Here is a 56,642-nt window from a genome sequence, read left to right on the forward strand (position 1 = left end):
TGAATACCCAACAGCATAATAATAACATTGAAAAAATAAATTTATCACCTGTTACAAAAACTTTCTCTCTAGGGAGAGGGGGAACTAAGCAATGTTTGTCCCCTCTTCATAAGGTCCTAGTGGCAAACCAGACTTTGGGTTCATCAAAGTTCGCCGTGGGAGACCAATGGATTCAGGAGCTTACAGAGCAGGAGTGAAGGGTTGCTGGCTGGAGTGTGGGTACTCAAAAGCAGCCCCACTGGGAAGTTTTCGCTCAGAATGTGTGAGGGCTTCCCCATAGCTGCATACACGGTCTCCTTCTCCCTTGTCTTTCCCAACCTATAAACCCTAGCTGCCCCATCCCCCCGAGCAAAACCATGAGGCCACATTCAATTAGGGCAGAATTACATACAGCTGAATGGAAGGAAAGGCTGGATATTCAGATGAGGGTCTGATGACACTCTTTAGCTGCTCCTACCAAGAAGTACTTACAATCAACAAGCCCAGCTGTCATGAATATAAGAATCCACAGCTGGTCTTATGAGGATGGTAATTTCTTGCCTTAGAGAATAGTGCCCTGCAGTACCATCCTAGTAAAGAGAGCTAAATCCAAGTTATATACATAAGATAATTAATACGTTAATATTACTTGTGTACACACTGTCAAGCTATGAGGCTCTGTAAGTCCCAGATAAATTTTATAAAAAACACAAGACAATCTTTATATATATTCTCCCCATTGCTGCTGTTCCTTTAGAGAACCGTGACTAATACACCATCCTGGCCACCCCAACTAGCACCCCGGCAGCTGGGATAATGTGGACTTTTCCTTTGCTTAATTATTTGGTTTTGATTTTACGTTAACATTTTGATATTAACATGACATGTATTTGCTGGAAAAATAAGTTGAAAAGAACATGGAAGAATGAAGAACAAAAGCAGGAAGAAAAAAACAAAAACAAAACTGAGCCCTCATGCTACCCATGGGAGCTTTGTGGAGATCCATCAGTTTGACCCAATTCCTTCGTCAGTTTGCCCTTCATTTTGTTTTGTTTTGGTTTGGTTTTTTCATGGTTCAGATGGTTCACGGACATGTTATGTGCTAGCTTTAGATTGCAAGCCCCCTGGCCTCCCAGCTGCTGCTCATCCTCCTGGGGACTTGGCAGACTCATGTTTAGTCCAAGAAACAAAGCAGCTTGAAACACAGCAGCCGGGCCACGACTGGGGCTCAGCTGGTAGAGTGCTTGTATAACATATGCGAAGCCCTGGTTCTACCCCCAGCACTCCACAAACTGGGCACGCTAGAGTACCCCATTAGTCCCAGAGGGATCAGAAGTTCAAGGTCATCCTCTGTCTTTTGCTAAAAGAAACCCCACTGGAAACAACAACAAACAAACCCCATGAGAGCAGAGATTGGGGTAAAATTCCCAGGCTCCACGCAGGAGTTGAGCAGAGTTTCAGAAGCAATGAGGGGCACTGACACTTTTCTAAGACTTGCGAGCTATGTTTTCTGGGTATTTTTGTTCTGTGCTCCTTTGTAGCATCTAAAGTGGTACTTGGACCACATCTCCCCTGGGCTGTTACAAACGGGTTTCTTCGTATTGGTGTTGTTTCTTCCCAGTGTTAGGCTAGAGTCCCAGGGCGGATGAAAAGTCATCTGACTGCACATTGACACACACAGCTCCTAACTTACTTCTTTCCTTTGTGTGCGCACGTGTGCCTGTGCGGTGTGATGTCGTTTGTGCCGTGCTATGCTGTTTTGTGTGGATGCAGGTACTCATGTGGCTCAGGCTGACCTCAGACTTACTGCATGGCCTAGGATGACTTTGAACCAATGTTGCTTTTGTCTCTCTGGTGTTGGGATTACTGGCACGTGCGTGTATTTCTGTGCTGGGAAGAAAAATATTTTTCTCTCGTCTTTATTCCCTGAGCAATACTTATGAACTGATTCTCTGAGCAGCTTGTCAACAACAACAACAACAAAAATAAAAACTTACTCCAGTAGGCACCGGATAATACTGAAAATCATTGGTTGCCCCCACTTTGCCCAAATGTTTGTTGTTTTAGGTTTTTGTCTTGTGATCCTTGCCACACAAAACACTACACTAAAATTTCAGGTTTCATTTTTTAACACATTTGTCGTATATTAACCGTAACAAATAGCCCCCAGGCCTCAGCATAACTGACTCCATGATGGAACTACCATTCAGGTTATGAAACACAACACATAGGCCAGCTAAAACTAAAATAGAGGCCTGATCCACCAAAGCCCACAGTTCTGGGAAGGTCTCTAAATGAACTAACTTTGATTTTTAGCTTCTGTGGTTTCACTTCTGGCTAACTGCTCTTGTTCACTGAAGAATGTCAACCCAGAACACGGTTTTTGTGCTTAAAAGCTCATCCTGAGAAAGGCTCGGTACTATGCTAGAATTCTAGACACACACTGTAGTCTCTGGCCAGTTAATGAAGACTTTCTGTCGGCTTAAACCCATAGCCGAGCAGTCTTCTCTGGTGACGACCCCACAACATTGACAAATTTCTCTAAGAGAACACAGAAAGATGCAGAACACTAACAAAATGTATGATGCTTGCTTCTTTTCAGAGAAATGTCAGGAAAAGAAATGTAATTTTAGGCTTGCCACATCTTGAGTGAAATCACACAGTTCATAACTTTTGTCCCCCTTTTGTCAGAAGAGTGGGTTGTAAATGCTGACTGATTCTCAAGAAAATCATTCGATTCCAGAGTGTTTTCAAACTTCTGTCGGCTTCATCTCAAGTTGCTTGCTGCTTGATGATCACTGCAGAAGAAATAGGTCCTTTATTACCTGTTGTGGTCATACACATCGCCATCGCTGGCTCAAACATGCTCAAGACAACTAGCTTCGAGACTACTGATGCTTTCCCAGGCTATTCGCTGTGCAAATTCTCCAAACTGTGGATGATGTTTGCTCAGATACATCCAGCATGAAAGACACTATTGTGTATCCGCAGGCCAGACTTTCCTATTGATATTTAGTCTTATCACTAAATGCTGAGTTCTCTGTAAGGCTAGAAACTGGTCCATTTTAAACTTTCCTTCATGCTGGGTAGAACAAACAGGCGGTTTGCAGTAGGTCTAGTATCATGTGCTCATTGTAACAAAGTCTGAAGCTTTATCTAGCAGCCAGTTCATCTGATCAGTGTCCTGGGGGGCCTTAGAAACTTCTGGAGCTTGTCAATAGGAAAGAAAGGAGGAAACAAACCTCCAGCCACACAGTCAACTATATCTTTAAACAAGCTTCTAAGTGAGTTTGTTTCCTTTCCTGAGTTGGCATCTGTTTTCTTTGGACCACTGCTCTTGGAAATATTGACTAGAAATAGAAAGCTACTTTAACAGCAAGGTTGGGCCTGGTGTTACTGGTACAATGCCAGCAATAGAGAGACTGAGGCAGGAGGATGACTGAGAGTTCAAGGCCAGCCTCCACTGCACGTGAGAACCTGGCTAAGACATAGAAGAGCAGGTGCTGTTTATCTATGGCCTGAAGGATTTCAAAGTCATGGCTTGTACCCATTTGTTGGTGGCTGGGTTGCCGCTCTGTGGTACAGTGCTACCCTAGGATACTCAAGCGCTGGGTTGGAGTTTTAAGAATGGTGAGCGGTAACCAATTCCTGTGCTTATCTTTCCTCCTGGGAGCCTGGCTGCCAGCCTTCCACTTTGCTAGCTGCCTTCAGTAGCAGCCTTCCTTTCCACAGACTCCAAATCCCTCCTTGCCCTCCCTCCCTGGTACCTTCTCCACAGTCCTACAAGAACAGTCATCAGCATTTGATAGGAAGGGGCAAAGGACTTCCCAGTTTTGAAGGGACAGTGACAGTTAAGATTGTCATTACATACAGAATGCAAGTTTTTTGTTAGACTTGAGGATCTAGTTTCCAGCCCTGGCCTGGAGCAGGTTTGAGAGGTGCTCCGGGCAGCACCACGGTCAGCGCCCGCCAACTCAGCCGGCAGTTGTCCCGGCTTAGAAAGCTTTGAAGCAGGAAGAAGCCTCACACAGCCTCCGCCAGACGCCAGGCAAGCCTCTTCAGCCCCTTGGGGGAGGGGGGAGTGGCTATGGTCCAGAAGGGTGAGAAGATAACTTCCTAACTTTGTTTCCTAAGGAACGCACCCCGTTGGAGTTCTGTGAAAAGTGACAGGCGGTGGGTGGGTCTTTCTCCTGCCCATCCCCTTACCCCCGGTAAATAAAGACAACACAGGCTTTATTGCAGCAAAACAGAATGGCTGGCTTTAATGCTTCAAGTTTTCCATTTCCGTTCACAGGGTTTTGTTTGAAAAATAACAAAACGAGGTAAAACGAGTCAATCTATGTACAGGTCAAAAACAGGTGCTGGCCGCAGTGGCGGCGACGGAGCCCCAGCGGAGGATGGGGCCGCCCTGCAACCGCAGCACGACTGTCGTCCTGAGGAGAGAGAGTGTACACAGATGAGGGGGCACCTAGAAGCATTTGCGGTGCACAATGGATGGGCCGGCCTCGTCGTACTCCTGCTTGGTGATCCACATCTGCTGGAAGGTGGACAGCGAGGCCAGGATGGAGCCGCCGATCCACACTGAGTACTTACGCTCAGGGGGGGCGATGATCTGTAAGACAAGAGAATCAGCTGACTGCGTGTTCCCACCGCCCCCGGGTCTCCGCCCACACCAGCCACGTCACCCACCTTGATCTTCATGGTGCTGGGAGCCAGAGCTGTGATTTCCTTCTGCATGCGGTCAGCGATACCAGGGTACATGGTGGTGCCCCCAGACATGACGTTGTTGGCGTACAGGTCCTTCCTGATGTCAATGTCGCACTTCATAATGCTGTTGTAGGTGGTCTCATGGATCCCCGCGGATTCCATGCCTGGTGCCCGGGAAGAGGCAGTGTGAGCAACCACAGAGTCAGGGGACTAAGGGCACCGGGTCGAGACCCAGTACGCTGAGCTGTTGGGGAAGGGAGACAGATCCCCGGTACGCCAGTCTAACGGGTGGGCGGCTCACCGATGAAGGAGGGCTGGAAAAGCGTCTCCGGGCAACGGAAACGCTCATTGCCAATGGTGATGACCTGCCCATCGGGCAACTCGTAGCTCTTCTCCAGGGAGGAGGAGGAGGCAGCGGTGGCCATCTCATTCTCGAAGTCCAGGGCCACATAGCAGAGCTTCTCTTTGATGTCGCGCACGATCTCACGCTCAGCTGTAGGGGCAGAAGCAATAGGAAGGTCTCAGGGCAAGGCCTGGGGCGCATGCTCGCCCTCAGCGGCCCGCCCTCCGCGGGAACTGAAAGCACGCACCTGTGGTCACGAAGGAATAGCCACGCTCGGTGAGAATCTTCATCAGGTAGTCAGTAAGGTCACGCCCGGCCAGATCCAGACGCATGATGGCGTGTGGCAGGGCATAGCCCTCATAGATGGGCACATTGTGGGTGACACCGTCCCCAGAATCCAACACAATGCCTGCAGGGGAGGGGCAGTGCATGAGCGGAAGGGACCGCAGGAAGAGTAGGAACCTAACAGCTCTGGGAGAGGGCAGGGAACATCAGGGATTGGATGGGAACGGTGCAAGGCACAGAACTAAGAAGGTGGGCTGGGATGTTGGAACACTATTCAGAGTGGGTCATATATGGGCACTTACCGGTGGTACGGCCAGAGGCATAGAGGGACAGCACCGCCTGGATGGCCACATACATGGCAGGCACGTTGAAGGTCTCAAACATGATTTGGGTCATCTTCTCGCGGTTAGCTTTGGGATTCAAGGGGGCCTCGGTGAGCAGGGTCGGGTGCTCCTCGGGGGCCACGCGAAGCTCATTGTAGAAGGTGTGGTGCCAGATCTTCTCCATGTCGTCCCAGTTGGTGATGATGCCATGTTCGATGGGGTACTTCAGGGTCAGGATACCTCGCTTGCTCTGGGCCTCATCGCCCACGTAGGAGTCCTTCTGACCCATACCCACCATGACACCCTGTAGGTGGAGACATCAGACACTTGTTACTACAGACGGGCGGGGAAGCATGGGCTGTACTTGGTGAACCTACCTTTCCCTGGCAGCAGACTGACCTGGTGTCGGGGGCGGCCCACAATGGATGGGAACACAGCCCTGGGGGCGTCATCCCCGGCAAAGCCAGCTTTCACCAGGCCAGAGCCGTTGTCACACACGAGGGCGGTGGTCTCGTCTTCGTCGCACATGGTGTCTAGTTTCTGCAAGGACAAGGCCATAGCGGCGTTGAGCATTAGTGTGTGGCATGGCTTAGGGTGAAGCTCCCACCCAACCCACCTTCCCTCTGGAGATCCAGAGACTCCTTTCTTCCAGCCCCTTGCTGAAGGCCAGAGGATGCTATCCCAGCTCAAGGCTATGCTTTTGCTAAGGAAGGCAGTCTGTGGACCACACTAAATCCTCCAACTAGGTATGCAGCGGACATCCTCTGGGACCCAAGAATCCTAGCTTTACCCCACCACTGGCACTAATGCTATCCTCTCTACTTCCCAATGTCATCCGTGAAGGAGGCATTAAGTTCCGCTGCCCACCTGCCTGTCCTGTGAGAGGGTGGAGGATGCTGCCCAGGGAAGGGTAATACTGTCCTAACTAAGGAGAAGTTGCTGGTTTGAACACCCACAGCATCCCAAACTCAGAAAGGACACTTCCATCTGTCTCCTACCCCAGAGACTGGCTTGGCCTTGCTGTCTTTAGAAAAGCCTTGGGATAGCCCGGCAGTGGTGGCACTAGTACTCGGGAGGCAGACCTGGTCTACAGGAGCTAATTCCAGGACAGGCTCTAAAACTACCGCAAAACCCTGTCTCGAGGGAGGGGAAAAAAAAAAGAAAAGAAAAGAAAAGAAAAGAAAAGAAAAGAAAAGGAAAGAAAAGAAAAGAAAAGAAAAGAAAAAGGCTTGAGCTGAGGAAGTTGCCTCATGGCTAAGACAACGCTGAATCTTCAAACACATCTTCAAATCAGTCAACCAGGACCAGTAGTTCTATGGGAGAGGGCTCAGATTTGGTCCCAGCATAGAAAGGGAGAAAAGGAATGAGAGGATGAAAAGGGGGACAAAAGGGTTGGAGTGAAGGCTCAGAGGTAAAAGAGCACTGGCTGTTCTTCCAGAGGTCCTGAGTTCAATTCCCAGCAACCACATGGTGGCTCACAACCATCTGTAAAAGATCTGGTGTCCTCTTCTGTACTGCAGGATACATGCAAGAGGAACCCTGTATACATATTAAAAAATAAAAATATTTTAAAAAAAAAAGAAAGAAAAGGGGGACAAAAGATATTTCAACCAGCCAGGCAACGGTGGCGCATGCCTTTAATCTCAGCACTTGGGAGCAGAGGCAGGTGGATCTCTGTGAGTTTGAGGTCAGCCTGGTCTACAGAGCTAGTTCCAGGACAGGTTTCAAAGATACAAAGAAACCCTGTCTCATAAAAAATAAAAATAAAATTTAAAAAAAAAAAGAAATTTCAACCAGCCAGGGGCTGGTGTGGCTCAGGAGAGCACTGGCTTGCTCATTTGCAGGAGGATCTGGATTTAGTCCTCAGTGAGGGGGAGCAGAGAATATGTGGGGGAGGGGGTGGGTGGCTCTCAGAGCTCAGGCATATCCTAAATGCCGAGTCAACAGCTCAAATGGCCTGCAGATGGGTTTGGAGAAATTTGCAGAGCAAATTTCCAAATTTCCTCTTTAAACTGCCTGCCTCTAGGGCAGAGTGCAGCGCTAGCTACAGGCCCAAGGCTAATGAGCTTGCTCTGCTAGGTCCTCCGGGTGGCCCTCCCCACCTCCACCCTACCTGCTGCTCTGACTCTGGCCCTGGGTGCCGAGGGTGGGATGTGAGGTCTCACGTCCGTGTGACCGTCTGTTCCTTAGCTCAGGTTTTATATAGTCCTCGGAGCTCTCATCACACCGCCCCGAAGGAATGTTGCTGCCCTTCCCAAGCCATATTTGGGTGTCGGGCACTAGAGCCCTTCCTTCGGCTGGTTCTCAGCCTAGGTCCCCGCCCGGGTCTTCTGCACTGACCAAAGAAGGAGAGGACTGGCCCTGGCCCAGGTAGCTAGGACCTGACCGGGCCATATATGGAGAGTATCCCCAGCTGTCCACCCCTCCCAACTGCCTCCAATGCTCACTATAGACACGGGCTGGGCCAAAGGTCACTGTTTTTGCAGATGACTGGTCTTCACTTCCTAAACTCGACCTGTTTCAAAGGTCTCCCCAGCTCTGTCCACCCTGGGCACACGAGCCGCTGAGAAGGTACCGGATTCCTGACCTGACATGTTACACCCTATGTATGGGTTAACTCAGGCTACCAAGCCCTGATGCTTAAGCCCAAGGGAGGGAGCCCTGTGGCCAGGTGAGCTGGGAGGGGTCACAGACCTTAGGTAAGGATGGAAAATGAGCCCCACATTTGAATTTCATTCACTTCTCAATTCAAAGCCCCCCAAATCAGAGGTCTGATCCACATCCTCCTCCCCAGCCTCCCCCGTCCCCACAGATTGTCAGTCAGTTTAGGACATGCAGCTGTCACAGGGCAGACAACTGTTGGAGAGGGGGAGGTGGCAGCGAGAGAAGGCATGGGGGTTATGTGGCCCTGGCACAAGGCATGTGAGACCAGGGCACTAGAGCTGTCCCCTACATTCCGCAGTGTTCTCTTGAAAGGAATAGAGGGGTCAGAGTGTGTGTGTGTGTGGGGGGGGTCCCTAACTCCAGAACTCTCATTTAGTTGACTGGGTTGAGGAGATGATACCCCTTTGGTGGCACTGTGTCCCTCCCCTGGGTCTGAAAGAAGGGAGAGAGGTGGTGACGGATGTCCTAAGGGGCACCAAGACCTTACACGGGAGCCCAGGAGTGGCTTCTCCCAGGCAGACTCATCTTTATATTTAGAGGATGATGCCTGTCAACCCGGCTGCTTCCCATCCACCTTGGAGCCACCACCTGCCAGGCCTGTGTGGGTTCTATTTATACCGCTGATAGATGAGGATTTGCCTTAGGGTTTCTAGGAGCTACTTATGGAAGGTGGGGTGGGGGTGAGTAGAGGTTGTTCGTCTCTTGGCGCCTGTCTCAATTTGGGCAGGGAGGAACAGAAAGCCCAAGAAAGTGTTATGTGGCCAACCACATATTTCGGGGGTGCGTCGGAGCCAAGCCACCATGGAGCCACTCACTTTTCTGATGGCTTGAGCATTCCCAAAATAGCTGTTCACATTTGGAGTGGAGACCAGCTCAGCAGCTGGGACAGGTGCAGATGCTCTGAGGACAGAGGCCCCCACAGCTCTTCCTAAACTGTGGACTGCACAGCCTACAGAGCCACCATTAGCTCTGTGGCTTTGTCTTTACCCCACGCTGGGGCAACAGAACTACTGGAAAGAAACACGCAGCAAAGGCACAGTATCTCCAGCTTTGGGGAGTTATTTGGGCTACGAGCATTGGGAGAAATGTGCTGATACCCTTTCTGGACATCAGAGGGGCTAGGCTGTAAGTACTGCCCCAGATTCCAGCAAGTCTGCTCACTGTGACTCTTGCTTATTCCACTACAAAGTTTTCTCTGCTCAGCATGACATCAGCACATCCAAAGTCGACCTTGACCAATTGTCTGCAAACCCAGGAAACCCATTGCACCACACCTGGCACAGTAGTAAGCAGGTGCGTGGGGCAGATGCACTCTGACCTCAGCAGTACCGCCTCTTCCTTGCCTCACAAGGGCTCTCTCTGAAATCCTGGCTAGACTCAAACTCACCATCTTCCTGCCGGCCTCCCAGATGCTTGTGGGCAGGGCTGTACATTCATGCTTTTCTCTACTTTGCCCCTTCATGTCTCCCACCACCCAGAGGCAAAGGGAGCAGAGAGCAGGAAGCACTGCAATGGCAGCAGCCAGGGCAGCTCTACCTTTCTACCCTTGCAGCTCTGAAACCAGAGCCCTACGGAGGTGTACACGAGAGGTCAGAGGACAGTTCTGAGGAGTTGGTTCTCTCCTTCCACCTTCATGTAGATCCTGGGGGCTGAACTCAGGCTGCCAGGTTTGCCGTGCTTGCCCGCTGAACCGTATGCTGGCCCCAGAAACTGTCTCCTATGGAGTAAAACACCCCTTGTTTTTATTAAGGTCACAGTTCATCAAAATGCGGATCTGTACAAGGGACCTAGATCTAGCAGGTGAGGAAAAACTTTTGGCAAGGCTTTGCTGAGAACAGAGTCACGGTGTGCAAAGCACCCACCACACCTCGTAAGAAACAAAAGGTGGTTCGGCACACCAGGCCCATCGAAACAGGAACCCAAGGCTTTCTGGTTAGTTACTTGTATTTTCTTCACATGAAGAAAAAGGGACATGCCTTTAAAAAAATGTTCTGGCCAGGGCTAATGGTGCACACTTGTAGTTCCAGCACTTGGGAGGCCGCGGTACGAGAGAGCCAGAGCTGCATACCGAGATCTTATCTTAGAAGAAGCTTGTTACTCAGTCATAAGTGGCTTTTAGACATAAAGCAAAGAAAACCAGACTACAGTTTATAATCCTAGAGAACCTAGACAACAAAGAGGACCCTAAGAGAGACATACATGAAAAATAGAAAAAGATTAAGATCTCCTGAGTAAACTGGGAGCGTGGAGATCATGGGAGAGGGCAGAAGGGGAGAGGAAAGGAGGGGAGTGGAGAAAAATATATAGCTCAATAAAAACAATTTTAAAATGTTTTATATGTATATATTGTATAATACACATATATGTAGAAATTGTATAATATATGTATATCTGAAAAATACAGATAACACATATCCATATTGTATGGCATATACACATATAATGTAAACATACATACAATATATACATGATATATATGTACACAATATATACTTTTTAGTACATATGGTGTTTAATATGTAGGTTCTTGTCATCTTGAGACAGAATCTCACTATATAGCAGTGGCTGGCTGGCTTAGAGCTCTCTATGTACACTAGGCTGGTCTCAAATTCAGATTCACCTAGCTCTGCCTCCCAAGAACTAGGATTAAAGGCATGTGCCACTAGGTCATAAGTGGACTTTTTATATATGAATATATAGTCATTCTGAGGACAGAATGGGAGTGGGTAGAGGAGGCCGTAGTTAGCCTGGAAACACTCAAGAATATGGGACCACGACAGTCTAAGATGTCATGAATCTATCGGAGATTTCTGGCCTTTCCCACAGTAGCCAGTCAAGAGAATGAAACATTGAGAATCTGCCTCTAGGCCCCATACAGGCCACCAGGGCTTCTTACTGGGGTTTATAGAACAACATCTATGGGTAAACTGGCCTCGGCACACAGAGTTTGTAAAAGGATCGACCAGGGGGAGACTGGAAACATGAAACTGACGACTCAGGCTCACGGAGTCAATACTGAGATTCCAGCCAACGCGTCTGGCAGCAGTGACAATTTCCTGATGGTGCAGAAAGCCACACACATCTTCCTGAGAATAGTGCATGAAGACTCATCCACTGTTGATGGGTGTGGTGTCCTCTAATCCCAGGATTTAGGAGGCAGATGGATCTGAGTCTGAGCCTGGTTTACTAGAGTGGATTCTAGATCATCCAGAGTTATAAGACCCTATCGTAATGTTTTTGTTTGTTTTAATCAATGTAAAAAGCATTCCCAATGAGTGACCACCTATCAACTCTCATGAGTTAAGACCCACTGTTTTGTTTCTCAGACACATAGTAAGTCAGTAAAATCTTATATCCACTTTGCTAAGCTTGGCTCTGGCTCTAACCTAAAAAGATATCAACCATCCCAGAGAGACTCCTCAGTGCACCATACCCAGAGTCACAGTGACTCCAGAGACTGATTAGGGCAATCTTTAAAAAAATTACTTTCCTTAATTTTTTTAAATCAAAATATAATTAAATTATTTCTCCCTTCCCATGCCCCTCTAATACCTCACATTACTCCCTGTCCCCTGCTCTCAAATTCATCATCTCTCTTAACTGTTAACCTAAATATATAAGCACAACATGCTCCATCCATATAATATTACTTCTATGTGTATGATTTAAGGACTGTTATTAGATAACCAATTAGGGGCAGGGGAGGCAATCTGTTTTGTTTCTTAAGACAAGATCTTGCTTTGTTGGCCAGCTGGCTTTGAACTCAGTATCTTCTGTCTCAGGCTCTGGTGTTGGAATTACAGGTGCATGTCACCAAACGTGACTTAATCTTACAATCCTGGAACAGGAGAGCAGGCCTGAGCCAGCAGGCCTGGAATAGCTGAACAACAGGAGCAAGACTGAGCCAGTGACCTGGGCTGGAGCAGGCCTGAGGCAGCAAACTCCACAGAGCAAGACTGAGTCAGAGACCTAGGTCAGAGTGGGCCTGAGACGGCAAGCTCCACAGGAGTGGAGTGGATCCAGACCAGAGACATTTGCGGAGGTAGGACTGAGCCAGCAACCTAGGCTGGAGCAAACCTGAGAACACAAACTCCACAGGAGCAGGTACAGGGGAGCAACTGTTGAGCGAGTGAGTCAGAGTCAGAGACCACTGTGGGTCCAGGCATGAATCTGGGACCTTTGAGGGAGTAGACCTGAGCCAGGACCCCTGAGGGTCTAGGCATGAGTCTGGGACCTCTGAGGGAGTAGTCAGCCTAAGCCAGGTCCTCTACGGGTCTGGGCGTACTCGAGTCTGGGACCTCTGAGAAAAAACCAGGTCCAGGCCTGAGGTCTGGGATCTCTGCAGGAGTAGGCCTGAGTCAGGTCCTCTGTGGGTCTGGACGCACCCAAGTCTGGGACCTCTGAGGAAAAAGACCTTTGCAGGAACAACCCCAAGCCAGGGACTTCCACACGAACAGATCCAGACCAAGGACATTTACAGAAACAGGTCTGAGCTGCCAACTTAGACCAGAGCAGGCCTGAGAAACCAAAATCCAGACCCAGAAAGGCCATTATCACATGTACTCACTCATAAATGGTTTTAAAACATAAAACCAAGAAAACCAGCCTACAAATCACAATCCCAGACAACCTGGACAACAATGAGGACCCTAAGAGAGACATACATGGATCTAATCTACATGGAAGGAGAAAAAGATAAGATCTCCTGAGTAAATTGGGAGCATGGGGACCTTGGGAGAGGGTTGAAGGGGAGGGGAAAGGCAGGGAGAGGAGCAGAGAAAAATGTAGAGTTCAATAAAAATCAATTTAAAAAAAAAAAGGAGAAAAGAAAAAACAATCCTCAGAACAGGTATAAAGTGCACAAGGAGTCAGTGCCAGAGAGAAACTGCCTGCCTCCTTGGACCAAGGAAGGCTGGAGAAAGGGCAGCCACACAGATACAAGGGCGACTTCAAGTGGAAAATGAGAGGAAGATACCTTACAACTAAAAGAAAATTAGGGTTATGCCCCAATTTTATATTACAGCTCCCACATAAAGCATGAAAAAAGCTTGCTTCCACAAATGAAACTATATACACTTCAAGTTGATTAAAACCTCGTTTTTTAAGACTCAAATTTTTATAAGCAAACATTTATACAAATTTTAGAAACAACTATTTTTACAAATGTTACATCTGTCCCTGGACATAATATTCATAATTTGCTTTTAGAACAAACTCAAAGTAAGGGTTGGACTTCAGGCTTCCCAGCTGCTCAGCTTGAAGCAGGTCCTTCACCTCTGGCAAGTACTCGCTGAGCTGGATGCCTGCAAACAGAGGACACAGTCACTGCCCAGGGAATGAGAGGCTGGAGGTGCCCACTGAGCTAAGGTGCCCCACACGGGAGCCTCCTCCCAGTCGCACTGCCCTCTGTCCGACAACGGCCTCTTCAGAGCCACCTGCAGGCTTTCACTGGGAAAAGCAGCGACTCCAGGTGAGGTCTGTAGTAGAGTCTGCAATTTTCATTTTCTACAGTTTAAGACACCTTTAATCCCAGCACTCGAAGACAGACGCAGGCGGATCTGAGTTTGAGGCCATCCTGGTAACTGAGTTAGTTCTAGTTCCAGGACAGTCAGAGCTACACAGAGAAGCCCTGTCTCAAAAAACCACAAGACATTCCTTCAATACGGAAGTTTTCAACTAGCAGTCATTTCTGTGCTGCCCTATTTGGGGAAGAAGGTAACAGAAACACTGTCAGGAGCTAGCCACAATACTGAAAAGGTGTCATAGTTTAACCTGGGTGCCTGCCCTTCCAGCACACAGGAGGCTGAGGGAGGAGGATCCCTTGAACCCGAAAGTTCAAGCACAAGGCATAAAACATTCTCTTATTTTTATTTCTTAATTGAATTTTAGTTTTAATGTCTAAGATGGATGTGTATATCTATCTTGCAATTTCACTTTTAAAAAGATTTTATGTTTTAGAGAATGGCATGTGAGCATTTTGCTTGCAAGTCTGTGTGTGCACGTGTGCCCTGTGTCCTCAGAGGTCAGGTGTTCTATTCCCTAGAAATGGAATTACAGATGGTTGTGAGCCGCCATGTGGGTGCTGGGAATCAAACTCAGCTCCTCTGGAAGAACAGCAAGTGCTCTTAACTGTTTAGCCATCTCTCCAGCACCAATTTTTAATTTTTAAATTAATTTTCTTTAAAAAATTATTTATTGAGGCATTTGTTTTATGTGTATGAGTGTTTTGCTTGCAAGTATGAATGTTCGCCACATAAGTGCCTGGTGCCTGCAAAGGGGAGGACTTCAGATTCCCCGGGACGGGAGTTACAAACAGCTGTGAGTCACCATGTGGATGCTGGAATTGAACAAACGTTCTTAACTGAAGAACCACCTCTCTAGTGTGTGTGCGTGTGAAGGTCAGATGACAGTTTTTGGGAGTTGGTTGTCTCCTTCACCATATGGGTCACGGTGACTGAATTCGGGACCTCAGGTGTGGTTAAAGTGTCTTTACCTGCTAGGCGTGCTCAGCAGCCCTTGTTCTTATTTCATGTGTATGTTTGTGCCATGTGTGCGCGGGTGATTATGGAGGCCAGAAGAGGGTTCTGTTTACTAAGGAACTGGAGTTACAGGCAGTTGTGAGCTGCCTGCCATGCGACTTTTCCTGTTAGAACCAGAGTCTGTGTCATCGGGTGGAGAACTGCACCTTAATCCTGGTCCCCAGTGCAGAGAGCAGAAAAGCAGCTCCACTGAGAAGCAGCTTCATCCCGTGGTGATCTTGTTTCATCTGACCCTCTGTGCCATGTCAATGTTGGCAACACCCAATTCCCATGGTATCCAAAACCAACAAACAACGGTCCTTCCTTCCTTCTTTTGTGCCTTTTGGAAACAAGGTTTCTCTGTCTAAGTCTTAGAATTCCCTTTTTAGACCAGGCTGGCTTCAGACTCACAGAGATCCTCTGCCTCCTGAGTGTTGAATTAAAGACATGCTCCAGCACTCCTGGCTGCGACATTTAATTTCTAACAGTTAATAAACCACTTACCATCTTTTATAAGTTTCTGCAAAATCTTCACAAACACACTGTCTTTAGAGACTTCAATTGGATCATCTTTGCCGTCTGAACTAGACCAGCTGGAAGAGAAAATCATGAGGAAAGCTGAATCAACCTGGCAGCTGAGACAAAGGGTTTTGTTTGCTGCTGTGGTTTTCTCTTGATGGCCGTGGGATGGAGTGTCAAGTTCTGTGATCCTGCTTCAAGTTACCAAATAATGGGCTTTAAATATGGGGCCCATCTAACTCTGTTTTGACCTAAGCTACACTGGCAGCAGACGCCATGCCATCGCTACCAACACACAGTTTTAAAAAGACTTTCCCGACTCCCCCCCCCCCCCCCTGGCCCCCGGCCCCGGGGTTGGAGTGGGGGTGCACAGCATTTCGCTATGCAGTGCAGTATATAGTGCAGGCTGGCCCTGAGCTCCTGACCCTCATGTCTCAGCCTCTCAAGAGCTAGAATTACAGGTGTGTATTATGATACCTGGTGTGAGGTGTCTTTCTGAAGAAAACGCTCCAAGTAACAAACCCAGTCAGTATCATGAAATGCTGCCTGTTTTAGCACAGTAGTAGAAACAATTTTCAGCAAATTCCCTTTCCTGAACATGAGTGCACAGCAACAAAGTGAAGAAGAGTGGACCCGAACACACAGCACTGCCTCCTGGTGCTAAAGGTACAGGCATAGGCAGCCTAAAACTCAAACTAGAAGCTAGGACAAGAGCTAGCAAGATGGCTCAGTGGGTAAACACACTTGCCATGCAAGTCTGATGACCCACGCTTGATACCTGGTAAAGGTATGTGGAAGGAGAAAACTGATTCTAGAACACTGCTCTCTGACCTCTACATGTGCTATAGCCTGCCTGTGCGTGTGCATAAGTGCAAACAGACAGACACACACAGACACACAGACACAGACACAGACACAGACACACACACACACACACACACACACACACACACACACACAGAACTTAAAAAAGATTTTAAACCAGGACAAGTTCTCATGAAAATCACACCCATATGGCGGCTCCCAATGATCTGTGACTCTAATTCGGGGGTAACACCTGCTGACCTCTGTGGGCACCAGGCACACATGTGTTGCACAGACATACACTCAGAAAAACATTTAAAGACATAAACTAAATCTTAAAAATAAAATAAAAGCCAGGTGGTGGTGGCGCACACCTTTAATGCCAGCACACAGGAGACAGAGGAAGGCAGATCTCTGTGAGTTCAAGGCCAGCCTGGTCTACAGAATGAGTCCCAGGACATCCAAGACTACACAAAGAAACCCTGTCTCAAAAATCCCAGAAGAGCTAGGTGGTGGCACACGCCTTTAATCCAAGCACTCAGGAGCCAGAGGCTGTTGGATCTCTGTGAGTTTGAGGACAGTCTGGTCTACAGAGCGAGTTCCAGGAAAGTCAGGACAGACAAGGCTATACAGAGAAACCCCATTTTAAAGGACAAAACAAAACAGCAAGATTACCAATGAAACTACTACTACGTTCAAAGCATGCTGAAATACCCAGAAGCAGGTAAGCTCGACTGAGCACCAAGTTACAGGTCTGATGGGAGCAGGTCCTGCCTGTGGACCTGGTGCCCCAGCAAGGTCTTACTCATCTCTCTGCAGTGCTCTGCACAGGATCTCCAGCTTCAGCTCATCGATGCTCACATCTTCCTCCTTCACAGCAAAGCACAAAACACAACAACCCCTAATTAACACTGTTGTTCTGCATTAATTCATGACCACCACCGCCATCTATAGAATTTATTTTTTATGTTTATGAATATTTTGCTTGTATATGTGTAAGTGCACTGCAAGTGTGCAGGATGCACAAGGAGGCTAGAAAAAGGGCACAGGATCTTCTGGAACTGGAGTTACAGATAGTTGTAAGCTGCCATGTGGGTGCTAGGCACACACCTGGGTTCTCTGCAAAAGGAGCAAGAGTTCTTAACTTCTGATACACTTCTCCCAGTCCCCTGTCCCCTCTTTCTTTAAAGTGTTAGTACTGCTGATATCTGTGCTGACTTCAGATCACTCTGAGTGCATCAGGAACACTAAGAGGTAGAGATTATTAAAGGGGTTATACAGGGGAAATCCTAGTGAGTAAAGTGTTTGCCTTGCAAATGAGAGGATCTGACCCTGGAACGCATGTACAAATGTTGGGTGAGGTGGTGCATACTTGTAATCTCAGCAGTGGGGAGGGAGAGAATGGAGGATCCCTGGGTCTCACTGGCCAGTGTAATCTAATTGGTGAGCTTCAGGGCAACAAACAAACTTGTCCCAGAGGATGTGGATGGTGCTCCTGAGGATGATATTCAAGGTTGTCTGTTGTGGGAACTCCTGTCCTCTGACCTCCACACCCAAGTGCACAGATGTATATATGCATACGTAAACACGAACGCACAGAACAAAAACACTGTGAGCTTAGCAGCTGGGAGACGGGAGGCTGAATTAAGGACCGCTGTCACACCAATATCCAGTCTCAACCCCACCCCCCAGTTCCAAAATGGGCCAAAGGGAAGGCACAGCAATGGACAGCACTTTCTGCTCTTAGAAAACTGGATGTGGTTTCTGGCATCCAGAGGGCAGGTGACAACTGTCTGTAAATTCAGTTTCAGGGAATCTGACACGCTCTTCTGGCCTCTATGGGCATTGCACACGCATGACACACTTAACTGTACACAGGCAAATATTCATATACATAAAAAAATTCCACAACAAAATAAGGTATGGAAAGAGTTAACATTATGACTCTAAGGCCCACTGAACAACGTGTGATCGCACAGCCAGGAAGCAGAAGCACTGATCCTTCTGCACGTGCTCCATGGCCTTTGAAGGCAGAAAGGCGGCTTCCATTAGGTGGCTATAGAAGACCTCAAGACTTTGAAAAGCTCCGTTAAAAAACACTCCAGGGACCAATGCTCAGCAGCTGTGGGCGTTTGCCAGCAAGTCAAATGACCTGAATTTACTCTTCGGAATCTACCTGTTGAGGAGAAAACCAACTCCAGCCAAGCTCCACAGGTAACACATAGATACCCATCCCCAATCCCCCACCCCCACCCCACCCCACCCCCGTGCACAGAAAAGGCCACCTGGAAATGTGAGCGGATTCTCTAGAACTGGTGTTTGCTGTCAGCTCTTTTAACAGTCTGATTGGCTGGCTGTCTTCCAAGAGCCACAGGGAAGTAACCTTAGGCTCTTAACCAAAACTCACAGAGATCCGCCTGCCTCTGCCTGCTGAGTGCTGGGAATAAACGTGTGTGCCACCATACCCAGCTAGACAGAGTGATTTCTTACCTCATCAATATATTCCAGCAAGTCCAAGGCTTTCTTAAAATCATATTCATTGGCTCTCCTGTTTTCCTCACATATGTATAGCTGCAACAAGTTCCAAGATAGAAGATTAACCAGAAAAGTTTATGAAGAAAATAAGTCACGGATTTCTTTGATATTATCTGCACATAGCTTTGTGGCCAAGAACAGTGTCACATTCGGGAGCTATATTCTGGTTAATGTGTCTAACAACATATATTCTAAACCAGGAATTCATTTGTATAACAGGACATACATTCTTTTTAAAATGCCAGAAATTTTAGGTTAAGAATATAGTGTAAACTTTTCAGCAGGCTTCATGTACAATCTCTGACATAAATTCCTGCTCTTGGGCTCAGAGGGCCACTCAGCTCATGGCTTTTGGAATCCTACTCTTTGAAATGGCTTTAAAAACTACAACCTAGCATACAGCTGGGCTTAGTGTGAGTACCTGCCTGGCCTATGAGGCCCCGAGTTCTAATGTTCAACACTGTAAAAGCAAACTAACACTTCCTGAGTGATCCAGTCTCCCTGGTGAATCAGATGCCAGATAACTGTACACGTTCCTCAAAATCCTGCCATCTTCTAATCAATATGAGTTTTTCCTATCTTCCTCTGCTAATAATATATGTAATAGGACATATTTAATTCTTAAAAATTGTATATAATCCTTTAATAATATAAAAATCTTTTACAAATAACCTATCTCATAGTTTTCATGGCCACACAGGCTTAACCCTAACACTTTGCGAATCCCTTTGCCTCCACCTTTGACGCTGGAGAGTAGCATTCAAACGGAAGATGTATCTCAGCGAGACTGGCACCACACTTTCCTTCTCAGCGACATAGGAAAGACTGGTGCTACAGCGGGCATTTTAGCTCTCTCACGGAAGTGCTCTCAGAAGAGGGCACCATTCAGAAGCTCTGTGGCCGACAGTGCCCTACACTCAAGACTCTGGCCTGCTTACTTTCCTTTACGATTAGAGCAGACCCAGGGTGAAATGCCTGAGAGGAGGAGGAGGCCGTGTGCAGACACCAGCTGCCCGTCCCACGCGACCGAGATGCTCTGTCTTGCCTTGGATCATCTGGAAGTCAGGGAAAGGTGAAGGCAGCGCCTGCAGCTTGTGCATCTCAGCTCCTCACACACACCTTTGCTAACAAGAGTCTGCAGAGGGGACTCTGGGGGGCCAATTACCTCACAGCACACACTCCTATTCTGAGAAAGCAACTACCATGATTCCTACTAGTTCCTAGGATGAGCACCTGCACCTGGAGGGCCAGGGGAGCTGCATCCTGCTAAATCTTCCTGCATCTAATGGCTTTTCTAGGGAAAAGGTCTCTGGCAGGTAGGAGGAGGAAGAAGATCCTGTTGGGAGTTCCACAGTATGGTCTAGAAAACCCAGGCCTGTTGAGTATAGAAACACGACAGGGCTGTGACGTACAACACTTACACTGATGAGCTGCGGGGCGGTCAACACAGGCATTGCGCTAAGACTCAGCTGTCTCTCGGTCAGCAGCTGCTCTGGCAGGGTCTCCTGGTGGAGCAGGAAGCGCTCTTGCTCAGCCATTGCTGGTGATCAAGAACAATGATGAGATTTTCACTTCTGCTATCAGTCAAATGCATATAAAAGCCAAAGAGCTCTAAGGCAATTCACTGCTACCCCAGCATCTCCAGATGTGATGTCAGTAACTTTGCTCATTCTCTACTGACAACAGCAGATTTACTGTCTGATCCTGGGTTTATACATGACCACAGCAGCAGAAAAAGGCTGCAGAGAGAGAAAGCTACTCATATACCTCAGGAGGTCTGAGCCCCAGCTACAAGCCCTACTTTAGGGCTCTCAGTTAAACAGCATGGCAGTACCATGCAGAAACCACGATATATCAGAGGAAACACAAACCCTGGGTGTGCGTGCACCTGTATAATAATGGCTGACTCTCCATCAGCTACGGTTCCAGGCTTCTGCATGTGACAGACTCTCTGCCCCATGCACTGGGCTGCTGGGGAGGGGACGGACTGCTGTCTGTTCACCTCAGCCATCACCAGCTGAGGCACCGCATCGCTGCTCATACAGGAGCAGTCTCCCACAAACTGCCAGGGAGCAAGACGAAACCAAAACCACAGCAGTTCCTTTAGCAGGGGGAACTTCCAACCAAACACGACTCTCCTGTCTCCATAATTTAAATTACTCATATAACCAAAATTTACTTATTTAATTTTAAGACCTAGGTCTGCCATCTCCTACCTCTTGAGTCCTAGGATTAAAGGCATACACAATCATATCTAGTTCTTTCCCTTTTTTTGAGACAGGTGTCGCATAGCCCAGGCTGGCCTTCAGTTTACTATGTAGCCAAGACCGTCCTTAAAACTCCAGTTCTGGGGGCTGGAGAGACGGCTCAGAGGTTAAGAGCACTGACTGCCTTTCCAGAGGTCCTGAGTTCAATTCCCAGCAACCACACAGTGGCTCACAACCATCTATAATGAGATCTTCTGCCCTCTTCTGGCCTGCAAGCATAGAGACAGACAGAACACTATATATAGAAGATAAATTAAAACATTAAAAAAAAAAAAACTCCAAGGTGCAGTGATCACAGGTTTATGTCGCCATGCCTGGCTTTCCTCCTCTACCCACTCCACCCCGTTCTATCATAGGGAAGCTGCGGGCATCATGACATTTGAATTCTGAGTATTTCATATCTTCAGTATGTATTTATTCCCAACACTCAGGAGGCAGAGGCAGATGAATCTCTGAGTTCAAGGCCAGCCTGGTCTACAGAGTGAGTTCCTGGACAACCAGGGCTACACAGAGAAACCCCGTCTGAAAAAACAAAAACAAACAACTAGAATAAGGACACCTAATCACAAAGAGCATTATCAGGCCAAGTCACAGCATTCCTACGGCCACGGATGACTACAGGCAGACACAGTGCAACTGACTCCACGCCTTCTCATTCTGCCTCCTACTCACCCTCAATCTTCTCCTGCAGCGTGTCCTCCGAAAGGTCTGACGCTAATGCAGCCAGTTTACTCAAGCCGAGAAGGGTTTTTTTCTTTGCAAAGTAACGGGTTTCCATATTTGCCAAACCAAGCAGTGTCGTATGAGCCTACAATAAACAAAACAAGAAAAAAAACATAAGACGCTCTTGAAGTAGTTCACAAATACCGAACCCAGTTCTTCTCAAAGCGGGCTGGAAGAAGACACTGGTAAGCAGCGTACCTACCTGGGGTCAGTGCAAAGCACTAAGCAACACACATCCAACTCTCAAGCACTGGAAAGGGAGACTTAGAAAATATACACTCCACAACAACTGTGTATTCGCTTAGCATCCTGTCACGAGCACTTTAATTTGCACTGTTTGTACTCATAATCGAGTGTTATGTATGTGTTTCTGTTTTGCACATGCATGTATGTGTATACGCAGGCCCGAGATGCTTGGTGTCTATCAGTTGCTCTCCAGTTTCTTTTATGAGGCGGGATCTCTCACTGAACTTGGAGCTCACAGACGGAAGGCTAGCTGTCCCGTGGACTCCAGGGATCTGCCCATCTCTGCCTTTCCAGTAGGAGATTACATGTGTGCGCTCCAGGTCTGGCTCTTCACAAGGGCTCTCAGGATCCCTACGCAGGTCCTTACATTTGGGTAGCAAGCACTTTACTGAGACATCTTCCTGGATACCATGATTTGAATTTTTATTAGAAATCATTAATAAGAAATGACTTTTATATAAAATTACTACTAAAATGTTTGTAATTTTCAAAATTGTAACAGACTAAGAACAGAGACCGACAAATGAGTATCAGAAGTAAGACAACACCATTTCAATGATATGAGAGATTAAGAGGAATGAATGCTGGTGAGATTATGCCCACCCCCCTCGAGACAGGGTTTCTCTGGAGCTTTGGAGCCCATCCTGCAATGTGCTCTGTAGACCAGGCAGGCCTCTAACTCACAGAGATCCGCCTGCCTCTGTCTCCCGGGTGCTGGGATTAAGTCGTGTGCCACCACTGCCTGGCAGCTGGTGAGATTTCTGTCAACTTGAGATAAACCTACACATATCTGGAAAGGAATCTTAACTGAGTGACCGCCTCTTCCAGACTGGCCTGTGGGCATGTCTGCTGGGATATTTTCTCTACTGCTAATTAATGTAGGAGGATCCACTGTGGGCAGTACTATCTTGGGCAGATGGGCTTAGGCTATATAAAAAGGTAGCTGAATGGGAACCTGAAGAAAAGCTAGTAAACAACTTTTCTCTACAGTTCCTATCTCTGCTTCTGTCCCGACTTCCTTCAATGTGACTGTGACTGGGAAGTGTAAGCCAAATAAACCCTTCCTTCCCTACGGTGTTCTTGGTCACAGTGCTTACCACTACACCAGAAAGTAAGTTTGGACAGGAAGTGTATGTGTTAACAAACCCTTAATAGAGCTGGGTGGTGGTGGCGCATGTCATTAATCCCAGCACTCAGGAGCAGAGGCAGGCGGATCTCTGGGAGTTCGAGGACAGCCTGGTCTACAAGAGCTAGTTCCAAGACAAGCTACAAAACTAAAGAGAAATCCTGTCTCAAAAAACAAAACAAAACAAAACAAATAACCAAAAAAAAACCCCCCAAAACCAAACAAAACAAACCATTAATAGCGTGTTTTAAATAGGAAAAAATTATATGTTGACACATCTTAACTAAATATATTCATAGAATATAAGATGAAGTTTAAACATATAGACACAATAGGAAAGGTTAAACAGGGCCAACAGCATATCTATACTGTAAGAACTTATATTTGAGAGTCCATGAGATGGCTCCTCAGATGAACGAACTTGGCACCAAGCCACCTGAGTTTGAGTCCTAGAATCTATGGTGGAAAGAACTAACCTTCCGACCTCACCCCACCCCCACCCAGTGCTCATGCATATGAACACACACACATACACACACACACACACACACACACACACACACACAGAGACCACACAGACATACCTTAATGCAACGAATTTAAGTCAGGTGTGGTATATCTTTTAATCCCAGCACTCAGAAGGTAGAAACAACTAGATTTCTGTGAGCTGAGGCCAGCCTGGTCTACATAGCGAGCCCCAGGGGGTCAGTTAGAGCTACACAGTGAGACTCTGTCTCCTGTGAGAAAAAGTCCAGGCTGCATGGCTATAAAGAACACTTTAATTACTAAGACTCAGATTAATTAAAAACACTTAAACTGCATAACCAGCTGCTTCTAACCAAACCATCTTACCTTTTCTAGTTCTTGACTATTAATTTCATGTAACCAGCTGAGATGCTCATGGGCTTGCAGGAAATTTGCCAACTGTCCATGCTGAGAAATGGGCTGAGATAATAACTTGCCCCGCTTTCCTTTTTCCAGGTACCAACGAAAGAGAAAGTCTGAAAAATTCTACAGAGAATAGAGTAGAATATCTCAACAGTCAGTAAAGCAGCTTTAAAAACAAAACACTAAGTCCCTTTCAAAGACTTCCAGACATCTTCAAATTTTTATTTTACATTTGTTTATCTGTGTATGTGTGAGTGCGCTTGTGCGTACACATGGATGTGCCATGGCGCACACGTGGAGGTCAGAGGACAACCTGAGGAGCTTGTTCTATCAGTAGTTTCTAGGGATCTAACTCAGGCCATCAGACTTGTAGAATCTTTTAGCAAGTGCTTCCTATATTCTAAGAATATCTGTGTTGGGGCTGAGGAGATGGTTCAGCATTTAAATCACTGGCTGCTCTTACAGAGGAATCAAGTCCAATTTCTAGCACCCACGCGGTGGCTCACAACTGTCTTAATTCCTGGTGACCCAACACATTCTTCTGGCATCCTCTAGCACCAGGCATGCATGTGGTATAGAGACGTAGATGTAGGCAAAACATCCATATACATTTGATTAAAAGGCAAAACAAAACAAAGTATGTGTTCCATACAGTTAGTGTCTGATACACATGGGACAATGCATTCCTATTCCTGAACTCAACCATCTCTCTTGACAACCGTCGGGCCAGCTCAGCAGGGATCCTGTTAGGAAGTACTGATGTGAGGCCTGGAGAGCTGACTCAGCAATGAAGAGCACTTATTGCTCTTGCAGAGGACCTGGATGTGGTTCTCAGAACCACATGATGGCTCACAACCACTAATAACTACAGTTTCAGGGATCTGATGACCTCTTCTGACCTCCTCGGGCACCAGGCATGCATATGTTGCACATATATACACGTACACGCAAAACACTCAAACAGAAAAGAAAATTATTTTCTTTTAATTAAATAACAGAAAGAGAGAGAGAGAGAGAGAGAGAGAGAGAGAGAGAGAGAGAGAGAGAGAAAGAGAGAAGGAAAAAACCCACTGGCATCAGCAGTAATAAAGGGAGACTGGCACCCACTGGCCCTCATGGGAGCAGACTGCCAAATGTCACTATTGGAACTTAGTTACATTAAAACCTGTTTTCAGCTGGGCATAGTGGTTTTACTCCCAGAACTTCAGAGGGAAGGGCAGGTGGATCTCTGTGAGTTCAAAGTTTAATCTACAAAAGTAGTTCTGGGTCAATCAGGAGAGAGTCGATCTTGGAAAACAAAGCAAACCTGTTTTCCTCAGGCACACTGGGCACACCTAAGTCACCGACAGCCACTTATAGCCATGGTTCCCTTCTGGGACAACACAAATATCTCAGTCGTCACATGGCGTTCTATCAACAGCACCAAGAGGCGATATCCTAGAATGCCACCTTAAGATGGAGTTCTATACAGATAACCACATGAGCTAGTGTGCCCAAGTGCAGTCCAGATAAGCCCAAATGTCATCTGCTATGGTCATCCTCATAAGGCACGCACTGAGTGCTGGGAGAATCACTGGGAAGCAGCACTAAACAGTCCCAACTTAGGAACTCTACAGTATGGAGGAGACTTGGTCTCCCAGCTTAGGAACTCTACAGTATGGAGGAGACTTGGTCTCCCAGCTTAGGAACTCTACAGTATGGAGGAGACTTGGTCTCCCAGTTTAGGAACTCTACAGTATGGAGGAGACTTGGTCTCCCAGCTTAGGAACTCGACAGTATGGAGGAAACTTGGTCTCCTAGCTTAGGAACTCTACAGTATGGAGGAGACTTGGTCTCCCAGCTTAGGAACTCTACAGTATGGAGGAGACTTGGTCTCCCAGCTTAGGAACTCTACAGTATGGAGGAGACTTGGTCTCCCAGTTTAGGAACTCTACAGTATGGAGGAGACTTGGTCTCCCAGCTTAGGAACTCGACAGTATGGAGGAAACTTGGTCTCCTAGCTTAGGAACTCTACAGTATGGAGGAGACTTGGTCTCCCAGCTTAGGAACTCTACAGTATGGAGGAGACTTGGTCTCCCAGCTTAGGAACTCGACAGTATGGAGGAGACTTGGTCTCCTAGCTTAGGAACTCGACAGGATTGAGGAGACTTGCCCAAGACAAAAAGCGCATCTCTTTCTAGTCTCATATTTTCAAGCATCTAAAATTCAAGTACAATATTACATGTAATAAGCAGAAAAGCCTCATTCACAATATAAAAAGCAGGCAGCTGAAGCCAATCGGAGAATGAGCAAACTGTGATATCTTAACAGGACTGAGAGCACAACAGGACTCCAAAGTAATTAGTAAGCACATTAAAGAAAAAGGAAAAAAGTCAGGTTGTAATGGCACATGCCTTTAATCCCACACTTTGGAGACAAAAGCAGGCAGATCTCTATGAGTCTGAAGCCAGCCTGGTCCACAAAGTGAGTTCCAGGACAGCTGAGGCTATACAGAGAAACCCTGTCTCAAAAGAAAAAAAAAAATCAAAAAAAAAAAAAGGTGTGAAACTAGAAGAGAAAAAAAGAGAAAACAAAAAAAGAAAAAAGAAAACGAAAAAAAGAAAGAAAAGTGCAAAACTATAGAAAACGTCAACAGACAAGAATCCATAATAATAATTTTTTAAAGTCATGCCAATCAAAAGCACCAGGCACTACTATACAACACATATTGCACCATCTAACACACAGGCCCTGTCACACAGACTCTGTAATGACATCAGCACAAACACAGCTGCAGACTCTTCAGCAACACAGTGTGCTTGAGAGCATGCGCTCAGACAGGTTCCCTCTGGGAGCTGCAGCTGCACTGTGAGGGATCTGGAGCAGTGTCTGAATTTTATATAAAACTCCTTCGCTAGTAGACGGACAAGGCTTTTACAAGGTTAACTCATGGGATAAACTTGCTACATAAGGAACAATCTAAGTCACGCTGACAGCAGGGAAACAGGTATCTGTCTACAACAGCAGGAAGCTGCATGAGCGCTCTACAGGCGTTCTCTCTTGCTGTGAGCACGAGTTCAAGGGTCAAGCACTCATGTCCCTGCTCCTGTGAGGTCTTACACTTTAAGGAGAGAATAGAATTTAAAGTTAGCCAGGCCTGGTAGCTGGTGCCTGTAACTTTAGCACTTGCGAGGCTATGCTAGACTTGAGTTCCACACCAGACTGGTCCCCAGACTGAGAGTATATCTTAAAAACAAAACAAAGCCCCCAAGTGAAAATTTATAGTTCTCAAAGGCCAGGAAACCTCTCAGTGTCTATGTGGTAGTCTGAATGGAATTGCCCCCTCCAGTTTTGGGCATTTGGACAGGTGGTCTCCCATCAGTGCAGTTTGGGTAGGTCTAGGAGGTATGGCCTTGCTGAAGGAAATATGCCACTGGGGTGGGCTTTGAGAATTTAAAGACACACACGTTTCTATTCTCTCGGCTTGTGGGTCCAGATGTGAGCCCTCCGCTTTCCATGGCCATGCATTTGTTCTAGCATCACAGACTAGAACCTCTAGAACCTGAGACGCAGACAAGCTCTTCTCTAAGCTGCCTTGGTAACGGTGTTTTATCACAGAGATAGAAAACTGATGAATTTACATGAGGAAGTGTGTGCTCAAACACCATGTAACAAGCCGACCTGCCATTTTCCCGTCTGAATCATTCTTCACCTCAGAGCCACAGCGGCATGCTGCAGAGGGAAAGCCTTAGACGGTGTGATAGGCTACAACCCCAACACACACCAGTGTGGTTACCTGGTCAGCGAACTGGGTCATGTAGCGCTGGAGTCGGGCCTGGTTGTCCGTCTGTTCACACATCTGTACCAGGATATCAAAGTCACAGTACTTCTCTGCCAGGGAAGCTGCCCATGGGTACTGGCCTAGTGTGACTTCAGGAGGAAGAACAAGTGGTACAGCAGAAATGTCCGTCACTGATCCACCCAAACTCTCCACCGCTGCCTCCCAGGTGAGCCCTCCGTTACCCACTAGAACAAAGCTTCCTGAATTTGGCTAGGAAAGAAAATTGCTTTCTGCCCAACAGCCACACTGTGCCACCTGTGCCCTCACCAGCTACGACCAGGCTCTGTTCTTTAATAATAAAGCCAGTTATTCAGGTGAAGGTCCGAGGGGCTGAGTTTGTTTTTTTTGACTCAGAAAATGCCACCAAGCCCAGCATGCTGAACTCAATGACTAAGGGCATCACCACAGCTTAATTTACTGGTTTTTTTCCCAATCAATTGAGCCTCCTATGATATCTGTACCAGAATCAGTAATTTTAAAAAGCTAGATGACGTGAATACAGTCCAAGTGTGCCTGTCTTATTCCTCAGGTAGATTAACTCTGCACGAACTGAATTGTGCACGCTCTCCAACCTCCACCTGTCTTGCAGCCCACACATTTCTAACTGCAGACACTCACGGAGGGGAGAGAGCAGCTCCGATCTTCTCTGCAGATATTCCACTTCCAGACTGCTGTATCTTTCCTGGTCCGTGGATTTCTCTAGCGACTTCAGCTGGGAAACGTAACTGTCCAGGAAGCAGTCAATCAGTGCCACCAGCTGCTCCATTACAACGCTGCGGAGGCTGCTATCAGCTTGAGGGTACACCATCTGCAGGATGATCCCATGCTGGCGCATGATGACTGTACGGATGCCGGACGGACCGCTCGTAGCTGTAAAGTGCGCAAAGTAACTTCCTAAGAAAGGGTCCATGACAGTAGGGGAGAAGACCAACTACCTAAAATTAGGCTACCTCAGTACTCTAGGAAGACACAGCAGTGTTCAGGTGATAACTGCTCGTGCCCTGGTTGAACCCCATCTTTCTTCTCAGTGGAGATTTCCGTTAACACAGGTCCACGGGATCCTTCTGCCTCCTCAATTCCTTTAATGCTAGTCCACTTACTCCATGACTTGAACATAAAATGGAGCCTATTCCTCCAAAGCCAGCACCTGTTTCTATGAAGGACTTGGTACTAAAACCTAACAGATGCATCATAAACCCCACTGATGAAGAAATAACAGGTGGGATCAATAAATACACCAAAGGGACCCAGTGAGTCTAGAGGTGTCACGTGAACTGTTGAAGCACCCCACTCACAAGCCTGCCCCGGGGCACAGCACAGCACAGCACCTCCCAGGCCAGCCCGACACGAGCATGTTCTGAACGGCCGTCACCACTCTAGCACAGTACCTGTCCACGGCACATACTCCGGTTCCTCCCCCAGCGGTTCTTCCCGACTGTACATGGAGCTTCTGTTTAGGCGGTAGTGAGTGGCAGCCTGCAGCATGTCCTGGGAGAAGGAAATGCACCGTCAGGCACTGAAAGCCACAGCCTGCTGCTAAGGCCAGAATTCAGTCCATTTCCTTCTGTGGGAGGCTGTGTCTAAGAAGACCTACAATACCAGCCTACAAGTAAGAAAAGCGCTAAGCGCTTGTGGATCCAGCCTTCAAAGTTTGGTTTTATTCCACAAATTTAACTTCATTTTGGAAAACTATAACCAAAGCAGAAAGTTAAAAGAGAGAGAGAGAGAGAGAGCGCACTGTAAAGTCTAATAGGTAAAACTGAATGAAATCCCTTAGTTAATAATTTCATAAACAAATTTTGAATAATTAAAAAACAGAAAGCAGATGTAGTAATATGTGCTTGTCCCTGGTAACTGGAAGGCTGAGGTTGAAACAGGAGTTCAAGGCGAGAGAAATGAAAAGATTTTGATAGCTCTGTTAACAAGCACCGATACCAGAAAGTCAAGATTATAGAAACTTATAAACTTACTAGTATGCACAAAGGGAATACTCAAAAATCCTCACTAGGTCAAGCAACACAGCGGCATAAGAAAACCACTCTCTTGTCCCTCCCTATGTTGGACCGTGGTTTGCTGACACCACTGTCACGGTGTGGTACCTTGAGGACTGTGTTAACGTGGATCGCCACCTCTGCCCACTCCTGAGAGTCCAACGCGACATCACGCAGAACTTGTTCCTCATGCTCCAGCAGGCACTCGCAGATCGTGTCCACCTGGGACACCTGAGGGCAGACAGAGCCACAGTCGTCAGCCTCTCAGGGACAGGGACCTTCCCATCATGCAACAGACAGTAACAGACCCAACAATAATGAAAGTAAACATAAACCAGGAAAGTCTGACATTTTATAGTCATTGTCGTTAGAAAATAAAAACGCTGCACGCTCTTACCCTCAGTCTTCAGCAGTAGCAAAGACAGCTCCCATGCTGTGCCAACACAGCCTATCTCTGAGTAGTCAGTACTATTTTATGAAGCCTTGAATAGTCCCATGCCAAAGTGAGTTAACGGTAAAGTGGGGCTGCATCCTCAGAACCAGGCCCATTGTCTTTTACTTTCTACAAGGGTTACAATGGCAAAATTCTCACTCCATGGCGAGCTGAACAACCATCTCTTAAAATACTAGCACCCTTCAAGAATATGACATTGCTACTTGCAAGTGGACAGGAGAAAGCAGCGCTCCAGAAGGTCACTGGGATATAGGTAGCCGCACAAAAGCTTGACTTGGGTCAGTGAGATGACTCGGCAGGTAAAGGAGCCTCCTGTCATGCCATATGACAAGCTTGACCCCTGGGACATACATGGTGGAAGGACAGAACTCCTGAAAGTTGTCCTCTAACTTCCACATGTGTGCCATTATGTGTCGTGTGCATGTACACACGAATAACTTTTTTTTTTAAAGAATCTGATCTATGACAAAGGGAAACCACCACTGTCCTAGAGAACAGCTACCCCGACCCTCTTCCCGCAGTGCCCCAAGTCTTCATCCCAGCAGCAAGCTTGAAGCCTGGGAGCCACTGAACAAGAACAGCGTCCTGTGCTAGACAAGGGAGCTGGAGAGACACGGGAAATGGGGAGCCCCTTTCTCAGTCAACTATTGCCCCCTGACAGGGCGAACAGTAAACAAGAGACATGGAGTAGTAGTGTTCATAAAGCAGGGAGCCCAAGGCAACATTTCAAAGAGATCCTTAACACTCTGGTTTGCCAGGGATGTCCACCCGTGGGATAGTGCAACGAAGACACAGGAAGACAAGAATGAGGGTCTGACCTCTCGGAAGAAAACGTCGGCAGGAGTCAGGCTGGACGGGACCTCACACTCCCTCTTGTGCAGGGCAAGCAGGATAGCTGCATTCACCAGCTCAGGCAGCCGAGAGTGGTGGTTTTTGAGCGTGATCGCAGCTGACAGCTTTTCTGCATGTTCACAGAGCAGCAGGCGGGTCGTCATGGGTGTCCCTCTGATTGGATAAGAGCTGAGACGTCTAAACAAACCCACCTCACCAAAAAAAGGGGGGAAAAAAAAGAGAGAAAAATATAAGCGCCTGTTCTCAGAAAGCACTCACAGAAAATGTGGCCACATTCTTCTAGGAGCTTCCCTGCCACAGCTCACCTCTGGTTGCCATTGTTCCCAGTGTGTACTAGGTATACTCATGCAGTATCCACGCAGGAAACACAAAGGTTCTTGTCAGAGTTGCCTCACCATTCCTATCCACAGCTGCCATATTTTTCAAACTACTCTTTAAATATCATAATGATCAAATGGCTTTTCTGATTTGTATCAGTGACCTATTCTGGAATACAGATCTTTGGGAAATGCAAACTTGGTTTTTTGCTTGTTTTGTTTTTCAAGACAGGGTTTTCTCTGTTGTAGCTTTGGCTGTCCTGGAACTAGCTCTGTAGACCAGGCTGGCCTTGAACTCACCGAGGTCCACCTGCCTCTGCCTCCCAATTGCTGGGATTAAAGGCGTGTGCACCACTACTGTTGGGCCCAGCTTACTCTTACAGTAAAAGTTACTGTTCCATGATTTGAATTCGCTCACAGGGTCCTCTGTGAGAGTAGTCCCCAGGGAGTGCTCAGGGAGCACTTTGAGTGCAGCTGCAGCTGTGCACTAAGACCATCCCAGGCACATACCAGGGACCATAGCTACAGAGTCATCACCACATTCCACTCCATTCAAAACGTCAGAATGGTTGCAAAAACCAAAGTACTTTTTAGAGCACTTGGCTGTGTGTGCATCTCGGTTATGAAGGCAAGCAATGCCCGCTCAGAGACAAAGTCATGGAGATGAGCTGGGCACAGCTCTTTCCTTTGGATCTCTGTTTGAGGTCAGCCTGATCTACACAGTGAATTCCAGGCTACATAGATTCATACAGTGAGACCCTCTATTAAAAAAAGAAAACTCTGTGAGTTCAAGGCCAGCCTGGTCTACAGAGCAAGTTCCAGGATAGGCTCCAAAGCTACACAAAGAAACCCAGTCTCGAATAAACCAACCCCCCTTCAAGCCCCGGAGAAGAAAAGGCAAACACAAAAGGCAGCACAGGATCAGGTCTGCACATACAGCTAGAGCTGTTGGTAGCTGAGACTCCATCAAGGCCCCCAACCTGCTGTGTGTCACACCCTGGTAGTCTGGTTTTAATAAGAGGTATGTCCACACGTTTTACTAGCTTTCAGCACACAGATTTTCAGTGTGACTTTGCCCTCCACACATCTTAAGACGATAGTTCCTTGAGCCCTTCCACCTAGTCAAGGTCCTCCTGACAACACGGAACCAATGAACAAAAGATTTTTTTTGTTTGTTTGTTTTTCGACACAGGGTTTCTCTCTAACTTTGGAGCCTGTCCTGGAACTAGCTCTTGCAGACCAGGCTGGCCTGAAACTCACAGAGATCTACCTGACTCTGCCTCGAGTGCTGGGATTAAAGGCGTGCGCCACTACCACCCAGCGTCTACGTTTTTACAGAAAAGAAAAGCTGTTTAAGATTGTACAAATTGCTGTTTTTGGGCTGGTGAGCTAGGTCAGTGGGTAACGGCACTAGCCAACAAATCTGACACCTGAGTGTGATCCCCAGAAAGAAAGAACTCCCGAAATTTGTCCTTTGACATGCACATGTGGGCCCTAGCCCTGGAACTGCTTCCTTCTGCATCAGTGCATAATCCAGGCCCCTCCTAGGAAATACCCAAGAGGGCAGGGCATCTCACTGGGCTACAATGCCAGGCTCACCCCTTAGCCTATGCTGACACTTACTTGGTGAAGGAAGTCCACCAAGAGACAGTGGGCTTTCATCTTGTCCTCAAGCTGGTGCAGAATTATCAGTGATGTGTTGCTCAATCCTGGGGCCTCTGTCAGAACACAGCACACAGAAGAAGCACAAAGCGATTTTCAGAACAGTAGCTACTAGAAAGCGACAAGCTAAGAGGATCTGAAGGGAACAGAGCACCAATCCTTTAAAACATTAATTTAGAGCACTCAAGGAGTCTTAGAATTGGATCTATAACTCAGTGGGGGCTCACATTTGTAATCTCACTTCTCGGTAAATTAAGGCAGGAGAATGCTGAGTTCAAGGCTAGCCTGGTAAGTTCTAGAGACACCCTACACTACAAAAGGAGACCTTGCCTCAAAAGAGTTTTTAAATGCAGAGGAAAACCTAGCCAGGCAGATACTGTACTTACTCAAAACAAAAAGTATGCCCTGGTTTAGCCACTGTATGGTTTGGCTCCAAGAAAAAAAAAAGAAAAGAAAAAGCAAACTCCCTATATCCCTAGTGCAGAAACTTGTACCTGAGACACTGTCTGGTAACTGGAAATGCAGAGCAGCCTAAAGGGGTAGTCACCTGGGACAGGCAGGCGGATGTGAGATATTCACTTCTGAATACCAAGGATTTCTCTAACACTTGGGAGGTCCTACTAGCCAAATGCACGGAATATGCCAAAACTGTTTACTTTGAAGCAAGTGAGTGCCAAATGCCTATCAACACCATTGCGATGGCTATTTTTGACTTCATGTAGAATTAAGTAAAAACCCAAGCCACTGTGAGGGATTTTTATTTAACTGGATCATTTGAGACAGGGAGGAAGATCCACTTTAAATCATTTGAAGTCAGAAAACCCACACCCTCCCATGGCAGCCTAAGGACAAGGAGAAAGGCGCCTTTGCTCTTTGCCTGCCTGCTCTCGCTCGCAACGGCAGAGCGCTCCTTCACGGCGTTAGAGCCTGCTTACTTGGGATTCCGAGGCATCCAATCTCGTGGACTGAACAACTACTGACTTCTTGGACTTTCTGTCAGTAGACAGTCACTGTTGGACTAGCCGGCCCACTGCCTATAAGCCATTCTAATAAATTCCCTTTAAAGATCCCTATTCTACCAGTTCTCTTCCTGACTAACACACCCACCCAGTTCTCTCAGAAATGAAATGGTGAGAATCAGGAGGACTTGTTTCAGTGTTTCCATGTCCTCTCAGACGCTCCTCTAATTGACAAATAGGGCCATGTCCTAGCCTTCTCAGATGTGCCATAGGGAAGGTTACCTGCAATTGCTTGAGAAAATAAAGATTGCGCCGCGTGATCAAGGAGCGCAGAAGCAGCATTCCCCTCTCCCACCATAAAGCACCTGTCAGCTGACCTTGGGGGACTGACTCCGCCCACCGCGGGTCTGAGGCTGGGTAGTCATCCACCAGGTCCATGCTGATCTGAGTCACAGCCTTGTCTAACTCAGCGTCCGAATTCAAGTCAGTGTGAGAGGAAAAGAACTCATCAGCCATCATCTGAGCACGGCCCAAGTCTTTCCTGCAGGAAAACGAGAATGCAAAGTACAGCAGAGGCAAACAGTCCCAAACTTGCCACAGAAAAGTTAACTGTGAGGTTAAAATCCATGCATGGGCTTTAGCCCAAAGGAATGGCCTCAAGACTTACCTCATTCCATAGAAGAAAGCTGCTGTGTGGCTGTGAATTCATCAATACACTGAACGTTCTAACGGGTGAGGCACTAGATAACGGCTAAGACTGAAACCAGCCCTAGTAAAGCCTAGGCCACAGTGTCAGGAGTCAGACCACTGAACAAGTGAAGGCACATGCGCCGGCCAGTACTCAGCAGCCACGATGGTTTATGTTACTAACCTGAGGTCTAGAATCACCTTTATGACAAATCTCTGAATTTTCCTAGTTTGAGGTAAAGGCTCAACTGCCAGACTGAATAAAAAGGTGAAATCGGGCTGTGGCAGCTTCCTGATTGCTCCTGCTGCCATGTGTCTCCCCAATGATACAAAGATCCCCGAAAGCTAAGCTACAACAAAAGCCCTTCCTTTCCTAAGCTGCTTCTTGTCAGCTATCTGGTCACAGCAAAGAGAAAAGTAACTAAAAGACCACTAAGCACAGGGAAGGCAGCCAACCCATCAGAGGGCAGGGAGAGCTCTCTGGGGGAAGAAGCCACAGGAGTGGGGGGTGGGGTAAGGAGAATAAAGTGGGAACGGTCACCCACTGAGCATGCCCTGCTGGTCAGCAAGGAAGCTACAGCAGACATGGAAAACAGGTCTTCTAGGAAAAGGAGTCTTGGAAAAAACCAGAGCAACAGCCTGAAGGACAGTGAGCCCCTAAAAAAGAGGACTCTTCTAAACTGGGCCGACACGAGAAAATAACCAGGTACGAATGAGGCCAAGAGGAAGGTAATGTAGCCCACACTCAGAAGGAACGAACAGGTCAAAAGGCCCAGCCCTGCAGACTGCGGTGTAAGGACTGCACAGACACTGGGAGAGGCTGAGTGAGCATCGTGGAGATGCAAACAGGGAAGGAGCACCAGCCAGCCCAGCAGTGGCCACGGCTGTTAAGATGAACAGCAAGGAGAGGCATGAAAGTCCCCTAGAACCTCCAGGGGCTGCATGGCCCTACTGACTCTGTAATGTTGGACAGGAGTCCTATAAGCCATAGAGCTTGTGGTAATTTGTTTTGGTAGCAACAAGAAATCAAAATAGACTCCAGTTGCTGGCCGCATTATCATGTACACTTAACAGACTGTCACTGAAGAGAAATACGTGCAAGACGAAGTAACCCAAATCTTTCTAGGAAGACTGAACCATGCAACAGAACAAGGTCATAAAGCATAATGCACTGTTTAGTGGCGCCCCCACCTGGGCAGGACAGGGAGTGCAGCAGATCATTGGCAAGGCAGTCAGACAAGTTTAGATCCTAATACTATATACTTCAGGGAATGAGCTGCCACCCAGCGCCACCTGAGTGGGAGGGCAGGTCAGGACCTGAGAACTTGTCAGCAGAGGCAGTAAATGCTTTAAAAAAAATACTTATTTCAAAACCAAGACACGCTAGGCAAACTGGATCCTTCATTCTTCTCAACCAGGCACAAAGGAAGAAACAGGGCCAGATCAGTGACCGTCCTGCCAAAGCCTCATAGCTCTGGGAAGAGGCAGACTTGGTCACAAGTGTCTATTCAACTGTGAAACAACTCTGCTGATGAAGGAAAATGTGTAAGTTCCATCAGGCATGCTGATAATAAATGGAAATGTGAACCTGAGCCCAGAACACCTCTGCTGCAGGCGCATGCCCACAGTACCTAGGACCCCTCTGCTGCAGGTTCACACCCACAGTACTTAGGACCCCTCTGCTGCAGGTTCACGCCCACAGTACTTAGGACCCCTCTGCTGCAGGTTCACACCCACAGTACCTAGGACCCCTCTGCTGCAGGTTCATGTGCCCACAGTACCTAGGACCCCTCTGCTGCAGGTTCACGCCCACAGTACTTAGGACCCCTCTGCTGCAGGTTCACGCCCACAGTACTTAGGACCCCTCTGCTGCAGGTTCATGTGCCCACAGTACCTAGGACCCCTCTGCTGCAGGTTCACGCCCACAGTACTTAGGATACCTCTGCTGCAGTTGCATGCCCACAATACCTAGCCCTCACAGTTCTAAGGGTGCTGTGCCTCTAGTACATTAGGAATCCTGCATTCCACAAACAACCCAGACAGCCAGTGAGACAGTGGAGTGGACAGGATGCTGTGCAGTTAGGGTCCAGAGGCTCTCTGGACAGGTGGTAACTCATCTGCTAAAGGTAAAGACACATGGTCAAGACAAAAATGGCTGAAGTGATCTTGAAGCGTTAACAGCCAGGCTGAAGCTGGAAACATAGTCTTTACAACAGGCTGAAGGATACATGGACAAGACCTGATCAATAATTACAGACGTTGTTTTTCCCAAACTGTCAAGAACAAAACATTTGTATTTGTATTTGCATTTTCTAAATAAATTAAAATGAAAACCAAACAATACTAGGTTAAAAAAAAAAAAAAGACAATACTTAAAAGCTCTATGTTATGTTTGACTCGGGGCATTTGACAATGTTTGGAGACAAGGTGGTTGTAACAAGCAGGGGGAAGGGCCATTGGCTTCCTGTGGGAAGAGGCCAGGGCTACTGCTTTGCAGCCTGCAAGTCATCAGATGCCCACAAATGGTTACCTGTCTCAAATGTCAACGCAGCGATCAGAAGCTACAGGAAGCAAAGAGTTGGCCAGCCAAGGCCCGAGAAATATGAGATGCCCAGGCACAACACAGCCAGACTGGAATCTGGCCACAATGAGAGCCCAGTTGTGACTTGGCCAACTGCCACCTGACCTGACCTCCAACAGCCAAACTGCAGAATCTGAGCTTGGCTGAGCAACCACTAGGTTCTGTGGTCACTGAACCTCAGCTAAGGGGTAGGCTCTACTTCTTTCATAGCACCCATATGACTCTGTCTGCAACTTACTTGCTCTGATGTGTTAAAAAGACATTTTGTCCTCCGTCTTTAGGACTGCTAGTTTTAATGGTCACTGCTTCCTGGGGAGGCTGTTAGATCTGATGCTCCCAATCTACGTAGGGTGGGGCCTCTTGCAACTGCCAGATTCAGAAAATCAACTAGCTCTTACTACCCACCAACGCACAGTAAGCATCAGTAAAACCACACATAAGGTGAGCTGTGATTTTAAAATGTGCTATGCCTGCTGAGCATAACGGTCAGGCCTAAAATTCCCATGCAAGAGGACCAGTTTGGTTTACAATGCAACTCTGTGTGTGTGTGTGTGTGTGTGTGTGTGTGTGTGTGTGTCTGTGCGCATCTGCGAATGGTGGCGGGGGGGTTAGCTGTTTAGGAGCACTTGCTGCTCTTGCAGAGGACCTGGATTGGGTTCCCACCACTCATATTTCCCATATCAGGAGCCTTACAATTACCTGTAAAACCAGCTCTAGGGAATCTGATGCCCTTTTATGGATTCTATGAATGCCACCCCCCCAACAAATATATCTATATCTATACATAGATGTACAGATATATATATAGATATAGATCTATTTCTTTTGGTTTTTCGAGACAAGGTTTCTCTCTGTAACAGCCCTAGCTATCCTGAAACTCACTTTGTAGACCAGGCTGGCCTTGAATTTAGAGAACTGCCTACCTCTGCCTTCTGAGTGCTGAGATTAAAGTCGCATACCACCACCACTTGGCTAATTCATACTCTTTATTTTTGTTTGTTGTTTTTTTGAGACAGAAACTCTCCAGGTAGCTTTGGAGACTGTCCTGGAATTTGCTCTGTAGGTTAGGCTGTCCTTGAACTCACAGAAATCCATCTGTTTCTGTCTCCCTAGTGCTGCGATTAAAGGCGTGAGCCACCACCAGCCACCACCACCCAGCTCTAAAACAGGTCTTAAAACAACAGGACTGTGCTATACCTGCAGTACTGTAGGAATGCAGCCTTAAGTAGTTTTGTCTTATCTTCATGGGCTACAGTTTCATTTTTTGTTGTGGTCTCAAAAACCATACTCTACAAAACAAAACAGAAAACAAGCTATTGCTTTCAAGGGATGGGCACAGGAACAGTTGTACATGTTAAAGAAAGTGTACACCACACTCACAGATCTGCTGGCCCTACAGAAAAGGCAGGTAACTCAGGACAACGGTCCCAAGTGTCCCGACGCTTATCACAATAAGCATTAAGCACACGGGGAATGGCACAGCTAAGCAGAACTCAGGAAAACTAGATGAGATGGACTAGCACAAAACAAAGTCAGGAGCAGCAGCAGCACTGATCTAGAACATGATCACAAGCAAGAGTTCAAATACATTACACTGTAGAAACTGCCAAGTCGATTTCCTTGGTTTAAAATAAATTATTTTTTATTTAAGTGTGTGAGTGACTGCATATATATACGTGCACACATGTGTTGTGTGTGCTGTCCCCAGGGGTAGAAGAGGGTATAGGATCTCCTAGGACTGGAGTAACAGATGGTTGTGGGTGCTGGAGCAACAAATGTTCTTAATGGTTTATCCTTCTCTCTAGGCTGTGTTTGAGACAGGGTCTTACTATGCAGCCTGGGCTGGCCTAGAAAACTCTACGTAGATCAGGCTGACCTCTAATTCAGAGATCCACCTGCCTCTACCTCTCAAGTGCTGGAATTCCAACCAGCTTCTTTCACTTCAATTTTTAACTACAAAAACGGTCTACACAAAGACTACTCATGGCAACACATGTCTGGTAACACAGTGCTGGAAGACTGAGGCAAGAGGATTAGCCTGAGCTACATAGTAAAACTCTGTCAACAGACAATAGAGGATTAGCCTGAGCTACATAATAAAACTCTGTCAACAGACAATAGAGGATTAGCCTGAGCTACATAGTAAAACTCTGTCAACAGACAATAGACAAGCCAGTGTCTTATGATTAACAAAACCAAATATGTGAATCTGTCATGTATTTCAGTAGAAGATACTTGTATTTTAGCCTTCTGTAACTGAATTTTTTTTTTCTGTTTAAAAACCCCAAACTTACAGATAAAGTTACCTCAGGTTTCAAGATAATAGAAAGGTGATTGCTTTTGTTTTTTATTTTATTTCTCTGTGTAATGACAGCTCTGGCTGTCCTGGAACTCATTCTGTAGACCAGGCTGGACTTGAACTCAAAGGAATCTAGCTGCCTGCCTCTGCCACCCAAGTGCTGGGACTAAAGATGTGCACTACCACACCTGGTGAAAGTTGATTTCTTATTTATTTATTTTTAATCTCATCAAGCCTCTCAGAATTCATCTGCCGAGGTCACCGAGATGTCTCAGTGAATAAAGACATTTGCTGAGCGAGTTTGACAACCTGAGTTTGATCCCCAGAGCCCTGTAAGGTGGCATTCGGGTCTGCCTAGCACAGCTGGGACAGGTCCTTGTGGATAGTGACCACAGGAAAGACTACCCCAGCAGGCACCTTCCAAAGCTGCTGGACAGTGTGAGCAACAATCAACTCAGCAAATAAAATCGATGCTGCCAAAGTTCCAAGAATCACCAGATGTATACTGTGTAGAAGGTCACTGGTGCTTCCCGGAAGGGCCCGTTCCAGCACTCATCTGCCACCCACTCCGCAGCAAGGCGAAGGAGAGGGGGGCACATATAAGTTGTTCCAAGCCTTGTTCTGAGACTGGTGACCCGGAGACAGCAGCACATCCACTCGGCTCAGAGATGCAGAGGAAAACACAGAAGGGACTGAGACAATGAGCAGCGGTTCTGGGAAAAAGGACAGAGCTAATCTCATCCCAGCCTTTCTAACCTGACTGCCCTGTCTGGTATGAAATGCAGCAAATGTTAAGTGATTTTACCTCATTGCCTCGTCCACCAACTGAAGAGGCCAAAGACTCTTCCAGGTCCTCTGCTAATAGGGACACACTTTCCCTTGGAGTGACAGACACCAGGCCACTGTTCCTAGAAAAAAGGATTGGAACACCGCCACAGGAGCCAGCGCCCAAAATGCCATCTCCTGAGAAAAAAATGCACAAAGGTTGCATAGAACAATTTCTCAGATTTCCGATGACCTGCATCCTTTTACCTTTATGACACCTAAAATTAAAATGCTACGGCATAAATGAATTTAATTTGTTCTTACTTTCTTTGTGGAGACAGCCTTACTATGCTGACCGGGCTGGTTTAGGCTGGTAGTTTTGTGCCTTCACCTGCCTCAGCCCCTAGAGTTTATGTTCTACTTTGGCCTCAGCTTTTAAATTGTAAAAATGTCAGGATCCTGTTGCTTCTCAATAAAGCAGACTGTCTTTCCATGTTAAAGACAAGAAAAACTGGGCTGGAGATGACTCAGCAATTAAAGCACTTGCTACCTCCGCAAGAGAGTTCAGTTCTCCCCCCACCCCACTCCCAAGACAGGGTTTCTCTGTGGCTTTTTAGCCTGTCCTGAAACTAGCTCTTGTAGACCAGGCTGGCCTCAAACTCTGAAAGATCCGCCTGCCTCTGCCTCCCGAGAGTTCTTAGTGGCCTCACTGGGAGGCTCACAACCTCCTAAAACTCTACAGGAGACTACACCCTCTTCTGGCCTCCACTGGTACCCTTGTACCTACATAAATAAAAGTCTAAAAAACAAAAACAAAACAACAAACACCCCCAAAACAAAACCACAAAACTTGTCGTTGCAAGAGAACAGTGAGCAAAATCCATCCTCAATCCCTCCAAATTCTTTGTTCTATAAAACCCAGAATGGCAGCATCTCCACCCTGTGGCATCCTCTTGCTTCTTGCCTAATGGTCTTTCTCTACAAGGTCAATCCAGGCAGTAGCCAGCCTACTCTGGTCTCTCTGTGTGGACTACCACCTAGGTTCCATCTGTGGCCTGGCCCAGGCCCTGTCCTGTAGGACTATATGCTTGTCAGCAACTACTTGGCTGGTCTGTATTGCAGGCCAGCCCCAAGGAGTTTTCCCGCTGGGGGACTGGACAAACCAGCTTAAGAACGCTAACCCAGCCTGAGCCACTCTCCCAAACCAAGATGAGCACTGACTTCTCTCGAGGTAGCTCTTGCCTTCTTGTCCCTTCTGGGGAACCTTTTTTTGGGGGGGAGGGGGTACTAATTTTGCCTATAAAGATAACAGTTTGTGAATTCTACCCACCCTTGGGTATTCAGTATGACTGTGAATTCAGCTACTGCCAACAGTATTAATATTTCTAACGGGCAAGTAGCAAACCAGAGGCAAAAGGAACAGTAAAAAAACTAAAGAATGGCTAATGAGCTGGCCAAAGTGCTTGGATTTAAGGATCACTTATTGAAGACTGTGTAACACTGGTAGGTGGATAGGCATGCATAAGAGAAAAACAGAGTCCAGAAAGACACCACATGCATAGGAGTAACTGAATTCTGACAAAGGTGAAAACATAACTTTTCATCTAAAGCAGCCATCCATGTACCTTGTGCATCAAAGACAATTTTCTCCTGAGGAAGAGAAAACTTCCCAGTCCCCGGGGAGCACACAAAGACAGCATTGTCCATATAAAGATAGGCCATCTGGCTTGAAAAGTTTGGCACCATCAATCGACATGGAATCAAGTCTTCAGACTGAAAGGTAAATTTAGAATTATAGTTTATAAGAATCAAGACAAAAATATTTGTATGATTTTTGCAACTACATTTATATGACACCATTCCACAAAAAATGTTAAAATTCTCAGTCACTGAATATCCTTGTGAAAGTCTACACAAGACGATTCACAAAGACAGGAGAGGGTTACAGTCACTGCTGGGCCTGGATATTGGTGTCCTGGAATCTAGGAATTTAGCTGACTGCTAAATGTGTGAACATGTGGAGTCTTGGGAAGACTCTGCTGAGAATTAGCCAGGTGGTGGTGGTGCACGCCTTTAATTCCAGCATTTGGGAGGCAGAGGCAGAGTTTGAGGCCAGGCTGGTCTACAGAACTAGTTCCAGGACAGCCAGGGCTGTTACACAAAGAAACCTTGTCTTTGAAAACCAAAAGAAAAAAACTGATTTAAGAGAATTAGATGCTGCGTAAGGCTACATGACATGTTTCACAGCTGTCCCCTGGTAAGTATCAGTTATTAGACAACACGGTTTGTTTTGTTTAGTTTTGGTTTTTCGAGACAGGGTTTCTCAATGTAACAGCCCTAGATGTTCTGGAACTAGTTCTAGTAGACCAGGTTGGCCTTGAACGCACAGATATCCATCCACCTACCTCTGCCTCCCAAGTGCTGGCATTAAAACTGCTCAGCTAGATAATCGCTGCTTATATACTCAACATTAGTGCAACTGTCTTTCAGGGACTTACTGTGTAGAGTATGTAAATAGAGTTGTTCCCTAGACACATGAAATTTTTCTATAATATAAAGGTCTCCAAATTGGACCCTAGGAAGACAGGGTAGAACATACTAATAACATCAACAACTTGAGAGATGAGACAGAAAGCTCTTAACTGTAGTCATACCGGGCTACACATCTCAGACACAAAACAGCACACATCAAACACATACACAAACCAAAATGAATCCAAGTATTTCACCATGAACCTCACCATCAGATTTCATTTTTACTCAATAAAGAGCTACAGCAGGAGGGTCAGAGGACCAGCTGCTGGATACCTTCACTGTCATCTTTCTTTAGCTCGGACTGGACCAGAAAGTAAGACAGAAAAACAAAAAAGCAATAATATCTGAAAGTATTTCCAAATCTTGCAAATGAACCTTAAAAAACACCAATGGTCAGAGAAGGAATTTGATGTGTTGTGGTGTCTGAGTGATTTTACTTACCTGGAAAGGTGGGTTGTACTGAGTAACTTCTACAGTAATCGTATCTGACATTTGGTTACCACTGTCTTCCACCGTTATCAGAGAGTAATAGACGAGGCAGGGACTGTCTCCCAGGTGCCATGCTGCTGCCAAAACCAGGAGTCCATCACTAGACAAGAGGGGGAAAAAGACAGGCTTCTTGAATGTGGTTTGTTTTTTTTTTTTTTTTTTTTTTGCTGTTTTTTTGTTTTGTTTTGTTTTTCCCTTTGAGACTGTGTTTTACTACACAGCCCTGGCTGTCCTGGAACTCTCAGCGCTCCAAAGTTATGTGCCACCAAACCCTGTAGGCTTCTTTGTAAACAGTATGCCAGATTATTTCAAAATTAAATACACTCACCATATATGGTAGAGCCCTGTACCTATATATTACCAAGGGAGAAAAAAATATGTTCATAATTACCTTCATGCAAATGCCGGCTTTATTACAGGAGCCAACCTGAAAATAACCCAATGTCTTCCACTGAGGAGATACATCCTGGTCTGTCTGTCTCTCTGTCTCTGTCTCTCTCTCATATATATATATATATATATATATATATATATATATATATATATATACACACGTGTATACATGTACATATGTATACGTGTGTGTATATACGTGTATTATATATACGTGTATATACGTGTATATATACGTGCATATATATACGTGTGTATATATATGTATATATAGTCTCTTAAATATATGTGTGTGTGTGTGTGTGTATATATATCTATATATATATAGATATATATATATGGTCTCTTAAATATTTAGAAATCACCTGGGCAGTGGTGGCACAGCCTTTAGTCCCAGTACTTGGGAGGCAGAGGCAGAGGCAGGCAGATCTCCATAAGTTTGTGGCCAGCCTTTATAAGTTTGGGGTCAGCCTGGTCTACAGAGTGAGTTCAAGGACAGCCAGGGCAACACAGAGAAACCCTGTCTTGAAAAACTGAAAGGAAAAAAAAAATTTCTGAATCAGTTTTAAATCTACCATGTCAAAGTTTTATTTATACTGCATGATTTATTTATACACCATTCTGAAAAAGACAGAACTTTGAAGACAGAAGAGATCAATGAGTTCCAGGGGAACAAAAGAATTTTGAGGAAAGGTGATCTCTTTCTCCACCACCCCCTCTTACTGAGGTTCAAACTCTGCCTTATGTATGAAGACACTGCTCTACTACCGAGCAACACCCCCAGCTCTGTTCTATGTCATGACTATGGTCAAGATGATCGTATGTGCTGGGCGATGGTGGGAGCACGCGTTTAGTCCCAGCACTCGGGAAGCAGAGGTAGGCAGAATCTCTGAGTCAGAGGCCAGCCTGGTCTACAGAGCTTGTTCTAGGAGAGCCATGCTTACACAAAAGAAACCCTAACTCAAAAACAACAACCCCCTCAAAGCAAACAAACAAAAACCCAGAACAAACAACAACAAAAAAGATGACTACACGCACTTCGCAAGACTCACAGAGAGTCAGGCATGGCTGGTGGTACACACCTGTAAATCCATTACATGAGGCATGGAGGTAAAATAAGGCAACAAAAAAGTCTTAAATTTTGTTGTTTGCAACAGGGTCTTATATTGCTCAGGCTGGCTGGGAACCATAACCCTCCTGCCTCAGCCTTCCTGAGTGCTGAGACCACAGACTGAGCTGCCAGGCCCTGCCTGAGAACTGTTGCTAAGAGAAAACTGACTCCAAGCATAAACCATGCTGAGTCTGGTTTGCGCTGGAGGGACACAGCTTCATGAAATCAGCTCAGCCACTGACTATGGGACACAAGAGCTCCTTCCTGACAGTGATGAGAAACTGATGTCTCCATGGAGACCGGAGAGACCACTGTTCAGGAATCCCTTGGCAACAGAAAGGTGTTGGCATTGCCTTAAGATGGAATAAAGACAGACAGAGCTGGTCCAGCTAGCTGTGCAGGCCAAGAAGCTTCAATGGGGTGGCAGGAATACCCCATTTAAAGCTGAGGAGTGTTTCCATTAACCACAGGAGCCTGCAGCACCACGAAGAAACAAGAGACCACTCCGAGGCTCAGCAGACAGTGACACGAGCAGAGTCAGCAGCGCAGGCAGCAGGACACATGTCACTACAGAGATGCCAACGCGTTATCCAACTTCTTTAGGACAAATCAGTTACTTACCAGGTTTGCTTCAAGTCCAAATACTGAATGTGGACCCCTTCTTTAATGGCTTCGTAGTTGCTTTCAGATCCCTAAACGGAAATACCGAAGTGTAAGCCCAGTAGTGTTTCTCTTTCCGCCCAATGAACACCCAGTACCTGGCAAAGTGTTGCACCCACGAGCAACCAACATTTAAAATCTAGCACACCAAGCCACGTGTGGTGGTGTACACCTTAAATCTCAGCACTCAGGAGGTAGAGACAGCAGATCCCTTTGAGAATGAGGTCAGACTTGGTCTACATAGTGAGTTTCAAGACAGGCAGGTGACAGGAGGTCACCTGAGTGTGGTGGTATATGCTCACATTCCTAGAACATAGGTGGTGGAGGCAAAAGAATCAACTGTGTAGTGAGTATGAGGCCAGCCTGAGCTACACGAGACTCTGTCTTATATCTGGACACCCCACAAATTAGCAAGTTAATCACTGATTTCAATTACAGATAGGAATTGAACACCCAGTTACACTTATTTGACACACACACACACACACACCATAGAAATGTGTTTCAATGAGGCAGATAGGCTGGCTGTGGTGACACTGTCCTACATATAATCCCAGCACTTGGGAGGCTGAAGCAGGACTTAAGAGAGTTCACAACCTGCCTGGGCTACATACAGAGTGAGTTCCTATCTCAAAGAAAGAACAAAGAAGGAATAACACATTTGAACACCATAAACCAAACCAGAAATAGGCATTCCTGTTCCTCACCCAAATAGCATCAGCAATGCTTTCCTTCAGGGCTCGGTGCACGTCCCAGCTGTGAGCCAGTTTCTCTGAAGAATCGTCCAGTTCCCATTTACTGATGTTTGAACTCGTCAGGGTGTAGAAACTGGATCTCGCACTGTCCCAGAGAACACTGGCAAGCTGTGGAGAGAGGAGGGGTCACATTGAGACTGACTCCAACTTCATGTGCTTTGCAGCTGATTGACTATAGACCTTCCACAGGCTCTGGAGGAAGAACCCCTGAACCTCTGACACGGACCTTGAAAGCAAGGCCGAACCTCCAAAGGAAAGGCCTGGGGAGAGTGGAGTTGAGATGGAAAAGTTAGAGTCCTCAGAGGGCCAGTGTCTTATCAAATGGAACAGTATGTAAGAACTTTTAGAGAAACCACAGCGGAGTCTTCAGTGTGTCCATAAACCTGGTGAGTCAAGGAGATGCTGCTTGTGGCTTTTGAGCCTAGAATTTGAAGGGAGCTGGCAGAGAGGACACTCATCATTGCTTGCATGAGTAGACTCTTGCATGAAATGGGTGTGTTTAAGCTGAATGCACACAGTAGTTTCAGTTTAAATGCCCATTGCCTCCATTTCTCCTGTTACAGGTCAAGAAGGGGCAACAATGAGGCTGCGCTGGCCTGTGAACAAGAGCAGACCAGACAATGGGACGGATGCACCCAGAGGCAGCTGGGGAGCCACTCTGCACAAGAGAGGGAAGTGCAGCGAAGAGCACTGTGGTCTGCAAGCCAGGTCACTCGAGATAAGGGACAGTGCCCTTAGCAGAAAGGCGTGTCATAAGATGATAAATCTGTGTTTAAACATGTTGTTTCGGGTTTAAAGGACACTCAAGAGACCAAGTGAGAAAGTCGCTGAGGTGCAGAACAAGCGTTGTGTTGAGGAGCTGAGCTCTAGTTCAGGCTTGAGTATGACAGGTTCCATCTCAGCGCTCACGACCTCAGCCTCTCCAGCACAATGGAGAGAAAGGCTCTGCTTCACAGGAGAACCAAAACAGCTGGCAGATCCAGGCCTATACCTGCTTTTCCTCCCAGGCCAGCTGGGAGGGTAAAAGCGAATTATCTACACTTCAGTTCAAATTCAGCCTTAAAAACTCATTAATTTTCACAGTGTGGAGATATGGGTCAGTGGTCAACAACACTTACTGTTCTTCAAGATGACCCAGGTTTGATTTGCAACACCCACAGCTCCCAACTGTAACTCCAGTTCCAGGGGATCCGATGCTCTCTGGCCTCAGCAAGCACCAGACAACCATGAGGTGCATAAAATTACATACAGACAAATACTCATACACATAAAATTACATGCAGGCAAATACTCATACACATAAAATTAGAAAGCAAAGCAACAACACAACAGCTTACACGCGTATGAAACTAAGAACACCGTCACAGGAAATTTCAACTCAGCGCAAACAGTTCTTTATAAACGCACCATGAGGTCACTAGCAGGAGACAGAATCCCGAAAAGGGAAGAAACCCTTCGGCCAATCCCTGAGAGCATGCCTTGGCCCTGGGGCAGCACGTGCTGGTGAATCTTTCCTGAGCTTTCAGGAATCAGTCTGATCAGCTGGCTCCCCACAGAGGACAGGATGAAACTTCCTCCCTGTGGACAAACAGCACAAGATGAGCCTGGAATACACGCACTCTCAGGATGGAGAACTAGCGAAAAACGTGTTACACAGCCTGGTGTGGTGCATGCCTGAAATGCCAGCACTTCAGGGACTGAGGCAGGAGGATTACCATTAAGGCCAGCCTGGGCTGCAGAGCAAGACTTTGTCTCAATTGAAAATATACATATTTTTTTTCTTTTTTTCTTTTTTTTTTTTGAGCCAGGGTTTTTCACCTGACAGGATTTTAAAAGGGTGCATTATTCCACTGAAATTCTTTCACTAAGCAATACACAAAAATATTCTTACAACATAGTTCACCTTGTAAATTAAGGGTTTACCATTAGGTTCAACAACTGTCAGACTTTTTTCCTTCCTTCCTTTTCCCACCCCCTGAGGCAGCCTCATTCCAAGTTGACCTTGAACTCACTACAGAGCCAAGAACGACCCAGAATTCCCTATCCTGAATGCTGGGATCACAGCTATGCACCACTACATCTAAGAGGTGCTTTGCCCTGTGCATGTTAGGCAAGTACTCTGCTGACCAAGCCCTAATTCCAGCCGCAGATTTCTTCCATAACTGAAAAGTAGACACCAACAAGCATTTGCCCAGGGTCTAAGAGTTAAGCTTCTTTCTTTCTGTTTATTTATTTATTCTTTCTTTTTTTTTTTTTTTTTTCCTGAAACAGGGTTTCTATATGTAGCCCAGGTTGCCCTGGAACTCACAGATCCCTGTCTGCCTCTGCCTCCTGAGTGATGGGATTAAAGTTGTCCACCACCAGGGCTAGCTTGTCTAAGTGTTTGTTTGTTTGTTTTCTGAGACAGGGTTTCTCTGTGTAGCCCTGGCTGTTCTGGAACTAGCTCTGTAGATCAAGCAGGCCTTGAACTCACAGAGTTCTCTGTGGGAACCACCCGCCTCTGCCTCCCATGTGCTGGGATTAAAGCTGTGCACCACCACTGCCCAGCTTGTCCATGAGTTTCTAACAGCTGCTTTTATAAAGTGCTTAAAGAGAATGAACCAACAACCTACTGCCCCAATGAAAAGCCTTCCCCACGCTATTCACACCACAGCCCTCACCCTTTTCTCTTGTCTTCCTTTATGCCGCCCAGGCCCCGTAGTGCTCAGAATCCACAACTGCAGGTTCAGCCCTCCCACCCAGTTCACACTGCAGCTCTCTCCCACACACCTGTACTGCTGTCAGGAACCTGCACATCTTCTCTCCACTCAAATCCACACAGGTCTCTGAGTAGGTGTCTTCCCTGGCGAGGCTAGGCCAATAGCGGATGGACCCTTCTTTGGTAGCAACCATGACAGCAACAGCCTTGAAACAAAACCACAGTCATCAGCAACAATGAAAGAAGCCTCAAAACCAGGCGCCATGACACTGGCGAAAACAAAACTTTCTTATTCTTTATATTAATTTTATTATTATTTTACACATTTATTTATTTTAGAGACGGGCTCACTATGTAGGCCTGGCTGGCCTCAAACTCAGAGAGATAAGACAGTCTCTGCAGTACAAGTACTGGGATTAAAGGTGTGTACAATCATGCCCATCAAAATTCTTTATGTTTAAGACTATACAACAGGAGGCTGGAGATATGGCTCAGGTTGCTCTTCCAGACGTCCTGAGTTCAATTCCCAGCAATCACATCTACAATGAGACTGGGTATATATACAAGGACACCATAAACATAATAAATAAATCTTTAAAAAATTATGTAGCGTAAAACCGCCTTCACCTTTCTGTTCCAAACAGAACACATGTGACGGTATGGCCACCCTCTGTCATTCCAAACCCCGAAAGCTGATCCCTGACGACCACGCCTTCCCTGTCTCACCCTGGCCACCATTTCCATCACTGTACACCTGGCACTTTGAGAAAGACAGACAGCAAAACAACAGACTAAATCCCAGCTCTGCTTCTCTACCACAGTTTACCCTGAGGGTTCTTTGGGTCACTGATGAGTAGTCTGCTTACAAAGACCTTGCTTGCCCTGTTTCACTTTCTTTTTTTCCCACCACTATACGTACTTTCTTTCATCTATATGTTTTATACGTATGAGTGTTGCCTGCATGTACATATATGCATCGTATACATATGTGGAGCCTGTGGAAGTCAGAAGGTCTCTGATTCCCTAGAACTGGAGTTACAGATTACTGTGAGACACTATGTGGCTACTGGAAACTAAACTGGGGTCCTCTGCAGGACAATTGAGTACTCTTAACCTCTGACCTCTAGGCCATCTGTCTGTTTTGAAACTGGATTGCTTGTTTCCTCATCAGACTTCGCTTTGGGACTTTTCTGTATACTGGATGTAAGTCCTCAGCTGGATTTGTGAGAATATCCTCAGTCTGTACCTTGTTTCATTTTCTTATTTCAGAAAAGGTATTGTTTGAGATAAGGTCTCATTAAAGCTCCAGGTGGCCTGGAATTTGATGTAGACCAGGTTGGCTTTGACCTAATAGAGATCCACCTGTCTCTACTCCCCAGTGTTGGGATTAAAGGTGTGCATCACCACACCAGGCTCTTGATCAGCTTTTTAAAAAAGATTTTAAAAAATTATGTGTGTGTATGTATGTATGCTTGCCTGTATGCTCACTACCTGCTTGCAGGTACCTGCAGAGGTAAGAAAACATCGTTGGATCCTCTAGAACTGAAGTTACATACAGTCATGAGTCACCTAAAGAGGGTGCTGGGAACTGAACCCACGCCCTCTGCATGAGTCGTATAGGCTCATACCTACTGGGCCACCTCCCCAGTCCCCTCAATCAGCTTTTATGCCACCTACCTGAACAGAATGTACTTCACCCGAGGTTGCAGCATAAGAGAGTGCTACCAGGTCAGCGCTCCAGGGGAAATCACTAGGGGGCAGCTGGAGCTCTTTGCAGACAGACAACTGCAAGACAAACCCAAACAGAAAAATCTTCACATAAACCCAGTTTGTTCACTCCGACGTCTTTATTTCTTCTGTGTGTTTCCTAAGGATTAATTACTGGAATACTATTTTACAATATCCTTTCTTTCCACAACTCTTTTTGGTCAGGTACAACAGAGTATCTTAAGAGACACAAAGACAGGAATACACAGATGCTAAAATAGACTTCAATATGAACTAATCTGTGTACCTATGCTAGGTCAAGGCCTCTACTGGTTAGTAGTTCTCAACTTTCCTAATGATGCAACCCTTTAATACAGTTCCTGTGGTGACCCCAACCATAAAAGTACTTCGTTACTACTTAATAACTATAATTTTGCTACAGTTATGAATTTTAATACAAATAGCTGATATGCAGGATATCTGATATGTAACCCCTGTGAGGTTTGCAAACCACAAGTTGAGAACCACTCGGTTAGGGGAAGTGACCAGGTATTTTGCAAAACTTTCCCAGCTGAGGTATAATTTATTTGACACATAAAATTTATTATGGCCAAAGAGAAATTATACCAAGTTTCCTTGAAACCATTTCTTAGGCTTGTTGCTGAACATTCAACTCCCTCTGGTAACTCAGTACACCCTAAGAATTTTCCTTCATGGCTATTTCTAGCCATACAACCTTTCTAAGCAGCCGGGGGAGGACAGCAAGTCTGCAGACACCAAGCACTAGGGAGGAAGGAGCCCTAAGCTCCAGTGGAGCCGTGACCTACAAGGTAGTGACGGTAGCTGGAAGAGGAGCTTGAAGGGGGCTGCTGAGAGAATAGTACAGCCTTCACTGAGGGTCCCGCTGTGGGAGCAGACAGCTCAAGGTTAACCTACACAGAGCATCCCTGACTCCAACTCAGAAAAAAGCATGCTCAGTTCTTAGCTTAGGCAAACTGCCCAGCACTGTGGTCCCTGAACATTCTCAAAGCTTCTAATTTTATTAAGTGCAAATAATATAGACTTTACTTTAAATTTTGGTGGTCAAAAGGATAAGGAAGACAGAAGGGCTCTCTGTGCAGGGAAGGAGCCTGTCGGTTTGAGTTTAGTTCCCCTCATTCAGGCTAGGGACTCTGAAGCCTGGCTGAGGATGGGTGCTAAAGTCTATATTTATTCTACATGGAAGGCCAACATTTTAATTCCTCCCTTATACCTTAAGCCATTTCTGTCCAAAGTCGATGTCAGTCAAAGGCATGGCCCCTCTTCTCCCCACCTATTAATCACTTTGGAGTTTAAAGCAGGAAGAGACAATAAAAGCTTGGAGGGAGAGCATACTGTGCTGATTTTCCAGGATTAGCTTTTGTTTGTTTTTCCTTTTGAGACAGGATCTTTATAGTCCTACCTGTCCTGGAACTCGGTATGTAGACTAGGCTGGCCTTGAACTCATAAAGACTACCTGACCTGTCTCTGCCTCTCAAGTCTGGATCTAAAGGCATGCACACATTGGGCTGTTTTGTTTATTTTAACTTTTTAAAAATGTATTTTATATGCATAAATGTTTTGCCTACACGTGTGAATGTGCACTACAGGTATGTCTGGATCCTACAGAGGACCTTTGGAATTGGACTTATAAATATTTGTAAGTCGCCATGTGGCTGCTAAAAACTGAATTTGGGTCTTCTGCAAGAGCAACAAGTACTCTCTCTAACCCAGTGAGCCACCTCTATAACCCCTTTCCAGGGTCTTTAGAGGCAAAGAGGATAGTTACTGCAGAAGAGAGATGTATGGTCAGAGTGACTCACAGGACAGGAATCTACATTTTCAGTATGTCGGAATACATACACACGTACACTCATGTACATGTACACAGAGACACACAGACTTTTCCCCCCACCCCATGAGGCTTCCAAGGCTGAAAGTATTCTCTCAAACATGATGAAGGCTCCTCAACCCTATTGGACCTTGATTAAAACGCAGAAAGCATTCAGCACAGTGTGGCATATAACAAGGTACAGGATGTTATAGTGGGTGAGGTGAGCTGGTCCTCCAGAAAAACCTCAACTGCAAGGAAGAGAATGCTGAGCACAGTAAGGCGGCTTGCAGACCCGGGAGAACACCGTGTGAGAAAGCCAGCACTGAGAGCAGGAGGGAAAAGGACACACGACCAGAGCCCATGAAGACAGTAGCAGCTCCAGCTCATGTTCATTTATTTGGCTGCAGTGGATCTTTTGACAACAAAGAAACTAAAGACATCAACAAAAGTAAATTATTAAAAGAGGAGAAGTTTTGTTTTGTCTTTCCCCAACAAACATTCACATTCAGTATTTTGTACCATGAATTCCTACTGCTTGCACAGATTGACTAGCATCCTTCATGAGCTTTAAAGAATAGAGGTTAAAAAATAAAGAACGAGCTGGGACCCCATTTCTTCACTTGTTATCTAAAAAGCCGTTTGTTACCTTAGTGACAGGTGACACTGCAATCTTCCAAACAAGGAGTTTCTCTTTGCACACCAGGCAAGCCCACCCACCTTCGTCTATGTGGACAGAGAGCTCATCGTCAGCTGAGGAGAAATAAGGCGTACAATTAATCTCACACTGAGACTATGAAACGTTGTTCAGTCTTCTTATGCCAACATCTACCATATTCGTCACTGAAACAGGTAACAGAAGCACACATACAATAATCCGGGGGCTAATCTAAGTATGTGGACACTGCTGTGTGACTGGCTTTTTAAAATTCATTTTATATTATTAGTATTTATGAATACATGAGCCTGCGGGTGTCAGAAGGGTGGGTCAGATCCTCTAGAACTGGAGTTATAGGTTGTCATGTGTTACCATGTGGGTGCTGGGAACCAAAGTCAGGTCCTGCATGCACAGGAAGTACTTTAACCCCAAAGACATCTTTCCAGCCCGATATTGATAATGTGTGCTTCTGCTATGTGTTTGGTGACAGATGCGGGAGAGATGGTCCCCGTCACCCTCTCCCCACCTCACTGCTGCCTTTCTAGGCTTGCGTCACTGAGCCTCCCAACTCCTGCACCATCCTTATGCCAGCAGCCTTTTAAAGGCACCTCAGTAAAAACCTAATAGCTTGTCACATGATCTGTGGGGCACCACACAGTACTCAGAACTGGACTTTAAAACATTACTTAATCTAGCAGTCCAAGTAACTGTACCCTGGATGGTTTTAAAGCTAAATTTCAGATATCCAATCCACTCAAAAGTTGGGGATATCTGAAGGGGACTGAAATTTACACACAAAGAACTTAGACTCCCTAACGACTTGATGTGATGATGTGAGAATCATTCACTCGGCTTCACAAACCTATGGCCCAATGACAGTGAACTCAGCAGGCTGCCTACTTCTCTGCCAACCAAAATGCCATTGCATTCGATCTGGTTACTGACTGATAGTAGGGGCAAATGAAAAGATGACACCTACCCTCAGCCAGAGTCAGAGCTTCCATGATCTTAACAGGGAGAGACGATCCAAACATCCTCACGTCATAGTTCACAGACTCTGATATGGAATGGTGAGGGAGCATCCGTGTAGGTGTTCCTCTAAAGAAAAGAGGCCATGCACTATTACTTATAACTTGAAATTTCCTACTAGCTTAGCTCTTACAAATCTACACATAACAGATCTCTGATGAGGTGTAGCGGTGGAAGATTCTAGCTTGTGTGCACTACATAATTATATTTTTCAAAAGAACTTTAGGAAAACCTGGTATCTTAGTTTGCTTTCCATTGCTTGATATAGACCGTGACCAAAAGCAACTTGGGGAAGAGTTTATTTCATCCTATACTTCCAGGTTAACACGCTAAGATGTTACCTGGCTGTCACCAGGGGAAGTCACGGCAGTAACTAACACAGGGCAGGAACCTGGAGGCAGGAGCCATAGAAAATGCTTTTTGCTGGTGTGCTCAGTTTGCTTTCTTATACACTCCAGGACCACCTGCCTAGGGATGGCACTACCCACAGTGGACTGATCCCTTTAAATCAATCAACAAGCAAGGAAATTCCCCCACAGGCACTTTCTTAATTGAGCTTCCCTCTTCTCAGATGACTCTGCTTTGTGCTGACAAAAAAAAAAAAAGCAACATGCCTGGCTTTTGACTACAAGCTCAGTAACTAAGAGCACATGTCTACCTCGAAGATTAGTATTGTTAAGAACTTTTTACAAAAGATAAAAGTCGAAGACAGGCATGGAGAGGAGGCAGAGACAGGCAGATCTCTGTGATGTTGATTTATACATTTCAAACATTAAGTCTCAGCCAGACTCAGTATCTTTTGCTTTCATGTAGGAGAAATTCACTTAAAATTTATTTTACTTTCGATTGTGTGTGTTCACACACACTTAAGTGCAGGTGTCTAGAAGCTGGAGGCTTGGAACCCTTGGAGCTGGAGTTACAGGTGGCTGTAAGCCATCTAACATGGGTGTTCCAGATCCTCTTGGAAGAGTAGCAGGTACTCTTAACCTCAGAGCCAATTTTTCATCCAAGAAATTCACTTATGAAAGAGGAATAGACTAATTTGGTAAGGATGTTGAGACCCTGACATAAAGATAGAGCTGTTAAATAAAATTACGGTAGCCAGGCAAGCTAGCACATGTGGGAAATAGCAGTATTAAAAAGTGGAGACAGAGGACTGAGCAAAAGCCACCCTGGGGTACAAAGAATGACTTGTTTCAAAGTGGGCAGGACACAGTTCTGGGATGCATGTCTACGCTAGATCACAAAAAGATTAGTTCAAACCAAAATGAGTTACCAAATGCCACAGCTCCTTGAAACTGGTCTGATTTTCTTTCCTGCCTGTGACAGAAAAGAAGTCACTTTTGCTCTAAGCTTTACAATAATTTGAAGTATGTTTCTACCTTACAAAACCATTGCTTTGATACTGCTTACAAGGTGCTTTCATTCCTTTCTGTAGCGCGAAGACTGAGTGAATTCATGAATCCAATAAAAAGAAAGCAGACGGAGTGCAAAATGAGGGCCCCCATTGAAAATCGGCAATAATACCCAAGAGAAACTACTTCCCAACTCGCGACAGCTTTCCCACGCTGCCCGGTTCCACCTGCCAGCCTGGGAGCCAAACTTGCTGGTCGCCGAAGCCCCACTTACCTAGAGCTCACCGAGCTGCGCCGGCCTACTGGCGAGAAGAGCACCGGCGAGCTAACTGCAGACCCCAGAGACAGACCCCTTCGGCTCGCTCTAGGCGTGGACGCCGGCCCGATTCCGACTAGCGGACCCCGGCGGGTCCCCGGCCCAGGGGTCCGCGGAGAGGAGACGCCTGGAAACATGTCTGCAGGGAGCGTAGAGGAAGCTCCACTCGCGGGAGAAAAATAAAGCAGGACCTCGCGCGCCAGGAGCTTGAACCCTAAGGGGGCGGGAAGGCGCCTGCTGATGACATAACCGGGACGCTTGGCAATGATGCGCAATAGGGAGAAGAAGGCGCGTGGCGATGATGGCAAAGCTTGGCGCCGAGCTGCAGGGCGGGGTCGGAACTGGAACGACGTGTTGACGTCACGTCACGTACCGGGTGGCCGGCGATTTGAAATCGTAGGGGTTGGGATCCTGTGTGGATCAGTCCGGAGTTCCCCGGTACATAGAGAAGCCCGGTTCTCCGGCACTCAGGCTGGTGCTGAGTTTCCGCGGGGAGCACGGACTGGCGTCTCGGTGTGCGGTGGCGCTTCGGTAGCGTGCTGATTCTTCATGCGCTCAGGAGAGCTTTTTCCACCCCAAGATCGGTCGCAGCCTTGGCCTTCGTCCGAATATCTGGGCTTTCCTTTGGCCCCCAGCTCTTGCTTCCCAATCGCATTTTGCAGTTTGTTGGGTTTGGCCTACTACCTGAGGCACGAAGACGGCTGTGTGGTTCCGCGTCCCTCGCCCCCACCCCGGGACGGCCTCACTCTCACTCCCCCACCCCCGTAGTCCCA

The 56,642-nt window shown here is 46.5% G+C and overlaps 2 protein-coding genes across 2 annotated transcripts; both read right to left on the reverse strand.

Moving 5' to 3' along the window:
- Positions 1 to 4,211: 4,211 nt before the first annotated feature.
- On the reverse strand, positions 4,212 to 7,904 carry Acta1 (actin alpha 1, skeletal muscle). Its single transcript, XM_048450228.3, has 7 exons — positions 7,751 to 7,904; positions 6,037 to 6,177; positions 5,617 to 5,941; positions 5,277 to 5,438; positions 4,988 to 5,179; positions 4,669 to 4,850; positions 4,212 to 4,591 (listed from the first exon to the last, which is right to left on the reverse strand). The coding sequence occupies exons 2-7, from the start codon at positions 6,163 to 6,165 to the stop codon at positions 4,448 to 4,450; spliced, it is 1,134 nt and encodes a 377-aa protein (XP_048306185.1). The 5' UTR covers positions 6,166 to 6,177; positions 7,751 to 7,904; the 3' UTR covers positions 4,212 to 4,447.
- Positions 7,905 to 13,383: 5,479 nt separating this feature from the next.
- On the reverse strand, positions 13,384 to 56,113 carry Nup133 (nucleoporin 133). The gene is made up of 26 exons (XM_048450225.3): positions 55,828 to 56,113; positions 54,149 to 54,267; positions 53,161 to 53,264; positions 50,633 to 50,740; positions 49,027 to 49,161; positions 47,665 to 47,835; positions 46,210 to 46,365; positions 45,464 to 45,534; positions 43,291 to 43,438; positions 41,940 to 42,087; positions 40,355 to 40,512; positions 38,448 to 38,539; positions 34,360 to 34,523; positions 32,985 to 33,079; positions 31,011 to 31,235; positions 29,847 to 29,969; positions 29,136 to 29,235; positions 28,366 to 28,617; positions 27,703 to 27,836; positions 23,892 to 24,050; positions 21,617 to 21,752; positions 20,099 to 20,217; positions 18,633 to 18,713; positions 16,948 to 17,012; positions 15,324 to 15,412; positions 13,384 to 13,604 (listed from the first exon to the last, which is right to left on the reverse strand). Exons 1-26 carry the CDS (start codon positions 56,004 to 56,006, stop codon positions 13,468 to 13,470), a joined length of 3,468 nt encoding a protein of 1,155 aa, XP_048306182.3. The 5' UTR covers positions 56,007 to 56,113; the 3' UTR covers positions 13,384 to 13,467.
- Between the last annotated feature and the right edge of the window lie 529 nt (positions 56,114 to 56,642).

This window comes from Myodes glareolus, chromosome 22, assembly GCF_982192425.1.
Source record: "Myodes glareolus chromosome 22, mMyoGla1.1, whole genome shotgun sequence".
NCBI lineage: Eukaryota > Metazoa > Chordata > Mammalia > Rodentia > Cricetidae > Myodes > Myodes glareolus.

Bases quoted from the DNA above. Each gene is read 5' to 3' on its own strand.
- Acta1 (XM_048450228.3), bottom strand. From the start codon at position 6,165: ATGTGCGACGAAGACGAGACCACCGCCCTCGTGTGTGACAACGGCTCT. The intron at 5,439-5,616 runs GTAAGTGCCCAT...CCTCCCCTGCAG, and splicing joins TGCCTCTGGCCGTACCACCG to GCATTGTGTTGGATTCTGGG. The intron at 4,592-4,668 runs GTGGGTGACGTG...CTTGTCTTACAG, and splicing joins CCAGCACCATGAAGATCAAG to ATCATCGCCCCCCCTGAGCG.
- Nup133 (XM_048450225.3), bottom strand. From the start codon at position 56,006: ATGTTTCCAGGCGTCTCCTCTCCGCGGACCCCTGGGCCGGGGACCCGC. The intron at 31,236-32,984 runs GTAAGTGTCAGC...TTTTTTGGTGAG, and splicing joins TGGTGGACTTCCTTCACCAA to GTGGGTTTGTTTAGACGTCT. The intron at 27,837-28,365 runs GTGAGTGTCTGC...TTCCTCCTGAAG, and splicing joins GGAGCTGCTCTCTCCCCTCC to TCACACTAGGCCAGTACCCA.